A 72089-nucleotide genomic window follows, 5' to 3' on the forward strand; every position below is an offset into this window, starting at 1 on the left:
GATTTAAAAAATTCACCTTGTGCAGATAATACAACAGTAAATATCAACTGTTATTACTCTCACTATTACTATTATTGTTATTATTAATATTATTATCTTTAGCCATGAGTGCACATAATACTACAGTAAATGTGAAACTGTTATTATTATCACTATTAGTATTATTGTTATTATTAATATAATTATCTTTAGCCATGAGTGCACATAATACTACAGTAAATGTGAAACTGTTATTATTATCACTATTACTATTATTGTTATTATTAATATTATTATCTTTAGCCATGAGTGCATATAATACTACAGTAAATATCAAACTGTTATTATTATCACTGTTACTATTATTGTTATTATTAATATTATTATCTTTAGACATGAGTGCACATAATACTACAGTAAATATCAAACTGTTATTATTCTCACTATTATTATTATTGTTATTATTAATATTATTATCTTTAGCCATGAGTGCACATAATACTACAATAAATATCAAACTGTTATTATTATCACTATTACTATTATTGTTATTATTAATATTATTATCTTTAGACATGAGTGCACATAATACTACAGTAAATATCAAACTGTTATTATTCTCACTATTACTATTATTGTTATTATTAATATTATTATCTTTAGCCATGAGTGCACATAATACTACAATAAATATCAAACTGTTATTATTATCACTATTACTATTATTGTTATTATTAATATTATTATCTTTAGCCATGAGTGCACATAATACTACAGTAAATATCAAACTGTTATTATTCTCACTATTACTATTATTGTTATTATTAATAATATTATCTTTAGCCATGAGTGCATATAATACTACAGTAAATGTGAAACTGTTATTATTATCACCATTACTATTATTGTTATTATTAATATTATTATCTTTAGCCATGAGTGCACATAATACTACAGTAAATATCAAACTGTTATTATTATCACTATTACTATTATTGTTATTATTAATATTATTATCTTTAGACATGAGTGCACATAATACTACAGTAAATATCAAACTGTTATTATTCTCACTATTATTATTATTGTTATTATTAATATTATTATCTTTAGACATGAGTGCACATAATACTACAGTAAATATCAAACTGTTATTATTCTCACTATTATTATTATTGTTATTATTAATATTATTATCTTTAGCCATGAGTGCATATAATACTACAGTAAATATCAAACTGTTATTATTCTCACTATTATTATTATTGTTATTATTAATATTATTATCTTTAGCCATGAGTGCACATAATACTACAGTAAATATCAAACTGTTAATATTCTCACTATTATTATTATTGTTATTATTATTATTAATATTAAAATCTTTAGACAAGAGTGCACATACTAGAGTAAATATCAAACTGTTATTATTCTCACTATTATTATTGTAGCTTTTATTATCAATAATATTATTGTGTATCTTTAGGCCAGTCTCTGTATGGCCTAAACATATCCACATTATTATATGATCAAAAACGTTTTTTTTTTTCAGGGCTGTCTTTTTTGTTTTGTGTTTATTTTGCTATTTAGAGATAGCATATATTTACATACACATAACCGTCAGTCTCTGGTTTGGAGAAGTTATATGCAAAAAGACGAAAACAAATCATTTCATATCATAAATGTGCACTTCAAATTGTCCATCAGTTTGAATAAATTAACAGTGAAAATTTTTTAGGAACGTAGAAGTTTTTTTTTTCCTTTCATATCTTACCTTTTATAACAATATGAAAACAGCAACCACAAACTGTGCATTTGTAGTGTTTTCAGTTATACAAAATATTCCATTTATAAGTTTACAATACCTTCAATTAACAATTCAGTGGAATGAATTAGGAATCCCTCATCTTCTTCTCAAATCCTTACATCTTTTTCCAAGTTCAAGAAATCATCTTTGAATAGAGAAAGAATCGCATTTTGGGATTTAATTATGGTACAGTTAAAGATCTTACACTTATAATTTAGCTTTTTCCCAATGTTCAAATCTTTATTTACTTACACTTAGCAGAATTCATGCAAAACATCATGAGGAGTAGACAAAACGGGTGGATTACATCTGTAATATGTATACTTGTATACTCAGTAATACTCACACTGCGTTCCATTTGGAAGGGCTCATCCCTTTACCCTGAGCCCTTCCGAATTAAACGCAGTGTGTGACATGACACCAAACAACTTCCATACTCAAAGAATCATGGCCTGGTAAGTTTGGTACAAGGATTGCATGAATTTGCATGTTCTGCCCATGCACTCTGGTTTCCTCCACAGTCCAAAGACATGCGGTATAGGTGAATCAAAATAAACTAATCTGATCATAGTAAATGAATGTGTGTGAATGTGTTTGGGTGTTTTACAGTGCTGAGTTGCGGCTGGGTGGGCATCCGCCGCATAAAACATATGCCAGAGTAAATGTTATCAAGCTTTATATAAACATATTTTACAAGTTAAACAAGGCCAGGTTTAGTAGGATTTAAACAGTCATTTGATAACTTTAAAAAGTACAAAGAGGACCATTGCAGATATTAGTAAGCTTGTCCGTTGAACTTCAAGTAAAAACATACTGACAAAATATTTAATGCATTGAAAATTGATATTGAAAATGTATATTTCACTCAAATCATTGGAACCCGGGTATGGTTAGTTTTGTCATGACACAGGAAAGAGGACCCAAATGCATATTGAGTTCAGGGAGTGTTTATTGACAAATGATGGTGAAACAGGTTGAGTGATGAACATGGGGTAGTGCTGAGATGGTGCAAATATTTTTTATATCATAATATATGCTAAAATTGTATGTAAAGTAATGCAATACTATATGTAAAACACAACTATTACATGCTATAGGAGCCTATACTTTAAATATAAGTCAACGTGCCTTGTCATTGTCCATCATCTGTTTAAAGCTTCTGTAAAGATCAGACCTACATTTGACAGACAACACAATCTCAATAAACGTAAAAAAATTAAAAAACTGTAGCTGACGCTGATCGGTCAGCTTGTATTTTTGGTTGTTTCTTGTTTTTTATTTCATTATTTGAATGAGTATGTTTATGTTATAAATTTCCTTGTTTCCGGTTGGCTTGAGTTGGAGGTCACATGATCCTCCTTGAATGATTTAACCTGCAAAAGTTTGTGTGGACAGCATAGTGACATTTAAATGCAGACATAAGTTAAATGCTCCTGATTATTCTACTGCTGTTGATCAGGCCAACACGGCAAACCAAACATTGTTTGTGTATTATTTTGTTTATTTTGATGTCCTTTTGATTGTGTTGTGTAAAACATTTGGTTTATTTATTTATCTTTTAGTTTTCACTGGGTTCAATAAATGAAACGCATGGACATCAGTATTTGGGAAGCAAGGACTGTTTTAATAACCGGCAGGTAGCTACAAACTTGATTCTTTGCCATCAACTATAGGCTACACCATTTAAGGGTATTCTACATTACAACATTGATAGGATCTGTTGTTATTAAGATTAGACTATGTTTCCTTAATATTAATTTCCTTTAAAATCTCTAACACCATTATTGTCCCTCGTTGCCTATAAGATAACCAGCCTTTCAGCAAAACCTATAAGATACACTGATATTTCTGTCAGTTTGGCACAGGCTACACTAAACTAATGATAGTTTAATTGATTCAAAACACTCCCTTACATGAACTCGTTGCGAGACTGAGAAATTTAAACAACACAAGCACTAAGGTAAAATCAGATGCTCAAGATATAATCTTTAAAATAGTGACTTTCATTAAAAATGTTGACAGAGCTTTGTGATATAAGAATTACAGCAGGGCATTAATTAAATGCTTATTTTCTGTAATTCAGTAAAGGTAGCCTGTTTTTTTTTATTTGATGGAAAAAAGGATTTTAAAAAAATTCTTGAAAAGGATTCAGTCAGTGTTTTCGTTTTGTAATGTAAATTTGTAATTTAAGTGAAAAATATTTAGGGCAGGCCTATTTATTTTATTCTTTTTATTTAGAATAAACTTTTTTCTATGCTGTTGGAAACACTGCAGGTGCATGAAGATTTACTGATGTTCTGTTGTTAATATGTTCTGGATGCTGTTGTTTGTAAGGTAAAATCAATATTTTTAAAACCCAACATCTAGCGGTTGTTGGTTGGGAAAATTAACCGAAATGAGCATCCCTTTGAGACATGGAAAATGTGCAAAGGTGATGGTCCTCCAGGAACATAATTGAGAAACAGTGCTCTAGAGCACAGTCACTGGAAGGTTGTGGTCTCTCACCAGTAGCAGCCTGGCAGAGAACACCAGCAGCCAGGGACTCACAAGGAGCAGGGCTGGACAGGACCGAGGAACACAAGACACAGAAAAACACACAGACAGACAGGGGGAACTAAAGACTGAAGACTAAAAAGGAAATACTTAAATAGTTTAAAATAAAAGCAAAGTAAAATAGAAGTCAACGACTTAAACTGCTGAAATAACTAAAGATAAAAATAAACAAATCAATAAAGAGAAACTGAATAACACTTCTCAAAGAAAAAAACTAAATAAAAAAAACAAGATAAAAATATAATTATTTAGACAAGAATACGTAGATCATTTGCAAACTAATTGTTCTTTTTTTTTACTCGATCTTCGATTTACTCGAGTTAGACGCTGGACGCTGTGTGCTGGACGCTGTGTGCTTCGGACCAAGAAGAAAAGTATCAGCCAGATTATTACCAGCAACAAGTCCAAAAGCCAGGGTCTGTCATGGTCTAGTGCCCTTGGCAAAGGTCACTTACACTTCTGTGATGGTACCATTAATGCTGAAGAGCACATAGAACTTTTGGAGCACAATATGCTGTCTTTATTTCCAGAGACGACCATGCGTATTTCAATAAGACAATGCAAAACCTCATTCTGCACACATTACAGTCCTGGCTGTGGAGGAAGAGGATACAGGTACAGATACCTGTCTCCAATAAAGAATGCGTGGCACATTTTGAAGCACAAAATGCATCTGTTGCCCAACTATCTATCATTTCATTGTCATATTCTTGGTCCAAATCATGGAAAGCTATTGTTACAAATATATGTAAATTTTGACTTGAGTGTGATTGTACATAGTTGGCAACAAAATCTAATGTGTTTATATTGTTTATGACACTGGACCTCAAGCAACATGGATTGTGTGCCTCTCCTCTTGTCCTCCAGACTCTGGTACCCTAAATTTACTTTCATCACAGAACATAACTTTGGAGCACTCAGCAGCAGTCCAGTCTTTAGATCAGGCTAGAAGCTTCTGACTCTGTCTGTTGTTCCTGAGTGGCTTGACACAAGGAATGCGACAGCTGAAACCCATATCTTGCATACGTCTGTGTGTAGTGGTTCTTGAAGCAGTGACTCCAGCTGCAGTCCACTCTTTGTGAATCTACCCCACATTTTTTAAATGGGTTTCCTTTCACAATTCTCTCTAGGATGTGGTTATCCCTACTGTTTGTATACTTTTTTCTACCACTTATCCTTCCCTTCACCTCTGTATTAATGTGCTTCGACACAGAGCTCTGTGAACATCCAGCCTCTTTGTAATGACCTTTTGTGTCTTGCCCTTTCTGAGCAAAGTGATAATGGTCGTCTTTTGGACAATTGTCAAATCAGCCATCTTCCCCATGATTGTGTAACCTACAGAACTACACTGAGACCATTTAAAGGCCTTTGCAGGGGTTTTAAGTTAATTGATTCAAGTGTGGCACTAGGTGTCTTCAATACTGAACCTTTTCATAATAATTAGCTGTAATAAATGTGGGAAAAATCTTCTACCTTTGTATCACATGCTCTCTGGTTTCAACAACTGCAACCACTTTGACATTTAAAACATGTTTTTTGTCAGTATATAATGACACAAATACCAATATTTTGAGGAGTGCAAACATCAGTAAATCTCATCGCATTACCGTCCTCCGGAAACATTTGTTTCTGGCCAGGAAAATCCTACAAATGCAAATTCAATATGGTCATACTTTAAAGTAGCTAATACAGTAATACAGATAGTACTGTTTTAAATGTCAAAAAGAAAATTTGAGCTTCCAGAAGCTGTTAGTAAATCTGGCCCCATTAATACTATCTAAAAAATTCCATGTAATCACGCTAGCTGTCCTGCATTTATCATTCTCTACCAACCCTGAAGGAGCAAGAGTGGTTTCGTAAATCTAGTATACATTTACTCCAACATTCCAAACATACTATAGCCACAGACATATAACCCTGCAGCCCAAGACCTGTTGTTCAATCAGCCTAGTTAGCACCTGGATGGGAGACCACATGGAAACACTAGGTTGCTGCCAGCAAGGAGTGCTCACTCTGTGTGGGTCCTAATACCCCAGTATAGTGATGGGGACTCCACTCAAGTGTATCAAGACACAATACATTTCCCAAATACTGTACATTCTGTACACCAATTGACACCTAGTTTCTGTCTGTTCCTGTTTATAAGAGCTTCACAGAAGAATGTGTGCTCTAAACAAACTAATAAACAGACAATGCAGAAATGTAAAATAATAATAACTTGATATTTAAATGTTAAAATGACTAGCAGACACCATCGTGCCTGGTCAAGATGGTTTGCTCCAACACACGTGGTGTATGACAGAAAGTTTCAGTCGACGTCATTCTCACTCGATGAAATCTCACTCAAAGCCAGTGGCGGACTGGCCATGTGGCAGACCGGGCAGTTTCCCGCTGGACCAACGTACTGTCTGCGCTTAAAAGGCTTAGCAGTCTATTGTTTTTTTCTGCCTAATTAATTGACGATGCTGTGATCTTTGACGCTCTGAAAGCAAGATGCTTTTTTTTCCCAGACAGACCGGCCCATGTGACATAATCTGCAGCCCATTGGTTCGTTTCTTTATTGACATTGGGCTGGCCCAATCACAAACTCCTATTTGGGGCTCTGTGTGAGCATGCAACGTTGGTGTGTATTTGTCAAAATAGTTGAGAGTCTGAGTCAGATAGATGGAGAAGAAATGGAAGGGAGGCGCAGAGAAATTGCGGGAAATACACTGGCATTTCATTTAGCGGTTCTGAAAAGTTCTCCGTCCATACTACATGGCTAAAAACGAACATCACGTGACCACACACACACTCTGTCATGAGCTGCAGCCAGTAGGTAAGCGGGTGCTTTGGGCATAAAACCCCAGCTGAGAGTATAGTGCATGTCGGACAGTTCATCAAGGATCTACTGCTAGACCTCATCTCACAATAGTGTAATTCATCTTGTTGTCTCTATCTAATGACTCTTCGGTCTTTTGAATTACTTGTTCTCAGCTGTTTTGGCAAAGATAAGTTAATATATAGTGCAAAGATAAGTTAATTGAATTAATTAGTATATTTAACCATCTACACTGATTCTGCACATTGACTGATTGCTTGCCTTTATCATATAAATTTATTGTAACAGGGTAACGTTCATACTTTTCAATAAAAATAAAAGGAGGCAGTTATGTTATAAGCCGTTTTGTTAAATATGCAGAGTGAAGATGACGGTCATATAAATATGTAGCTACACGAGGCCGTTTGGTGTCTGTTAATCATAATATCAAAATGAAAGAAATTTTCTTATATTATGTTTTCATTGTTAAGATCCAAGCAGAATGAGGTGAATGAGGGTGTAAAGTACACTGTTCGCTTTTAAGATTTACCCACGTGTCAGCAGGCAGTTTTTGTTTTGTTTATTATTTAATATAGGCTAAGTGAATAGTGGCTGGAAGGGCATCTGCTGCATAAAACATATGCTGGAATAGTTGGTGGTTCATTCCGCTGTGGCAAACCCTGATAAATAAGTGACTAAGCTGAAGGAAAATAAATGAATGAATGAATAGTGTATTTTTCAGAACCTAACAAAAATCTTTATGGACAGTATATAGAAATTAAATTGAGATTAATGTCTTTATTTATTTATGTAATATATATGGCTTTTGTGTTTTATAAAATAGGAGTTGATAAAAATATTGGACATGCACAAATGGGTAGCATTTTGATTGTATGTAGTGGGCTGCTCTGGCCCAAAATGCCAGGGCCGATTTTTTTGTCCCATGCTCAAAGCAAGGCTGTACAGGTCGTTCACATATCATATGAGAAGCACTTCTCACAAAACAGATGTTTTACACACATAAATACTTGTGTATAAATGTTCATCACTAACTTTTCTATGAACATAATTTGATTATAACTGCAGATCAATGACGAGATAGCCTACTGTAACGTCTGCAATAAAATAAAATAAATAAATAAATGCAGACCCATATACAGACCCTTATAGTCTCCGATATGTTACCAATTACAGATAAACTACACACAGTACACAGTTAGTCCTTATTTGGGTTCAAAAACAACATGCAACATATGGAAAACCTCTCATCTGTACCTTTAATCTTCACCAGCACATATAACCTCTGTTAAAAGTAATTCCGTCATTCTGAGTTCATGATAGTCCAAAAGGCGATGATAAACATGGCAGTTTGTTCATGGTTTAGGTTGGTGAAAGAATCATTTACTCCTTTGTTTTTTCCAGTTTCTCCTTTGTCTTTTTGCGCTTCACTCTTTTGTCCATTTCTGAAAGGATCAGATGTCAGAAGTGCTTCAATAATCACACGCACGTTATTATCATCAGCTCAAGAAGTTTGTTATTTTAAATATAGACGAGCAATCGTGAGCTCCCTGGAGAAAGTGAAACCGCTTGCACTTTCTGATGGCCTGGTAAAACAAAAACAGGACACGGCAGATTTTGTTCTTCTTGGATTTGTGGATGTTCATCAAGACAACGACAAGGTTCGTTTGAGCTCGGGTCAACCATGGCTTGTTATTATATGCATATAGTATTACAATGTAATGTCCCAGCTGTTTATTTAAAAATGGCGGTTTCTTTGTTTTTATTCTTTTGCTTGTGCATGCGCAAGTGACAATTTTTTGTAAACCAATAGCGTTCAGCTGCACGTCTAGCTCCGTTTTTTGGTACCCTTTTGTCATGCTAGGTACTCTTTGTAAAGGGTACCCAAAAAGTGGTACGGTTCGCTTTTAGGTACCTTTTGACAGTGTAAACGGCCATAAAAGCGTACTGAAGTGAACCGTACCACTCAGTGGAAAAGGGCCATATTCAAACACACCTGAAAATTCTAATCAATGTCTTAAAGATCACTAGAAAGCTATCGGCAGGTGTGTTTGATTAGGGTTGGAGCTAAACTCTGCAGGGCCCTCCAGGACCAAGTTTGCCGCTCTCTGATCTAAAGCATAATTCAGACCCTTTTGGCATGCTATACTGAAATATGTTTTCTATATCTGATTATACCAACACAATCTCACAGCAATTTGAAACTTTTTGATTTAGTGGCTAATTTGTATGAATTCGTATGATCTAATTCGTACAATTTAGTACGATTTGCTCATCCCCCAATGACGGTTGGGTTTAGGGATGGGGTTAGGTGCCACGCCTCCTTTTTAAAATCGTACAATTTCGGACGAATGAACTCGTACAAATTCGTACAAATTAGCAACTAAACTGACAAAACGTAAAATACTTACGTTTTCTCGTAAGATCAGGCTGGATTATACACATAGTTTCAAGTATTCTCGCTCACAAACTTTGCTGGTTTTGTGCACTCAAATGTATTGGATTGCAAGAAGTCTGTTAGTAACACTGCAATAAAGGTATGTCTTTACTACAGGTGGGCGATGACTGACAAACGTTATGGCAAACCATTTCAGCATTTATTCTATAAAATGTGGTAGTTTATTTTCATGCTACCACTTCTTATTTTTTAGTTAGTATCTTTCCAATTTAGTACTTACTCATTAGCTACTAGTGCTTATTTTTTACATGCTAACTTTAATTGCTTAAGTACTAGTACATTTTTTTAAACATAATGGTAGATTTATTATTTTTATTTTACCAGAATTGGCCAAAATCATACTGCTGCTGCTACTGCAAAAATAGTAAAAATGACCTAGTATCTAACCACCTAGCACTGTATCATTCAATTCAATTTAAGTTTACTTGTATATCACCTTTCACAATTATTATCGGTCCAAGGCAGCTTCACAAAAGCTGCACATCATTACATTACAGTCAAAATTACAAAAGTTAAGGAGTTGTGTAAAGAGATTGACAGTATATAAACATATAGTTAACAGTACAGCGGTTAGAAAATATATATAGTCTTTCCAAAAAAAATAGTATTTACATGTAATAATAATAATAATAATAATAATAATAATAATAATAATAATAATAATAATAAATGTTCAGTGAAATGGATTTGGAAATTAAGTGTTTGTTGCCCTCAAAGTTATTAGATGGTTGGTATCATCTCTTCAAGTCCTCATAGGGTGGGCGTCATCTCTTTGCAGGTCTTGGATCTGATCGAGTGACATTCCACAATCTAGAGGCCTCAGGATGGGCATCCTGAAGTGCAAAGTGAATGAAGAAAACAATTAGCGTAGCTGCTGTTCATTATTAGTTTGAACAAGAAATATTACTATAATGTGAAAGAATACATTTGAAGAGTTGAATTTAAGTGTTTCCAACAGTTATGTGATGCATTGTGTATATGCTTTACTAAAAAGATGGGTTTTTAGTCTAGTTTTAAACTGAGAAAGTGTGTGTGAGCCTCTCTGGCATTATCAGGAGGACTATTCCAGAGTCTAAAAAAGCGGGTGGGATTCATAGCAAGACAGAAGGTTGGTTAGTTAAACAGGAGCTAGTCTATTTAGAGCCTTATAGGTAAGAAGCAATATTTTAAAATCAGTACGGAACTTAACAGGCAGTCAGTGTAAGAAAGATAAAATTTGGGGTAATATGATTGTATTTCCCTGACCTGGTAAGAAATCTGGGTGATCTGGCAGATGCATTTTGCACTAACTGAAGTTTATTATTAGTGGATGCTGGGCAACCTGTGAACAGAGCATTGTGAACTAGCTTTTCTGCATCTAAGATAGATAGCAGGCTTCTTAGCTTAGTGATATTTCTGTTTTTGTGACATGGGTCAAACCTGATAGTCTAGTTTTGATACTTACTGTTACATTGTATTTTTTGTCACAAAATGCAAACCAGTCAAGACTCTAGAGAATTAGTTTCCTGTCATGACTAGAATGTGTCAATCCAGTAAAAACACTGAGCAGTTTTAATGTTTCAGTCACTTTCCCTGAAAAAGCGAAAATGTATCAGTTTGTGTATCTGACTGTTCCACTCACTTTATAAGTAGGATAATGAGGGTTTCCCATGGAAAGACTATGCAAGTTTAAGTTAATATGATAATAATTTAAGCTGCTCTCTCTGCAAACAAATATGTGAAAGAGCCTACTCTGAGCTCCGTGCTATTTAATGCAAAATGGTGCATGCAACAATATTTTCTAGAATATTTTCAATCGAATATTTAAAACATGTTGTGATTGACTGACCAACTAAACAAAGTACTAATATATTGGTCACACTTTACAATAAGGTTTCATTAGTTAAACCTTAGTTAATGTATTTACTAACATGGAGTAATTATTAACAATACTTGTACAGCATTTATTACAGTTCAACATTTACTAATGCATTATTAACATCCAAATGCATGCTTGTTAACAATAGTTAATACACAGTTAGTTAAGATGAACTAACAATAAATCACTGCATTTCCATTAACTAACATTAGCCAGGGTTCATACACATTTTTCCAACTAAAATTCCATGACTTTTCCAAGACTTCAAGTACATTTTCATGACGTAATGTTTCATGTAATGTCTACTTATACATGGTAAATAATAAGAAAAACAATGACGTTAAAATGTATTACAGCATATCATAGAACGCGCAACAATCTATTTAGTTTAAGTTTGTTTTTATATCGATGTAAAATTGATTTTGATAATGCTTACACAGCACTAGCAATGAGAGCAAGTTTTTGGCCAAGGACAGAAAAGAAGTAAAGATAACTAACCTATATTCAAGTTAGGCTGCACAATAAATCGTTTCAGCATCGATAGCGCAATGTGTGCATCCGCAATAGTCACGTCGCAGGATATGCAATGTCGGGATTATAGTTTAATATAGAGTTTAATCATAATGGAGTAAAAGTTTATCATCTGCATGCATTTTTAAAGAGATAGTTCACCCAAAATGTACTTACCATTTTCATTACACCCTTCACTTGTTTCAAACATTTATGGGTTTTCTTTTCTTTTTTTTTTTTTTATGAAGAGAAAAAGTATATAATTTAATAACTCCTATAGGATTGAAACAAGTGAAGGGTGAGTTTATAGTGAGTGCATTTTAATCTTTGAATGAACTGTCCCTTTAAGGCCAATATTTTAATATTTCACATTTAACACATCCGGCCACAAGACATTTTTTGTAACTTTAATAAAGATTAAATAATATACAATGAAGACTATGCAGTGTTGATTATTCAATAACTGTACCTGAATAGTGAATACCTGAAAACTATAATTCACTTTTTTGTTTTCTAGATTTTATTTATCTATGCTTGTAATTTATTTGTTATATATTATTCGAGATTCACTCCCCTAGAAAATCCCCCCAATCAATCCAAATAAACCTGTTAAATCATCTGGTGAAATTGTATTCACATCGCAATATATATATCACAGAAATACAAAATACCATAATGTCAGATTTTTCCAATATCGCGCAGCCCTAATTCAATATAGCCCTAATTCAAAATAGATATTTGTTAAACTAATTTCCATGACTTTTCCAAAACTTTTTCAGGCCTGGAAATGTCTTATCAAATTCCATGACTTTTCCAGGTTTTCCATGACTGTATAAACCCTGGTTAACTAACATGAACAAATACTTTAAAACATGTACTGTTCATTGTTTGTTCAAAGTAAAAGTATTAATTATGATTATTAGCTAATACAACCTTATTGTAAAGTCTTACCAATATATCAAGCTGGTGCATTTCAGGTTGATTGATGCCATCTTGAGGTTGACCAATGATACGGACTATGAAAGTATGCTCACAACAAAATGAAAATACCCGTGAAGAAGCATGACACAGAGGAACATAAAACCACTACTGCCAGCTAGTGTTTCAGAAGATTTATTGCAGAGCAATGTGTGGGGTGTATGCCCATACCTGAAGGGTTATGATCAAAGTAAAAGTATTATTATGATTATTAGCTAATAAACCTTATTGTAAAAATAAACAGGGGGGGGGGACTAATAATTCAGACTTCAACTATATATATATATATATATATATATATATATATATATATATATATATATATATATATATATATATATATATATATATATATATATACACGCACATATACACATACATGCACAGCACAGCATAGATGAGCTCTGTTTTGAAAAGGATTTTTTTTCCATTTCTCTGTGAATATAGCCAATAATCTTTCGTTCACTTAAACAAAACATTTTATTAAACAGTTGCATCCATTAAAGTAAGAATTTGGTCAGCTAACATCTTTAGGAATGATAAGATAGAACATTTACATTTCACTAAATGATATTGCAAATAAAAATTACAAACTACTAAATATAATATTTTTTTATGTTTCTCATTTTCATCCTATAGAAAATGTTAATTTTAAAGAGAGATCTTTGAGAGGTGTAAATAATTATGCTGAGCACAGTTTTGCTTTAAAATGCAATGCACATAATATTATGTATCAAGAGCCACGGTATTGTTGGTAATGTCAGCATTCCACCAAAAAAGGACAAACCACATCCAACAGGAGTAACTGTGGATGCTAGAGGAAGCTGTCGGAATGTCTGGGTACTAACCTAGATTGTATCCAAAAAAACATAAAACTACAGCTGCTCACCTCACTGCAGAAATAAATGTGCACCTCAACTCTCCTGTTTTCACCAAAACCAATTCTTTAGGGAGCTCCACAGGGTCAACCTTCGGTCACTCGTGCCAATGCCACACATCGGTTTCAATGATGCAGCAGCCAAAATCTTGGGCTGTGGAGAATGTGAAACATGTATTGTTCTCTGATGAGTCCACCTTCATTGTCTTTCTCACATCCAGGAGAGTTACAGTGTGGAGAAGCCCCAAAGAGGCATACCACCCAGATTGTTGCATGCCCAGTGTGAAGCATGGTGTTGGATCAATGATGGTTTGGGCTGCAATACCACTGCCAAGGACTACCGAACCAATCTGGAGGACCTTGTACACCCAATGTTACAAACATCTTGAAGGCAGTGCCGTATATCTGGTGATAATTCACCAATACACAAAGCAAGACTGGTGGTTTGATGAATATACAGTAGAAGTGTACACCACATCAACTCAGCCCAGACCATCTCCCTACACAGCCATCACACCATATCAACACAGCCAGGACCATCTCCCTACACAGCCATCAACACCTCCAGCCATCTTCCTCTACCCCCCTGCACTTCTCATCAGGGAGGATAATGTGCATCAGATCTTCAGTAAACAGAAGAAAAGGAAAGAGCCAGGCCCAGACGGTGTTTCACCAGCCTGTCTGAGAACCTGTGCTGACCAGCTGGCTCCTATTTTCTCACAGATCTTCAACAGATCACTGGAACAGCGCAAAGTTCCATCCTGCTTTAAGCGCTCCACTATCATCCCAATCCCGAAGAACCCAAAGATCACAGGACTCAATGACTACAGACCTGTTGCCTTAACATCCATGGCCATGAAGTCATTCGAAAGACTGGTGCTAGCATATCTGAAGGACATCACTGAACCCCTGGTGGACCCCCTGCTGTTCGCCTATAGAGCAAACCGGTCTGTGGATGATGCAGTCAACATGGGACTGTATTATACCCTACAACATCTGGCTAAACCAAGGGAATACGCAAGGATTCTGTTTGTGGACTTCAGGTTCTGCCTTTAACACCATAGTCCCATCACTGCTCTCGCGTACAAACTGACCCAGCTCTCTGTTCCTAGGCTCTGTCTGTCAATGGATCACCAGCTTTCTGACAGATAGACAGCAAGCTATTCAGAATGGGCAAAATCACATCTGACAGCCGCACCCTCAGCACTGGTGCCCCCAGGGATGTGTTCTTTCTCCACTGCTCTTCTCCCTGTACACCATCGACTGCACGGCAAAAGACCCCTCCATCAAACTCATTAAATTTGCAGATGACACTACTGTTATCGGCCCTATACGGAACGGTGACGGTCCTGCCTACAGACAGGAGGGTGGAGCGGCTGGCGTTATGGTGCAGATACAACAACCTGAGCTGAACACGCTCAAACAGTGGAGATTGATAGTGGAGTTTGGAGAAACCCCCTGCAATCCCTCCACTCACCATCATGAACAGCATGTGCTGCAGTAGGAGTCATTCAGGTTCCTGGCACCACCAGTCTCTCAGGATCTGAAGTGGGGACTTCACATAGCCTCTATTGTGGAGAAAGCCCACAGAGACTGTACTTCTTCGTCAGCTGAGGAAGTTCAACCTGCCACAGGAGCTGCTCGTACAGTTCTACTCAGCTGTCATCCAATCCATCCTCTGCACTTCAATCACCGTCTGGTTCGGCTCAAGCTGCCAAAACCGACCTCCGTAGACTACAGCGAATAGTGCCGGACTGCTGACGAATCACTGGCATACTACCCTTCCTACACTTCAAAACTGTACTCTTCCATGAGTGAGTAAAAAGGGCTTGCAAAATCACCCTGGATGCCTCACACCCAGCACACTACCTGTTTGAACTGTTACCATCTGGTCGGCGCTTCAGAGCAACCAAGCACAAAAAACAGCCACAGACACAAGAAAAGTTTCTTTTTCTCAGGCTATCTACCTTATGAACAGTTAAATATTCCCCTACTGTGCAATAAATATGTGCAATACTTTCTCATACGTACTTGTACACAGCACCTTATATCAATATACAATGCAATACCTTCTCCATTCGTATTTGTACACATCACCTCATAACCTGTATATTTATAACAAATCTGTACACACAATTCAACATCCAGATTTTTTGACTAACTGCATCTCTGTTCAATGTTTATCATCTTTTTTATTTTTCATATTTATTTATTTTGTGTTGGTCACTTGTCACTTTATATACACTGGAAGCGTCTGTAGCCAAAACAAATTCCTTGTGTGTGTGAAGCACATTTGGCAATAAAACTTATTCTGAAAGTGAAGCTGAACATCTCCCATTGCCTGCACAGTCACCAGACCTAAATATTATTAAACCCCTCCACCTGCATCAAAAAGTGACCTGGCCACTATTCTGCACTATTCTCTCTCTCTCTCTCTCTCTCTCTCACAAAAAAAAAAAAATACTAACGCTTTGCTGCTTAGACTTTACAAACACCTGAAACTTGGTCTATAGCACTTGTCCACTGCTGCTCTTTAGTTGTGTAAATTGCTTCCTTGTCCTCATTTGTAAGTCGCTTTGGATAAAAGCGTCTGCTAAATGACTAAATGTAAATGTAAATGTAAAATGTAAGAAAAATAGTTTAAAAATCATTCTGGCCACCTATTCAGGACCTCAATTGTAGGACTCATTGGCCGCAAAAGCAGGTCCCACACCATACTAATGAATAACTGTGGTCTAAAACCAGGCATTTCAGTTTCATTGTCAAACCTTCTAAGCCCTGTAAGATTCTGTACTGCCACATTTGATCAATTCATCTTGCCCTTGCTGAATAAAAGCATTAATCAATTAATCATAGAGAGGATTTTACTTATTATTTTATTTATTTCAAAATGAGCACAGATTATAATCCCTCCAGACATTAAAATGTCTCTTTTACCAAACTGTAATTGCAAACTTGAGCCACAGTTTAGGTCAACAACATAACTTAATAAAAATGTGGCAAATCTGACCAGTCTGTAGCATACTGTATTACAGCATTATCAGCCTTTGTTCCAGTTCTTCAGAATGGCCTCTGCTGCATCCAAAGTGCTTTCTTGCTGTAATGAAAAAATAAATAAATAAAATTATCTCTGCAACATCCAGACAATTTTAAACTAAAAATATGAAATGGCTAAATATAGTTTTTAGATTCAATACTCTTGTGTATTTCTCGTAAAACCTCAAGTTAACCCATTCTTTACCTTGATAAAACACAAGCGAATGTATTTCTCAAACTGCTTTACAGAATCTTCTCCCACAAAGCTGTTACAGGAATTGCAGCCAATTTCTAAATAAATAAATGAATAAAAATAATAATACATTTTACTATGGTGTGTTTTGTTAATTATTCTTAAAATCAGAAAAGAGCCTACCTTCTCTTTTATCATCCACTTGACGAACTTGTAGTCATATGGTTCATCGTCTCCCATATGTGTCAGATCCTGGTCTACGTTCAGTAGACAAGACAGAACAACACTAATCAGATCAATCTCCCTTCAGCCAATGTCACTTTTAACTCAGTAAATGTTATTTCCCTAACATCACTTTAGGGAACTTACTGAGCGCTGTGACATCTACTATCATGAAGTATCCTCCTTCAGGAACCACTGGAGTCATGCCGGTCTGAGCCAACATGGCAGCCATGCGGTCTCTTTTACTTTCCAGTTCTAAAGCCAGAGAGGAGAAGTAGCAGTCTGGCTGACCCATCAACTCATAGTCCCGAAGAAGACCCTGGCCAACAGCCTCCTGTTGTGCAGAAACACCTTGTATATAAAAGTGGACTGTATACAACCACAACCATAAAATATCACATACAGAACTTGCCTGTAATGGTGTTGGACATGTATATAGACTGTTCTGCATGACAGTCTGTAGGTGTTTGATCAGGTGTTCAGGCCCGATGGACCAGCCCAACTGCAAACAAATAAGTGAATTAGCAAAAATAAGATGGAGAGAGAATATGGAAAGTATCATTAACTTTGAAGTGTTTTGCTAAATATTTGCTTAATTTTTATTATTATATTTGTATTTATTATTATAATTTATCTATCAATGTATTCATTAATTATTTATTAGGTTGTTGCTGTTTTGTTGCTATTTGAATAATGACTTGAAAATACTGCCATTTATTTTCTATCATACTGTCTTGTAACTGGGACCTTTCAGCCAATCAGAATCAAGAAATTTAAAAGACCATGAAAAAAGCACATATATGCAAATATTAAAGTGTATTTATTCTAGTAAAAATAAGCGTGACTGCCACATGGCAATGTTAATAACAAAATTAAATAAAAAATGAGTATGAGAAACTAAATGATTAAGTTGAAGATGCACATATCCTACTATGCATGTATTGTACTATTTACTATATATTAACATGTGTATGTGTCTGTGTTAATACTATTTAATAAAACATAATATTGCAAAGAAAATTATTAATTATTGTTGAATATTTTAAAATAATTAAGAACTAGCTAATACCGTTATTAATATAATAATAAGTATAGGTTCTAAATAATTATTAATAGTAATTGAATGTACACTTTTTGTACCTTTTAATTTTGATGTTAATTTTTTCTTTTTCCATGTGGACATAAAGTTAATTAAGGAAGATGTTTAAATACCTTCCATCCAGTCACGCTGAATGTTTTCCCTGCACTGCCAACAGTGATGGTTCTGTCCCACATTCCAGGAAGGGTTGCTGTTCAGAAACATTTTTAAGTGAGATGAAATCCATTAACACAAAAACAATAGGATGCACCACTGGAGAAAAATCACATACCTATCTTTACATGCTCATGACCTTTATATATCAGCCATTCATAAACCTCATCACTGAAGCACAGAGTGTCATGTTTGATGCAGAGATCTGCAATAGCTTGCAACTCGCTCCTACTGAATATCTAAAAATTGAACAGAGGGTTTGATTAACAATTTGCTATTTTACATTTACGCATTTGGCAGATGCTTTTATCATGGGAGATACACTGAAATAAGCTACACGTAGTATCACAAATTACCCACAACCTTGGCATTTTTAGGACATTTTAGGTATTGCAATACATGTAACCTTACTTTTTCCAATAGGGTTATTAGGAGTGTTGATGATGATAGCCTTGGTTTTGAGTTGAATTTACTAGCAAGTTCTTCCTGGTCCAGAACCCAGTCAGCACTACTTATACCAGTCGTAGCGGTCGACTTCTGCAGAATAGTGTAATCAAATGTTATGATTCATGTAAATATACTAAACACTGTTATTTCTATAATAGAAAAGGCTTACCTACCAATCGCAATGGTATTAAAACAGGTTTGGCCCCTGCCATTTTCACCATAGGTACATAGCAGTCAAAAAAAAGGTTCTATAAGATAACCTGAAAGGGAGAAAACAAGGGAACAGAGGAGGCATAAATCATAACATATTGCAATTATGTGCTAAAACATTACATTAATTATTTAGTTAAGTGTTAAACATGTTTTTACCTCATCTCCCTCCTCAACCAGAGCCTGCATAGTGCTGAACAAAAGATCCATATCCACCCTACTGTGACCAGAATTTCTTTAAAAGGGTCAAGCGAGACGATCATAGACTTTTCCATACACTTTTGACAGAGCTTTAAACCAGTGTCGGGTGGCCCTAAAAACAGAAAGGTACCCATTTATGCTTTTAATTAAACATCAATGCATATGGCAAGCCATTTTAATACTTAAGATATTATTCCGCTTTCCATGCTACTAGTATTTTTTTTTTAAAAAGATAGCATCTTTTCCATAAAGTTTTAGTTTAAGCCTTATTATTTTGGTACTAGAGGGTATTCTTTAGATAACTAGCACCTTTAATACTTATTCATTTCGTACTATTTCTTATTTATTACATACTATTTCTCATATGTATTTAGTGAAATAGTGACTAGTAATTCCATTATACTTAAGAAGTTAAAAGTGGACTTTTACACCAAACATATCTTGAACTTAACAGATAGTTTACATGCAAATATATATGAGAAAAGGAAAAAAGAGTTTAGACAGTGTTTCACAGTTTGCATGTTTCTGATGTTATTTAATCAAATTAGTTACATGAAAAATAAGACCTTGGTTTATTGTTAGCACCAACAGTCAAACTATGTGTACCACCTTTTTGACTGTGTACTTGTCTATCTGTGCCAAGTGTGTAACGTGTGTTTTTCTTATTCTTAATGTATTTAATGTCCTTCACAATATTTTTGTCTTTTATGTATTACTGTCAACATTGCTAATACTATACTGTTTTGTTTTTGTGGAGTGTGTGTTGTATTTTGCACTGTCTGAATTTTGCATCTAAGCTTTACACTCATCATAGTACATATGCTGCTGCCGATGTGACAATAAAAGTAATTTGATAATCTCCAAAAAAGGCAGTATCTCTTGTTGTGGGTATCAGGAATATTATATGTGCATTTTTTATCTACTGATTGCAAGTAATCAATTAAAATAGTCTTTATGATATTGTCAAAAAAAATTTAAATAAATAATAATAATAATAATAATAATAAGCATGATATTAAACATATATTCCTAGCAAAAAATAAGCTATCTGCACAAACAGGTATGCCAATCATTTTTTTTCAGCATATCAATGTATGTGAAGCTCTTACTGAATGGTTGAAAGGTATGCATGTTTATGTAATGATTTTCCAAATACATTCTCACTAATTCTTATGAGGTTGAAAATATCTCCACGTGAAGAGACAGTAGTACTTATTCTATTTTTATGTCGAAAAAAAAGGACTTTTATCTAAAACAGGTACCAATAGTGTGAAATTAAATACTAGTAATGCAGTTTACAGAGTAAATGTTTGCTTCTATGTGTTTGCCTTATGTAGTGTATTTACAGGATGGTTAGGAAGTGTAGAACATGACATACAAAGCCACGTGTGTACTGGTTCAGGCCGGTCTACCATTGCAGCTTGAGCAAGACCCTCTTTCACATATGAAGGAGGAGGAATGTCCTGGGTAACCCTGTCCAAGATTGAACAATAGAAGGGTCTGCAGCCACTGATGTGAAAGCCACCCTGAACAACACAAAAAAAACAACAACATCATAATCCGAATGAGCTTTATTCGCTGACAATGATGTTTTTGGGGGTTTACAGGAGCTCGGAGTGCATGCATACATATCAGCTTAAGAGGACAGAATGACATTAAAATAAGTGGAAATTAAAGTCAACAATACAAATTACATACACTTCTAGAAATGTGCAAAAAAATATGGTTTATGTGAAATATAAATATGGTTTATGGTGGAACTATTAAGTGAAATATAACATTTAACATATCTGTGAGAAAGTGTCAGCAAATATCCTAAATTCTTACCATACATTCTTGTCCAGGCCTTCTATCCTCCTCGCGTTTTTGTGTTTTACGATGCCATGTTGTGGCTAAAAGGGTAAAGGAACAAAATGAATAAATGTCCAAAGAGAATTGATAATTCCAGCAAACTTGCACTCACTTGGCAGGAGGAGAAACTTCTACATCTATTAGTCTGTAATAAGCGTGGAACAGACTGACAAATACGAAGCAGATGAATGGGATGCATAGCTATCTGGCGAAATAAGTAAAATCGTATTTAAAAAGGTCATTGCTCACTTCAAAACATTGCGGTCTCAGACATAACACATCTTTCAGTTCATTGGTTCCAGTACAGTAAATGTATTTTGCGTTTGACGAGAGCAGATTCTGCGTGACGCAAGCATCCCACGCCTCTCCAACGGACCAATCTCCTCCTCCTTTATTTAGCTGTAAGTCACCTTGGACTTCCGGGAATGATAGCAATGCTGTTTAAATGTTTATGAACTATCTATTTTCTTAGATAGTGATAAATCATTTTCGCGAATCAGCTTCCAAGACAGCCTATTTAAAAATATATATAACGTTATATATATAAATGACTTTATAAGTGACTTTTTCTTTACCCTTCTCCAGCGTTGAATATTTTACTAAGTTCAGCATTTCTGCTTATTTCCACGTTTTTATGTTTAAATTATTGTCAGCTATTTGTAAAAACTTATTATGGTTTTATTTACCATAAGTGAATATATTAATAATACGTCACATACAATTATTTAACGATCGTATAAATAAATATATATACATATATGTGGAGTGTTATTAAAATATTATTGACTTTAAAGGCCACTATAAAGCAACAGACATTGTATAAGTTAATCAAAACAAAGCAAATTATTCTGCTCGCAGTAACAATTTGACTCACTTTTCTCTCGCTTGAAGCTCCTGCAAGAAAGCAACGTCTCGGGCAGTAGTTTATATTTGTAGGGTTTAATTAATCATTCACAGAGGCCTCCTACCAGCACATCTTAGACAATGTATTACTTTTCGCATATGTCGCTGAATGTACAGTATTTAAAAAGTTTTCTCGGAAAACTTAATGAAATCGAATGCATATTTCGTCAACAAGGACTTTTACACGGCAGGTGGCGCTGTATAACCACTTGTAAGGTCTAAATTAACGTTAGATGAACATTGGGAATTTTAGGAATACAACCTCCATATTAGACAAAAGCATACGTTTTATATAGAAATGCAAAATATATATAATTAAACACTGCGGTAAAATTTAACCAATGAAATTATCTAATTTCACTGCAGATGTGAATCAGCCAATCAGATGTTTCAGCAATTGAACTCCGCCAATTTTGAACTTGAGAAGAGATATCAAAACAAGAAAGATTATTAGATAAGTTAGGTCTTAATTGTTTTACAGAACTTTATTCGTTGATTTTGTTTTATTGAGATTCAGGAGAACATGAAAACACATATTCTTCTGGTCTTGTGAGGGAGAAATTGGTGCAAAAGGGAATTGTGAGTTCACTGCTCAATTTGTATTTTGTTTCATTATATTTGAACAGATGTATAATAAAAAAAGAGAGTAATATTTTGTTTTGATAAATGCTACTGTACAACTGATTTTGTGCCATCTACACTGTAAAAGCAAACATGGTATTTAATTAAAAATAGTAAATTGACCTTAATCAGTTTTTATCAACCTGCTATTAACACTCACTTTTAGTAAGTTACTAGTACTTTGAGGTTGAAAAATCTTACCAGCTCAGTCTACTTGAGCTGGATTAATTTAGAAAAAGTAAGTTCATGACACTGTGGGCACCTGCTATGCCATCTCCAAAGCTAACCCCTCTCTTTCCTTCTTCTGTACTCCTCAAGTAGTTCTGGATTGCTGTACAATTTTTCCCAACTTAGCCTTTGCTAAAAATGTTCTTCTTCACTTGCACTTTCACTTGACTGTCTAAAATGAAACAAATCAAAAGCAAACTTTAACGAATATACATTTTAAAATTAACATTAAATTCAAAAGAATTATTTGAATCTAGTATGCAATTTACTTTTCATTTTCATTCCCGAAACAGATGTTCTCTGTCCTTAAATGGTTGCGGTATATCAGTAAAGAGTTGCTGAGAATGAAGTGCCAATATGTTTTGCTAATAATAGGGAAGCTGATTTTAGTCAGTGCAAACAATTAAGTATTTAAAAAAGTTCATTTTCATAAAAAAAAAATTGTAAATCTAACGATAATGTAAGTGTAGAAAACTACCTGTTTTGGTAATGATAATGAAAAAGTCATGTAACCATTTGGACAGGAAAAATATTTATATTAAACTGGAGAAATGTAAAAGATCTTCTTTTCTGGCAGCCATCTTGAAAGAACTGGCCCATGTGCTCCCTAATTCAAAACGAATACAGTAATAATAATAATAATACAGTACTTCAAAATGGTTGCGGAGGATGAGAACATCCATCACGGACACATCATTTTTCAGCTTTTTTTTCATTACTTGAAAGAAGACATTTGTCAAGAGAAACTTGCTAATCTTTGGGGCAGCATTCCTTATTCTAAGCCTAAAGGGACAAACAGCTTATTGTTATTCATTTTAAACTGATATCTACATTGTATCATTCGCCTTTTTCACATATTTTATGTCTAAAGCCTGTAACTGCAAGAGATATAAAAAACTTGTGTTTACATTGTCTTAAATAATGAAAACATGCAAGCCATTTGCAAGTAAATTGTCTTCATTTTTGAAATAACATTTATTACAGTAAATTTCACATATGGATGAAAAAAATGTTCCACAGCTATATATATATATATATATATATATATATATATATATATATATATATATATATATATATATATATATATATATATACACTCACACACACACAACAGTTCTGTCTGGTTCTTGAATCTGATTGGCCGTGCGATATTCTACCAGTAACAGCACTTGTCCAACCTCTTAACCCTCTTAAAAATTTTCTCTATGTTTATTAAACTAAACACATTGTTTATGACACAGAAAGCACACTATGTTAAAGGGACAGTTTTACCCAAAAAAATGAAATTTGATTTACTGTTTACTCTCCCTTGAGTGGTTTCATACCTTGAGTGGGTTTCTTTTTGTAGAATATAAATATGTTATTTTGAAGAAAGCTGAAAATGATTTAACAATTGTCTTCAAAATATCTTCTTTTGTGTGCAGCATTAAAAAAGTTAAAAGAAGTTTGTTGCAAGTAAAGGGCGAGTAAATGACAAAATGTTTTACTTAGCTTTTATACTTAGCAGTTTAAACTTTCTACATGCTAATAATAATTGTAATATATATATATATATAGTATATATATATCTATATATATATATATATATATATATAATATATATATATATTATATATATATATTATATATATATATATATATATAAGATATAGTGGCAATTAGGCTACTATAAGAGTACAGCCAATCTATAATACTATGAACCATATAATGTTAGCTTAACTTGTTATTGCTAGGTTTAACAGGGATTTTGCTGATAAGCTTTCCAAAATCTGGCGATACATCAAACTTCACAGTTAACAGACAATTTTTTTTTCCTGGTGTGTGCAGCCTGAATGCCTTGCACTGGTATTTTATTAAAACCAACATTCTTTAGTACATTTTTTTTAAATGCATTGTTGTACCTTGCCTTCAGTGAAAGTAATATACTACTGTAATCATCACATTACTTTTGTAATGCATTACCCCTAACAACACATACAGTACACATGCATCCCACACTAACACACACACATCAGTACAGTTACATACATACTTATACATCCAAACACAAACATCCACACCCATGCGCACAAACATAAGCATACACACACATACAAAAACACAATTAAGAAGGATATTAAGAATAGATTCAATTGACTTGAACAACATGAGATTTGTGACAGTTAGACACAGTAATGTTAGCATCTAATCTTTTTTCTAAACAAAAAAGACTAAAGCAATGAACAAATCCGGTCTATAGTGAAGGCAGCTTCTAAAGTTTAAACTATTTCAGTCAAAGACTATAGAATGGGAAAAGTGTAACAGTTAATATGACAAATGAAGCCCCACATTTTAGTACAGGAGCCAATTATCCATCACTATAAACTGACAATTCCCCACGGGAGGGGCTTGGACCAGGCGTGAGTTTCTGCAAATGTACTGTGATTCAAACGTTTAGAAATAAAACTCAAGAACAGTTGTTGTTTTACTTTATTGGTGATTCCTAATATGAATTTAATTGTAAGCATGGCAAGCAATTTTGGAGAATTTTATGTTTCCCTATTCAAACAGAATGCCCAAGCGAACTGCCCAGGAGGTGTTTCAAAGATTACTACTAAGTGAAATGACTTGCCTTAAAGGGACTTTGTTTTAGTCAAGAAGTCAGTTAATTTATGGCATTCCCATAAATTATGAATGAGATTTGCTGGTGACTGGTCATGCCTGTTGCATGCATCACTGACAAAGGGGAATATTTTAGCAAGTCTAGCATTAGTATAGTATGTAGAATCTTACATTGTATAAGCCCATGTCTTGCGCATATCGATAAGTGTGAGTGAGCTCAAGCACACACTTCCAGTGTTCATCAGACAACTCAAAGCCTAAATTCTCTTCCCAAACACATTTGGCCTGATTTGCAGAGTTTATAGTAATATTTTGAATAAGATTATAAATTATAGAGAAACAATGTTTTGGGTTCAGTTCAAGATTTAAGATGTCATCTAATGGAGATTCAGGAGGAGAGTTGGAAAATTCTTCTTCTGATATCTTTAAAATCGAGATTCTCTCCATTCCACTCTATTGAATACCTTTTCCACATCAAGAGCTAGAACCACGTCTGGCACATCTGAATGTTGTATATTGAGAACATTAATAAGTTTCCTTGTATTATAAAAAGAATGTCTTTCAATCATAAAACCAGTTTGATCAGCTGAAATTATTAGTGGTAATACTTGTGTAAATGCATGTACAAAATCTTTGCTAAAGTAAAATCTCTTTCAAAAGTGAAATGAGTCAATAGCTGCTAAACAAAAGGGGGTCTTTGTCTTTCTTTCTAATGAAAAAATATTGATGCTAATGATAAAGTGGGCCTTGAAAAATCTTCATTAAACATATTCTTTAACGCATGTGATAAAGATGTGGAAAACTCTTTGTAGAACTCTGTGGTGAACCCATCAGAGGCTAGTGATTTACCACTTTGGATAAGTTCGATTGTTTCGACCACCTCAGAGATTGATATTAGTTCACCAAGGGTCCTAACTATAGGGCTATCAATCTTGGTGAAGGTAATCTTTATTATGGGGCATGGTTTGAACTTCCGAAGTGTAAAGATATTATAAATAAGTTTTATAAAATATAAAAGATTTTATTAAAGATATTATAAATTAAACTCTGAGAAAATGCTGTTAATTATTTTGGTAACACTTTACAATAATAGTTCTTGAATAATAATGTGTTAATATGCAAACTAAACATTACTTTATTATGGACTAATGATGATTTAATGTATGTGCTAATCATAAACCAAATTTAACAACACCATGAGTCACATGTTCATGTGTGAATAACAGCTATCTTAATTACTTGTTAGTATATGATTGTTGTTAATTAATGTATTAATTACCACATTAGTTTTTGCCTAATTTAACCATCATGAACTCATGAGCTGTTAATATATAATTATGTCATGACTTTACTTGGAGGGGCACATCACCATTAACTCATCCTTAACTACTCATATACTCCTTATGCACGTCCAACGCGTGCATTTACACTGAATAACAATAGAAATGTGTTCTGTCCACATCAACAGGAACAGTTTAAACACAGGAGTTCATGAGCAGTTAAGGATGAGTTATCGGTGATGTGCCCCTTCAAGTAAATTCATAACAGAATTATACATTAACAGCTCATGAGTTCATGTTGTTTACATTTAGCTTAAACTTCAATGTTAATTGATTCATTAATAACAACATGTACTAACAAGTAATTAAGGTAGCCGTTATTCACACATGAACTCTTGTGAATCATGTTGTAGTTAACGTTAGTTCATGATTAACAACCACCTTAATTCATCATTAATTCATAATAATGTTTAGTTTACATATTAATACATCATTATTCATGTACTGCTATTGTAAAGTGTTACCATTATTTTTGCATCATGGAAAATATCTCTTATTCCTGTGACAAAAAAAGAGAGGACGTCTGCTGTTTAGAGCACAGTATTGGCTGGAAAAGATAAATATCAAATGAAGTAGGAGTGTGATCTGAAATACTTGGAGTCTTTCTTATAATATAGCAGCTTCTCTTGACCGTTCATTAAATTGGAATGATAAAGATGGCCCACCCTGCTCTTTTAAGTCTCAGGATATTATCTTAAGGTGGATCACTTGGAGAAAAACAAACACATCACCCTTAAGTTATTGGAGGTGAGAGAAACATGACTAATTTTAATATTGTTATGCATACCTTCACCATTCCATGATATGACATGAGTACTGGAACTCTCTTTAGCATTAGCCATAGCCAATATGCCGTAGGACATTTTGTTATATAACTGAGCAGTCTACATAAGAAAAAAGTAATGAAATACTTTGAAAAAAACAACAACATTAAAATACAGTACAAACACAAAAGAGTAAGGCCAAAAATCAAAGTGAACAGTAAAGTAAAACCCCCAAAACCCAATTCCAAACCCTAAATCCCCCCTTTGACTTAATAATTGCAAAGCCATGCAGTTAAGCAGGTACATATCAGCATCTCAATGTAATTTGATTAAGTAATTAAATTAATATGAAATTGCATAAAGCATCCCGACTCCATAAAACTATGTAGATTAGACCATAAATGAGGGGAGGGGGGTGAACAAGAACAGACAGTCAGCAACAAAGTAATTTTGCAAATGAAGTTACCATTTGACACAACACTTCTCCTGGAGCAGTTGTGGATATTTAATAGTAAAAGTCTTTACTTTAAATATTTAAGTCTTTATCTTTTCAGTCTTTAGCTTAGCCAGGAATAATAATTCATTGGCAAAAATATTCAGTGAGTCCCTGTGTTAATAAAATGTCACATAATGGTGATCCAAACTAGGCATCTAAACAAAAATAAGGATCTAAAACAACTGAAAAAAATTACTAATTAGCCAAGCTTATATGACATTACAATTTATGAACATAAGTGACCAAATTTTGTTAAAATAAAAAACAAATCCAAAATCACTTATATTGAGTTAAAGTGGCGTTTGATAACAGAATGCCGTTATCAGAACTGTTATATTTGTGTCCTTCTCGGATTTGAAGGTGAAATTATTTTTTTTTTATCATTTGCCATGGTGACAGCTCTCAGACTGGTCTTAGCAGCCTAATGCTTTCAGTGGCAGAGAGGATTAACGTAACTGGTAGACGTGGTGCGCAACAATCAAACTGGAAAACCAATCAAAACCATCAGAATAGCACAGCTTTAATAAATGGCCTTAACAGAAGGCATTGTGCTTATCAAAAACAGGCAAAGCAACAGATTAATATTATTCAAGATATTTAGATGTAACCCCATTTGTAATCTTTAAAATTTTCATAAGTAACTGTAATTTAATTACACTTTTTTTCTCCGTAACTGTAACAAATAACTGTTTTAAAAAAATAACTTTTATTTTGTAATTAAATTATGTAACGTTGTTACATGTAACTAGATACTCCCCAACACTGGTTTTGAGAGAAACCTACGGATTCTTTGTTTGTGTCTTGTCTCGCTTCTGCTGATGAAACTGCAAATTATTCTCAGTAAACTTTCTTTTATTGAATCCCTGACTTTGGCTTTTCTTCATCTGACAGACTGGTCTTTTTTGTGTTTAAACTGTCGGTTCCCCAACATCATGTTGTTCTAAAGGCCAAAGTGAAAAAATGTATTTTATAAAGAGATTTAAAAACAGGAATGTAGGCCTGCCTGATGTGCAAAGGGAGCTCATTCCACAATTTAGGTGTTGTTGGGTGATGTGCTTATACTTGCATGTGCCAGTTAAAAACGAGAAGTTACATTTTGTACAATGGAGGACTGACTCACCCCAAAATGAAGTGCATTAGAGTAATACAGCCAGGTAGTTACAAAAGCATGGATTACGGTTGCTTGTGTGATGAAAAAATTGCTTAGTTTTGGCAAGCTGCCACTGGTGAAAAAAGATGGATTATGCAAAGACGGTTTGGCCTTTCAGATAGGACCTGATCCATAACAAATCCACACCTTTTTTGCCAACCCAATGTTCCAGGTGTGCAATTAGTATGTCATGGTTGACAGTATCAAATGCAGCAGTTAATCCAGTAGAACAAGGACCACACATTTACGTCATCAAAGAATGCCAAACTAGATTAGAAAATCTTGAGTACATTGTGCTCATTTAAGTGTGCAATTTTTCCAATGCTTTAGACTAAAAAGTAAACTTGGAGATTGGCCTGATGTTTACAAGAAGATTTGTGTCCAGCCAGGTTTTTAAGAAACGGCTACACAACCTCATGTTTATTATTTTGGAACCACTTTTGATGTGAGGCTTAATGGATCAGATTAATGAGCCCACAGTAGAAAAAACCTCTTTCAGAAAGTGACTCTGAGGGCTTTAGGTGACCCACCACGTCCTGCAGCTGAGCGAGAGTGACATGCTTAAACTAGTGGAAGACAGCAAAGCACAGGGAAAGGGCTGATGGGTCAAAAGTGGGTGGTGTGAAAAGAGGCCTCAAAACAGGAAGCCTGGGGATATTAAGATTAGATTAATTAGTCTTGAACAACACAAAGCTGTTTTGTGACAGACATAATAATGTTAGCAAAGTAACTCCTAACTTCTTTCACAGTGGACTAATATAGACACCAATGTTGTCTTACAATTTTAAAAGACTCTATATTGTCTTTTTTCCATTTTCCCTCATCCATGCGACATTCTCGCCTCACTGCATTGGTCTCACAATTTAACCAGAGTTCATACTTGGCTTTAGGCTGCATGGTCTTAAGTGGAGCAACAGTGTCCATGACGGTCTGGCAGGTGTCATGTAACCAGGAGCTAAGTTCATCTGTATTGTGCATAGAGATGATGGACAGGCAGAGGATATGCTAAAACCAAGTCAAGTGTGTGGTTAACTGCTGATAACAAACATTACAAACGTAAATATTAGGTGAGCAACAACCTAACAACATGCTACATCACGAGATTTGCAGTGATAAGCAATTGGGGTGATTGCACCAGTCCCAACATGACAGAAATTTCAATACAGCCATTCAGAAGCACAGAATGTATGTGCACTTACTGCACTCCTACAAAATGGCAAGGTTTACAATCTAATTTATACAAATAAACCTCTTTAACGTTATTAAATGTACATGCTGAAACATTGATAATTTCAAACGGTTTATTTTATTTTCAAGATCTGAGTTAAACTATCTGCTGCTGCTTTCAGTAGTACCTGCCGTGTCGTGAAGGAAGCAGGTGACAGGCAGCTCCAGGCCCACTCAAAAAAATGTTGGTACAAGACAGGCCTTCAATCTCACCAACCTCCTGCTGTGTTTACAGTAGTGGCGTTTCCAGAGATGTAGCACAGGTATGCGGGAAAGGTGAGCGGGGACTCCCAATAACAACGTAGGCTATATTTTGTGCCCATTTCCAGATTACTGATACAGATAACTGGCAGATGGGCAAAAATCCAATAGTGCTTGGTGGTTATAAGGGTGTGATGTGTGCAGGGCCGCTGCTGGCCAAAGGAGTGCCTTGAGCGAAATTTTACTGTGATGCCGTTTAACGTCTGTTTAACGTTTCTATACAAAATAGTTTTAATAACTCATTTCTAATAACTCATTTTTTTTATCTTTGTCATGACATTTAAAGGCTTAACTAGGTTAAGTAGGTAAACTAGGCAGGTTAGCGTAATTAGGCAAGTTATTGTATATCGCTGGTTTGTTCTGTAGACAATCAGGGAAAAATATAGCTTAAAGGGGCTAATAATTTTGACCTTAAAATGTTTTTTAAAAAATTAAAAAACTGATTTTATTCTAGCCAAAATAAAACAAATAAGACTTTCTCCAGAAGAAAAAATATTATCAGACATACTGCGAAAATTTTCTTTGCTCTGTTAAACAACATTTGGGAAATATTTAAAAAAGAAAAAAAAAATTCACAGGAGGGCTAATAATTCTGACTTCAACTGTGTATATATATATATATATATATATATATATCCCAGTAAAGTTACATTAGGCTTTCTGAGTTGTTGTATTGAAGAATACATACACAAACCAATGAGGTTCAATTGTCAGAGTTTATCCTACAGCAAAAACATGTGAGGGCAGGGGTGCTGTTGTCTGAACACAATGCAGATGTGTTCCTAGTGAGCTCCTCTCAGGTTATAATTCAGTTAAGTAATAATCAAACCTAGAAGTTTATTCCAAACATGTTATATTAAGGTTCATGCATAGATATGGACACACAATGAATAGACATCATGTGTGAAATGGCTGCTCTGGGCAACAAACAAGGTGGCAAAGAAACGCAGCCTATCATGGTTAGATCGGCTGACTCACAAGGTACTTATGATAAAGAGTCACTCACAGCTGAAATGTTTAATCAATCACTGGAGCAGGGGTGTTGAAGCCCCAGGTGCATGATGACTCCGTTTGCTTTCTCATGCCAATTCTAGAACTTTTATCAGTACAGCTCACCAAACCAGAAGAGTGTGAAGAATGTCATCATACTTTGTCGGCAAGGGTGGGGGTAAACAAGGATTTATTAGACAGACACAAAGAACTGTTAGTTAGGGACTCACAATAGTCATTGTATTCACATACTTGGTAAATGTGACTCACCTTGTTGCATGCACATGCAAAATACAGTAAATTAATTTTCAGACAACTCTGGAGTTCTCATTTTGAGTATACTGATATTGGCAAAAATGCCACAAGAGTTACCTAACAGTACCCCTGTTTTTTTTAACCCCGACCTTAATTACATTTTTTTTCTGAAGAGATTAATTAATTTATTGACAGACTGATTTGTTTTATACAAATAAATATACAAAACTTGAATCCCCTCAAAAAGTGAAACTGATTGCTCAGTACTATAAGTATGTTATTTTGATATTTACATTTAAATAACAGACAAAAGAACCAGTGCAGGTGGTGATGTTGCCGATAAGTTCAAACACCAGCTGTGCGTGCGTGTGGTGTGTGTGTGTTTGTGTGTGTGTGTGTGTGTGTGAGAGAGAGATAGAGAGAGAGAGAGAGAGAGAGAGAGAGAGAGAGAGAGAGAGAGAGAGAGAGAGAGAGAGAGAGAGAGAGAGAGAGCAATAGTTATATTTTCAATGTGGAACAAAATTATAATTGGTATTGGTATAATATTGGTAATGGAGAGCTGCTGGCTGTCAAGCTTGCATGGGAAGATGGGCATCATTGGCTAGAGGGTTCAGGTGTTACATACTCCAGGGTTCTGGAGTACATCCAATCAGCAAAAAGATTTAACTCTAGGCAGGCGCGGTGGGCTTTATTTTTCAGACTTTTCCATTTTTCCATCTCGTACCGACTGGGTCTGAAGAACGTTAAGCCTTACCCACAAATTGACATCTCAAATTTTTGATCACTCCTAGCATGTGTTATCTCCTGAATCCATCGTGCCACGCAGCCTTGTCATCTCTGCTGTCACCTGGGAGAGTCGAGGGTCTGCACAGCCTTAGATGGGGTAACGCCTCCGCCTGGATGCCCACCAAGTCGTTTGTTTGTGCCAGAGGAATTACGGTCTGACGTCATCCTTTGGGGTCACTCTTCAAAGTTGGCCTATCATCCGGGGGTGCGTCGGAGCCTGTCTCTAATTAAACAACGGTTCTGGTGGCCGTTATGGCTCGTGACATAAAAGATTTTGTATTGGCTTGCTCTGTTTGCACTGTATCTAAGACTTTCAATCGTCCACCCGCTGGACTCTTTCAGCCGCTATCAATGCCGTCGAGACCCTGGTCCCATATTGCACTAGATTTCGTCATGGGTCTCCCACCCTTCAATGGGCATATGGTTATTTAACCGTGATGGACTGGTTTTCGAAGGCCACTCATTTTATCCCTCTGCCCAAATTACCCTCAGCCAGAGAGACAGCGGTTGCTGTCATTGATCATGTCTTTCGCATTCATGGCCTCCCGGCAGAAGTGGTTTCTGACAGGGGGCCCAGTTCATCTCTTAATTTTTGAAGAGAGTTTTGTCATTTATTGGGGGTGACTGTTAGTCTTTCTTCTGGTTTCCATCTTCAGAGTAACGGTCAAACCAAGAGAGCCAACCAAGATCTTAAACGTATGTTACGATGTTTAGTGTCTCAGAATCCCTCCTCCTGTCTGCCACGCGCCTCTCTCAATTTAAGTGTAGTCTAGGGTACCAGCCACCTGCTTTTCCCAGTCTGGAATCTGAAATCGCGGTTCCCTCCACCCACGCCTTTGTCCAGAGGTGTCGACGCACTTGGAACAGGGCCAGACAGACCCTCCTTCAAGTGGGTATGTACACCAAGGCTAAAGCCGATCGCCACCGGTCTAAGCCTCCCGTTTACGTTGTCGGTCAAAAAGTGTGACTTTCATCTAAGAATATTCCTCTCTGCACCGTATGTAATAAACTTCCTCCCAAATTTATTGGCCCGTTTACTATCATCAAAATCATTATTCCGGTGGCAGTCCGCCTCAAACTCCCTCCAGCGTACAGGAGAATACATCCCATATTTCATGTTTCTAAATTAAAGCCCGTTTTTCATTCGGCCATTCATCCGCCTACTTTGGTGTATATATATATGTATTACTTATTATATATTTTGACATCTAAAACAACATATATGATAGTCAGAAAGATCACAAAAGGATGTACAAGCAGTCTGTATTGAGGCAGATGACTTAGGATCATTAGACCATTGGACCAAAGCGAGTCATTTTACAACTAAGGAGGTCCTTCCAGCAACAATGGTTTCAGTCCTTTGCGTGGCTGGAATACTCTTTATGTAAAAGTGCTACATTTTGCTACACTTGTCAGCTCTTTGCAAAACATCCCTCAAGAATAAACCAGGATGGTTCAGGATTTTCAAACTGGAAACGAGCATTGGATAGTTCAAGCAATCATGAAGCAGGTGCAGGACATAAAGTATCAATGCTTGCATTGAGACATAACAAGATCAGCTTGACACAAGGCAGTGTTGTTAATCAAATGAATGTGGCTCATGTTTTTGAAATCATTAAGAAGAGGGAATATTTGAAGCGTATTGTCACTGCTACACATTTATTTTAGAAAAACAAGGCCTTTCTTTTCATGGTTATGATGGGATAGATTCAAGCAAAAATCAGGGAAACTGTTTAGAACTGACATAGCTTTTAAAGCAGTTTGACCTTTTCCTCCAAAGCTACAGTGCTCCTGCTATTTGCAAATGCCCTTTGTTATTCAACACACCCCTTTCCTCAAGAAGATTTTTGGATTGACTACTTAAAGGAAAGTTTCTAAATGTTTGGCGTGATTCTGTAACCAGATCAGCCCATAGTGTGGAGCTCTAATGCTCCATTCTATGTATATTTTGAAGTCAGGTATGCATCTTTTGATCTTGGATTTATCTTTGAGAATTTGATGTCTTGTATTGATTGTTTATGAATTGACTGAATGAATTGGCATAATATACATTTACCTGACTAATAAATTATGTTTTGAATTATTCAAACAGAGTTTGTGTTATCTCTAGTAGATTACGTTAAGTCCATAACACCACAAGCCCCTGTACAGGTTAGTAACGGACTAAAACACGATAGACGGAGCAACGTGGCTTCGACTAACACATTGGTATTAATTCAAGTATACTTAGACTGTAAAAAGCCGATAATGGGTTTTCTATTTAGAACAACAAAGTATTGTTAAGACCAATCTAAATGTGGGTAGGCCTTCATCTCTAAACTTATAATTCTATTTAAATCATATGGTGATAACTCAAAGTTACTAATAGTTTAAGTAAATTGGTCGGCTTGATTCTATAGTAATGATTATGGTATGATAAAATAGTTTTGCTTTGAATTAGTAGATAGCAGATCTATGGGGACCAGACAAAAAATATTCTAAACTGAGTAAATAGGGTTCTGCCTTTTTAGAATGATGGTTAATCGCTTCTGTTTAATGACCAAGACCGACATGCTTGTGCTTAAAGGGTCACGTAACACCAAAACACATTTTATGAGCTGTTGACAGTCATATATGTGTCCCACACTGCTAAAAACACTATTAGGACACATATATTTCACTAAAAAGTGAAAATTGGTTATTTTTGCGTTATTTCGAGCAAATTGGTACCTCCGGTTTGAAACAAATTTTTGAAGCTGCGTCATGGCCATGAGATCTTAGCGTGTATTCCAGCTTGTAGACTGGACGTCTGTACCTGGGAGTACCTTGTGATGTCTCAGAGTGTGCTGCATTCATTCATGAGTAAGACTTGGTTCAAACCAATCAGCACGCTCTATTGTGTATGCGGTACAACTTCATTAATATGCATGATAGCTGCGAAGACTTTTTTACCTGAAACAGTATTCTGACGGCAGAGAGACACCACGTTGTGTTGCCAAAACAAGTGGGAAAAAAATAAGAATTGTTTGGAGATACGGGTCGTCAGTATTGCTTTTCTCATTTTGCAGCTATGAGAGCGCAGCTGAACTAACGTGTGGATCAGTGCATGCGACACGCGGCAGAAATACGTTTGTACAGAACATTTTTTACTCGAGAGCTTTTTGCATCTGCAAATGGTGAAATCCGGATTTGCTGCTCGTCTCCTTTTAAAAGACCCAGTTGGTGTTGATTGTTCTGTCTCTACAGATTTTATAAGTGTGTGCGATCAGTGCCCTTTCTTTGTTCATTCAGATGGCAAATTTATAGTTCGTATCGTCAGCAGTACTCTTTCAGTATTTAACAGACCTTAGTCAAAATGATTGCTAAGTTACTTAGTTTACAGTACGTTAATATCACTGCAATATTATGGGCTGAAAGATCTGTTGTAAATGTTGCTCTCCGAGTGTAAACATGTAAACACTGCGAGCAAACTATTACCGACCGTCGTGTTGAATTTTCGCTGCATTTTGTGACAGGATAGTCTACACACACACGGCTTTCTGACCTACTGAGTGCATCTGAGTTACAGAGAAATGCAGAGGTTTTTTCTCTTATACGACGTGCGGTGTTAAACATTTCACTGTCATTAAACACAGTCACTGTCTTTCTCCCCTGCGTCTGTGTGTTTGTTTTGCCTCTGTGAAAATCAGTGCGTGCCCAAATGAAAACTCCCCATTTTTATTCAAATCCTTCCCTCTTTCCTTCCCCCGACACTCCCACCTAAACAGAGCTAGACACACCCACTTTCCTGACTTTTTCCAAACTAGAGGTGTGAAAACACCCTGCTGAAACAGGGGGGTTTCATGGCCCTTTAAGAGGTTGTATACTCGGCCGGTACAAGACTCAGGATGTTATAGGAATCCGAATGAACAAGAATAACATACAATAACAAATCTAATAGAATATTCAATCATAATCTAAGGTCAGAATCAGAATCAGTTTTATTGCCAAGTGTGCTTCACACACACAAGGAATTTGTTTTGGCTACAGAAGCTTCCAGTGTACATAAAGTGACAAGTGACAACACAAAATAAATATATATATAAAAAAAAGATAAACATTAAACTTTAAACATTAAAGGTAATATTAAAAGAAATAAAATAATATTATCAATGTTTTATAGTTGGAGTCAGATAAAACGAGGATAAACATATTAATATTCTAAACCACCTCATACTAAAATTGGAGTCAGATATGAGTTAAATTTGAAGTAAATCAACATTTTGCACTGGAACGACTGAACATGCAGTAAACCTTCGTCCACCAGTAGATACCGTCTTTGGACTAACTGGCTGGACCTTACATGTGTTATTTTGTTGTTTGAGTGTAGGCAATGATAGATGAGACAATGTTTGATTAAGATGAAGTGTTTTAAAACCCCTATTTAGTAAAATAAAGTTTTCAAAGTAAAGAAAGATATTGTATATTTATTTCACTACCTTCAAGAGTTGCCCTATAAACTACAAGGAAAAAGGAGAGAACAAATGCTGTATTTACCCTTTAACTACAGAGAACAAGGGAGGAACAAGGTGGAAACAATGCTTCACTTTAATTTACAACCCGCAAATGTTGTAGATACCCTTTAACTACAAAGAACATGGTGGGAACAATGCACCACTTTAATTTACAACCTGCAAATGCTGCATTTACCCTTTAACTACAGGGAACAAAGGGGGAACAAGGTGGGAACAATGCACCACTAAAATTTACAACCAGCAAATGTTGTATTTACCCTTTAACTACAGGGAACAAAGGGGGAACAAGGTGGGAACAATGCACCACTAAAATTTACAACCAGCAAATGTTGTATTTACCCTTTAACTACAAGGAACAAGGGGGGACAAGGTGGGAACAATGCTTCACTTTAATTTACAACCCGGAAATGCTGCATTAAACCTTTAACTACATGCAACAAGGGGGGAACAAGGTGGGAACAATGCACCACTATAATTTACAACTCGCAAATGCTGTATTTACTCTTTAACTACAGGGAACAAGGGTGAACAAGGTGGGAACAATGCTTCACTTTAATTTACAACCCGTAAATGCTGTATTTACCCTTTAACTACAGAGACCAAGGTGGGAACAATGCACCACTTTAATTTACAACTGGCAAATGCTGCATTTACCATTTAACTACAGGGAACAAGGTGGGAACAATGCACTACTATAATTTATAACTGGCAAATGCTGTATTTACTCTTTAACTACAGGAAACAAGGGAGGAACAAGGTGGGAACAATGCACCACTATAATTTACAACCGGCAAATGCTGTATTTACTCTTTAACTACAAGGAACAAGGGGGGAACAAGGTGAGAACAATGCACCACTATAATTTACAACCAGCAAATGCTGTATTTACTCTTTAACTACAAGGAACAAGGGGGAACAAGGTGGGAACAATGCTTTACTTTAATTTACAACCTGCAAATGCTGTATTTACTCTTTAACTACAGAGAACAAGGTGGGAACAATGCACCACTTTAATTTACAACCGGCAAATGCTGCATTTACCCTTTAACTGCAGGGAACAAGGGGGGAACAAGGTGGGAACAATGCACCACTTTAATTTACAACCCGCAAATGCTGTATTTACCCTTTAACTACAGAGACCAAGGTGGGAACAATGCACCACTATAATTTACAACCCGCAAATGCTGTATTTACCCTTTAACTACAGGGAACAAGGTGGGAACAATGCACCACTATAATTTACAACCGGCAAATGCTGTATTTCATCCTAAACAACAGAGAACAAGGAGGGAACAATGCACCACTTTAATTTACAACCCGCAAATGCTTTATTTACCCTTTAACTACAGGGAACAAGGGAGGAACAAGGTGGGAACAATGCTTCACTTTAATTTACAACCCGCAAATGCTGTATTTACTCTTAAACTACAGAGAACAAGGTGGGAACAATGCACCACTTTAATTTACAACCCGCAAATGCTGCATTTACCCTTTAACTACTTGGAACAAGGGGGGAACAAGGTGGGAACAATGCACCACTATAATTTACAACCGGCAAATGCTGTATTTACGTTTACATTTAGTCATTTAGCAGATGCTTTTATCCAAAGAGACTTACAAATGAGGACAAGGAAGCAATTTACACATCTATAAGAGCAGCAGAATAAGTGATATAGACAAGTTTCAGGTGTGTGACATCTAAGAAGCAAAGCATTAGTAAAGTTTTTTTTTTTTTGAGAGAGAGTACAGTTAGTGGTATAGCCAGAGAGGCAGTTAAGATTAGGAAGGAAAGTGGAGACTAAACAGTTGAGTTTTTAGTCGTTTCTTGAAGAGAAGAGAAGAGAGGTTTGATAGAATTAGCTGGAAGCCCAGCTAGTAGAGAGTTGCAATAATCCAGTTTGGAGAGAACAAGAGCTTGAACAATGAGTTGAGCTGTATGTTCAGATAGGAAGGGTCGGACCTTTCTGATGTTATAGAGTGCGAATCTGCAAGATCGAGCAGTTCTAGAAATGTGGTCAGAGAAGTTTAGTTGGTCATCAATCGTTACTCCATGGCTTTTTACCATTTTGGATGCAGTAATGGTTGACCCATCCATCTGGATTGAAAAGTTATGGTGTAGAGTCGGGTTGGCAGAAACTTCAAGCATTTACGTTTTCGCGAGGTTAAGCTGAAGATGATGATCTTTCATCCAGTGTGAAATGTCTGACAGGCAGGCTGAAATGCGAGCTGGAACTGAGGGATCATCAGGGTGAAAAGAGAGGTATAGCTGGGTGTCATCAGCATGGCAGTGGTAGGAAAATCCATGTTTCTGGATGACTGTTCCTAAAGATGTCGTGTAGATGGAGAAGAGAAGTGGCCCAAGAACAGAGCCCTGAGGTACCCCAGTGTTTAGATGCTGTAGGTTGGACACCTCTCCCCTCCAAGACACCCTGAATGACCTGCCCGAGAGGTAAGAACTGAACCATTGAATAACAGTACCTGCAACGCCCAGTGACTCAAGCGTAGTTAGCAGGATCTGGTGGTTTACAGTGTCAAAAGCAGCTGACAAATCCAGCAAGATGAGGACAGATGATTTAGAGTCTGCTTTAGCCAGTCTGAGATCCTCCACGACCGAGAGTAGGGCAGTCTCAGTTGAGTGGCCTTTCTTAAAGCCAGATTGCTTGTTGTCCATGAGGTTGTTTTGAGTAAGAAAGTCCAGGACTTGATTGAACACTACTTCCTCCAAAATCTTGGAAGCAGGGATACCGGTCGGTAGTTTTCAAGCAGCATTTGATCCAGGTTGGGTTTCTTTAGCAGTGGGTTTACCCTAGCCTGCTTAAATGAAGTAGGGAATAGACCAGAGTCAAGAGATGTGTTAATTATGTGAGTCAGTGTTGGTATGACTGCAGGAGAAATGGATTGCAAGAGATGAGAGGGAATGGGATCAAGCGGACAGGTGGTTGCATGGCTAGATAGCACGAGATTGGACACCTCAGACTCAGAGAGCTGGGAAAAAGAGGTGAGTGTGTGTGGTGTATCTTGCGTGTTTGTTGTAGGTGCAGCAAATTGAGCACTGATTTTTGCAGTTTTGGTGCAAAAGAATGTAGCAAAGTCATCAGTAGTGAGTGTGGAGGATGCGGGTGGAGGAGGAGGATAGAGGAGGGAGGAAAATGTTTTAAAAAGTAAGCGATGATTGGTGGCACTGTTGACTTTCTGACGGAAGTATGTCTGCTTTGCAGAAGTAACCTCAGCCGAGAAAGAAGACAGAAGAGTTTGGTATGTTATGAGCTGTTCAGGATTTTTAGTTTTTCGCCAAATTCTCTCAGCAGCCCGAAGTTTTGAGCGATGCTCACGGAGAACATCAGAGAGCCAGGGTGCAGGAGGACTGGCACGGGCTGGCCTGGATGTAAGGGGACATAGTCTGTCTAGACATGATGCTAGTGTGGTGCAGAGTGTATCAGTTGCACTGTTTATATCAAGTGCAGAGAGTTTGCAAGATGGAGGAAGAGAGTTTGAAACAATGGTGGGTAGTCTATTGGGTGAGAGAGAGCGTAGGTTTCTGCGAAAGGCAACTAGAGTTGGAGTGTGTGGCGGCTCAGGAGTAATGTGGATGTTGAGAGAGAGAAGGAAATGATCCGATGTTTGTAGTGGAGTTACTAGTGTTTGATCAGCGAAGCAATGTCGAGTGTAAATAAGGTCTAGCTGATTACCTGATTTGTGAGTAGCAGAAGTAGGTGCTCTTTTGAGGTCAAAAGAGGCAAGCAGAGTCTGGAAGTCAGCAGCTTGAGGTCTTTCAATGTGAATGTTGAAGTCACCTAGCACCAACAAGGGAGTGTCATAATCAGAAAAAGATGAGAGAAAAACATCCAGTTCATCTAAGAAGTGACCTTATGTACCCGGTGGGCGGTAGATGACAACCACATTTATGTAGAAGGGGTGGATAATGGTGACTGCATGGAATTCAAAGGAGCTGATTTTTGGCAGGGATGGTCTCTGAGTGAATTTCCATTATTTGGAAATCAGTAGTCCAGTCCCACCCCCTCTCCCTGTCTGACGAGGAGTGCAGGAGAGAGAGAAATTAGTAGAAAGAGCTGCATGTGTAGCAGTGTCCTCCGGTCTCAACCAGATCTCAGTTAGAGCCATGAGATTATAGTCAGAATAAGTGGCTATGGAGGTAATAAAATCTGCCTTGTTAACAGCAGATTGACAATTCCAGAGGCCCACGGAGAAAGAGAGTTGTGAAATAGAAGATACATGAATTGATCGAAGGTTGTGAGGGTTGCGCCTGCAGCGTACCTCCCGTGCTTTGCGAGTGTTAGTAACAACAGGAATCAGTAAACACATAATAAAAGTGTAAGGAAAACATTAATGAGTGCAGAGATAAAGTAAAAAGTACTCAAGTGCTTTGTCGGTGTCTTTGCTTGGTGGAGTCGTGCAGGTAGAGTCGATGGTCTTTACTCTCGTCGGTCTTCAGACGAGGCTGCCGCGACCGCTGCCGCGGTGAGACTAGCTGCTTATATACATCCCTGAGCGCTTTGCTGATTGAGCTCACCTGGACATGCCTCGAGAGTAAAAACACCCGAAACTGCAGCGACGGGGCGCAAAAACGTCCGGCTCGACACACAAGCTCTTACAGTAACTAAGGAAACAGTGGGTAAACTTTCTAGTACTAAACACAGATAGCTGAAAACAATTTTAAATGTCCTACAACCATACACAACCAGCTGAAAACAAGTCTAAGTGTTCTCTAACCAAACACAGCAACTGAAAACAAGTCTAAATGTACTTACACGGTGTTGCTCTCGATGCTAAAGTGCTTCTCCTGCTAACTAAACCTACTTTGCTCAAATATATAGTCTTTACCTGGCGTTAGGACATGCCTCCAGAGTAAAAACACCCGAAATTTGCTCTCTATGCTAAAGTGCTTCTCATCTTTTACTCTTTAACTACAGGGAACAAGGGGGAACAAGGTGGGAACAATGTACCACTTTAATTTACAACCCGCAAATGCTGTATTTACCCTTTAACTACAGAGAACAAGGTGGGAACAATGCACCACTTTAATTTACAACCCGTAAATGCTGCATTTAACCTTTAACTACATGCAACAAGGGGGGAACCAGGTGGGAACAATGCACCACTATAATTTACAACCAGCAAATGCTGTATTTACTCTTTAACTACAGGGAACAAGGGAGGAACAAGGTAGGAACAATGCACCACTATAATTTACAACCGGCGAATGCTGTATTTTCCCTTTAACTACAGGGAACAAGAGGGGAACAAGGTGGGAACGATGCACCACTACAATTTACAACCAGCAAATGCTGTATTTACTCTTTAACTACAAGGAACAAGGGGGAACAAGGTGGGAACAATGCTTCACTTTAATTTACAACCCGCAAATGCTGCATTTACCCTTTAACTACAGGGAACAAGGGGGGGACACGGTGGGAACAATGCACCACTATAATTTACAACCGGCAAATGCTGTATTTACCCTTTAACTACAGGGAACAAGGGGGGAACAAGGTGGGAACAATGCACCACTATAATTTACAACTGGCAAATGCTGTATTTACTCTTTGACTACAGGGAAAAAGGGAGGAACAAGGTGGGAACAATGCACCACTATAATTTACAACCGGCGAATGCTGTATTTTCCCTTTAACTACAGGGAACAAGAGGGGAACAAGGTGGGAACAATGCACCACTATAATTTACAACTGGCAAATGCTATATTTACTCTTTAACTACAGGGAACAAGGGAGGAACAAGGTGGGAACAATGCACCACTATAATTTACAACCGGCAAATGCTGTATTTTCCCTTTAACTACAAGGAACAAGGTGGGAACAATTCACCACTATAATTTACAACCCGCAAATGCTGTATTTACCCTTCAACTACAGAGACCAAGGTGGGAACAATGCACAACTTAAATTTACAACCAGCAAATGCTGTATTTACTCTTTAACTACATGCAACAAGGGGGGAGCCAGGTGGGAACAATGCACCACTATAATTTACAACCAGCAAATGCTGTATTTACTCTTTAACTACAGGGAACAAGGGAGGAACAAGATGGGAACAATGCACCACTATAATTTGCAACCAGCAAATGCTGTATTTACTCTTTAACTATAGGGAACAAGGGGGGAACAAGGTGGGAACAATGCACCACTATAATTTACAACCTGCAAATGCTGTATTTACCCTTTAACTACAGAGACCACTTTAATTTACAACCGGCGAATGCTCTATTTTCCCTTTAACTACAGGGAACAAGGGGGGAACAAGGTGGGAATAATGCACCACTATAATTTACAACCAGCAAATGCTGTATTTACTCTTTAACTACAAGGAACAAGGGGGAACAAGGTGGGAACAATGCTTCACTTTAATTTACAACCCGCAAATGCTGTATTTACCCTTTAACTACAGAGACCAAGGTGGAAACAATGCTCAACTTTAATTTACAACCTGCAAATGCTGCATTTACCCTTTAACTACAGGGAACAAGGGGGGGAACAAGGTGGGAACAATGCACCACTATAATTTACAACCCGCAAATGCTGTATTTACCCTTTAACTACAGAGACCAAGGTGGGAACAATGCACCACTTTAATTTACAACCGGCGAATGCTAAATTTTCCCTTTAACTACAGGGAACAAGGGGGGAACAAGGTGGGAACAATGCACCACTATAATTTACAACCAGCAAATGCTGTATTTAGTCTTTAACTACAAGGAACAAGGGGGAACAAGGTGGGAACAACGCCTTACTTTAATTTACAACCTGCAAATGCTGCACTTACCTTTTAACTTCAGGAAACAAGGGGGGGACAAGGTGGGAACAATGCACCACTATAATTTACAACCGGCAAATGCTGTATTTACTCTTTAACTACAGGGATCAAGGGAAGTACAAGGTGGGAACAGTGCACCACTATAATTTACAACCGGCAAATGCTGTATTTTCCCTTTAACTACAGGGAACAAGGTTGGAACAATGCACCACTATAATTTACAACCAGCAAATGCTGAATTTACTCTTTAACTACAGGGAACAACGGGGAACAAGGTGGGAACAATGGTTCACTTTAATTTACAACCTGCAAAGGCTGTATTTACTCTTTAACTACAGAGAACAAGGTGGAAACAATGCACCAATTTAATTTACAACCGGCAAATGCTGCATTTACCCTTTAACTACAGGGAACAAGGGGGGAACAAGGTGGGAACAATGCACCACTATAATTTACAACCAGCAAATGCTGTATTTACTCTTTAACTACAGGGAACAAGGGTGAACAAGGTGGGAACAATGCTTCACTTTAATTTACAACCCGCAAATGCTGTATTTACCCTTTAACTAGAGAGACCAAGGTGGGAACAATGCACTATTTTAATTTACAACTGGCAAATGCTGTATTTACTCTTTAACTACATCGAACAAGGGGGAACAAGGTGGGAACAATGCTTCACTTTAATTTACAACTCGCAAATGCTGTATTTACTCTTTATCTACAAAGAACAAGGGAGGAACAAGATGGGAACAATGCACCACTATAATTTACAACCGGCAAATGCTGTATTTACTCTTTAACTACAGGGAACACAGGGGAACAAGGTGGGAACAATGCTTCACTTTAATTTACAACCCGCAAATGCTGTATTTACCTTTTAACTACAGAGACCAAGGTGGGAACAATGCACTACTTTAATTTAAAACCCGCAAATGCTGCATTTACCCTTTAACTACAGGGAACAAGGGGGGAACAAGGTGGGAACAATGCACCACTATAATTTACAACCGGCAAATGCTGTATTTACTCTTTAACTACAGGGAACAAGGGAGGAAAAAGGTAGGAACAATGCACCACTTTAATTTACAACCGGCAAAGGCTGTATTTACTCTTTAACTACAGGGAACAAGAGGGAACAAGGTGAGAACAATGCACCACTTTAATTTACAACAAGCAAATGCTGTTTTTTCCCTTTAACTACAGGAGTTATTTGTGAACTTTGATCCTTTCGTCTGACAGACTGGAGTTGCTCTTCCTCTCCTTTGCTATGATTGTCATGACTACGATCACCCAGCACACGGTTTGTTTTTTATGTCAAGCCTTTTTGTTGGAATTCACAAATAAACCTTTTTCCATTCGCATTTGGATTCTGACTTTTCTATTGTGATAATAGGAAGGATGAGAATAATGGGGAGAACTATTTTTTTTTTCAATTCATCTATAGCGTATTTATATAACTCCTTTTACAATGTAGATTTTGTCTAAGCAGCTCAACATAGATTAAGTTCTAGTAAATTGAAAATGCTTAAGTTCAGTTGTCACATTTGAAGTTTTTTTAAATGTCACAATTTAAATGTCACGGCTGAAATCCCAAACACTGAAGAGCAAATCGAGCCTTGCACAGCTCTTCTAGTGCTTTGTGCTTTTAAAAATACTATCGGTTGGGTTTAGGGAAGGAGGAGGGTGGGTCAGTCGATCACTCAGGCTGTTTCTCAATTCTAAGAACACAGAGAATGGACTTGTGTTCTTGTGAAGACCGTTCTTGCCAGGTTACCTCAGAAGAACAAACTCGGAAGACCATGAAAACACGGAACGTGTCCTCTGGCAAATGAGATGCTGTGTTCTTCCTGATGGTCACATGACCTTCACGCGTTTTTAACCGAAAATTATTTAAACATTACAGCATTTATACAGTGATTTATTGCATTTCCCTTTTTCGCAATATATACTATGCATATGCATCCCAAGACTTTTCAAATATACATTGCAAAACACAAATAAAACAGATTTTAATGTGTTTATGACTTTATTAAGATTTTCATGGTGATGTTTACTTTCACCATTTCTTTAGGGAAACTCCTGAGGTAAATAGGTTATATCTCTGAACGTTAATAAGAAATCTATTAAAAAAAATGCTGCAATTCCCACCTGCAGTCGCAATGACTTCTAGGATTTCTCGAGTGAGTTCGGTGCTCAAGTCTGTATCTTGCGGTCTTAAATTTTGGAACTGTACTTTGGCAGTTGATGATGATGTTACACGAGAACACGAGGACGCAAGATCGCTGAAGAACGCATATTGAGAAACAGCCTCAGTCAGTCAGTTGACAGCAGCCACTGGTGGATGGCACTCGTGAGAGAAATTTGAGATCTGAAAAAGCATACACAGTGGCTTCTGGTGGATTTGCGAAAACAAAAACGGAGTCACGGAGATGCTGCAAGTCTGAGTAGGTCACCGACAGGTAAGTACTTAAAACACAAATATAATAATATGAAAATATAATATCTAGACTAAGACTGGGACACACAAGACTAAATAAGATACTACATCTCATTGGAAAACTTCCTGCAGGTCGGTATTGTCAAATAGAGGAATCAGTAGAACATGTAATATTATATGTATGTGTAATATGAATATGTTACTGAGAGAAAAAAATATTCAATTTAAATGATATAAATAACAAATAAAACCATATATATAAATAATAAATATACAAGGAATTATAAGTATTTAATTGATTTATAGATAGGAAACAGAGTTAATAGATAGAATATATAGATGTATAATAGTTTCTGTCATTAATTCTGGTTCACACTCCAGAACAGTATCTGGTGGTAATGCACATTAAAGTTGGTTGCAAACTGCCAAAAAACTTTATAAAGGTAAAATGAGAGAAACCTTGTTCTAACTGATGTTTTGAGAATCTCTTTTTCATTTTTGTAAAAGCATCGTTGTACTCCAACCGTCAAATGTAGTTATAGAAATATAGTTGCAGTTGAAGTTGTAGAAAATAGTACTGTGTTTTGTAGAATATTAGCCATTTGTATCTACTGTATGTTATTAATATGGTGTATTAAAAGTGTATTATATATGAACAACCCTCACACACAAAAGTATTTTTTTTTGCCAGGAGGCCAGGAGTTGTCAACATTAAACAACCTTTAAAAGAGATGCTTTCACCATTACACTTGTTTGTCACATTTGTTCCTGCAGTGAACTCAGGATGGACACCTGCCAACACTTCCACTCAAGTGTATCCTGAAACCTTTTACAGATACATTCTGTACACCAACTGACACATAGGTTCTGTCTGTTCCTGTTGACAATAGCTTTACTGAAGGATGTGTGCTCCAAACAAACTAATTGACACGCATACTGTACACACCCGTTTAGATGCTCTTAAGCATTAGAGTTCAGCTTGTCTTTCAAAATGTAATAGAAAAAAATGATGTTTAAAGAGACTAACATTTACACCATTATACATGCTTTACAATAATGTGATTGGCATGTAAACTATACGCATCTAAACCATAATTTTGACCCGTTTAACTCGCTATACTGGAATGTGTTTCCTTAATTTGATTATCCATCATTTCAAGTATTCTCAGCCAAAAAGAATCTGCTAATTTTGTGAGCTTAAACTTTTTGGATTGCAAGAAATAGGAGTGACAATGCAATAAAAGAAAGACTTTAGGTGGAAGATGACTGACACACAGTTTGAAATGTACAAGCTATTTTCATGTTACTAGTGCTTATTTGTTTTATCTTTCCCTTAAACGTATTCATTAATTACTAGTGCTTATTCTTCATGAACAAGTCTTAATTTCTGCACTTATAACAGGATATACTGTTATACTATATAAGAACACATTAGTTAATGTTTAGATACTAGTTCCTATTAAATAGACATTGTGCATATTATTGCATACTGCATACTGTCTGGTAAAAATGTGATTCTTGTATAAGTTAAATATAGAATACTAGTTTTAATTGTAAGTACTAATAGATATTAGTAGTTCTTTATTAGGTATTACATTTATTATGCAGTGATTATTTTTATAAAATTTTAAAACCAGAATTGCTCATAAAATATCTTACAGCTGATACTAAAAATAAATAAGAAAGAAAATTTTTAGAAGTACTTGAAAAACAAGTGCTAGTATTATTAATATGATCAATTTTACTAGTCAGTTTTAAAGATTAAATGTAAAAATGGCTTGCCTTGCAAACCTGTCTAGACAAACCTGAAAATAGTGTTTTTTTATGCCACTTTACGTGAATAGATACATTTGTACTGCTCTGCGGGTCTGACTGGTCCAGTCTGGGTGTGTATGTAAGAGTCTTGAGGGTTTCCCATGGATTCATCCTCTTTGTGAACTCCCTCACCTCCTGACAAGTTTGAAGGTAATGTGTTTAAACAGCTTACTCTGTATTCTTACTTTTAAACATGTTATATAGGTCACTCCCACAAAGGGCTGCAAAAAAATTTAGATTTATAAAAAGAAAATGATCTAATGTCTTTTGCAGAAATTGTAACACAATTTCATATTCCCAAATAATATTTCTTTAAATTCATTCAGTTAAGGAGCTATCTTTCTTGTCATTAAGGTGCAAAGCTTACCAAACCTGTTGAAGACCTGTTAGCAAAACCTGCTCAATCAAAATGATCTATGTTCTATAAGATGTTAGAATCATGCTCGACAGAATCATCAGAATTTAAATTGGTTTCCTGGAGAGAAGAATCAAATGTAAATATTCCACTGGATGAATGGGAGGAAATATGTACATCAATCATTAACATTTAACAGTAATCTTAAATTTAGATAGTAAAACTGGATTATGAGAACAAAAGTTTCTGTATGTGGTATTGCTCGAAGGTACATGAATGTTGTAAAGAGGTGGTTATGTTCAGTTTTGAAATGATATCTATAAAACTACCTATGAAACTGAAAATGTTTATTTTGAGAATTACTCATGAAAATATCGATTGCCACAGCAGCACTCTTAAACGTATTGATATAAGTTTACTCCAAGCAAAACGTCTAAAGGCTTTGTACTGGAGGAAAAGGCCATCTATTGTAAAGTGGATCAATAATATCCCAGGTAGCAAAGAATTCTGGCCCAGATTTGGCATAAATCTGGCACAGCAGGCATTCATCCGGCACTGGCATACAGCATGTGGGCCAAACATGGGCCTGGTTTGGTAGAGGTGGGACCGTCTTTAAGGCGGCACACAATACTTGGGCCAGATGTAAAATGTAGTATTTGGCCCAGATGTTAATAATTGATATATGGGCCATGTGAGTCTGGCCTATCTTGACCCACAATTAAAATACATTTTTATTATTTTCAAATAAAAATTCAAAATTCTACCAATCAGGTCGCTTCGAGAAAAAGCACACCCATAGCACGCCTAAAGTGCAATGATTTATGGGTTTATCAATTTCATTGCAGTTGTGACACACCAACATATCTGGCCCAGTTCAAACTCAGTTATGGGTTATTAACTAGGCTAAGACTTGGCCCAGATTTGGTCCATGTTTGGCCCTTGTCTGGAAGCCAGACTTGGTCCAGTCATGTACCGTAATTCACTGCGGCATTTGGGCCAAGCAAAAGCTGATTGTGTGGGCCAGAGCTGGGCCAGCGATATGTTGCTATGTGGGATGTCCTTCTGTTTAGCTATGGAAAAGATTTCATGCATGTTAAAAAGCAAACTTACTGTTTCTGATTATATCTTATTTCAAACTCAAATTTAGGCAATTTATTTAATGAAACAGAAAAATACTAAATAAACTGACATTGACTTGGCCTCTCTACATATTTTCCCTATTTCCAAAGACTTACTTAATCAAACCACTGTCATATTGATGATCCGGAGCATGCCTTCTATAGATTATTTACAACAATTTCTTCCTAATGTTTTATCTACACTCCCAGAAAAAAGGTACACGGTGGTACAAATAATGTTCCTTGAGGAACAATTTTATACCTTTGTAAAAGTTGTACCATATAGGGTACAGAAAAGACCTCTTATGATACTGTTCTGTACCTTTTAAGGTTCACAATCGTTCTCATAAAAAGGTACATAAGTGTTGGAAAACTTCTTTTTTATTACATTACCTATGAAAATAGATATGACTGGAAAGGCAAAGTGATTTTATGAATAATTTCCATATTAAAACATGAATCATCATTTAAAAGCATATGTTTAAAGAAGCTAATAAACATTAATTATTGAGTTCTACATAATACAAAACAACTGGTAAAACAAAACTATAGGTATTTGTGGAGAGGTGAGCATGATCGAACATCCAATGAGAGGGGAGAGCATCCTCAGAGCCCGATGGCTAGTCAGCGGGCCAATCAGAAATAATAAATAACACATGTTTGTTCAAGTGTTTGGGCCGGAGAGACTCCGTTCTTAAGCAGAAGAGAAGAATCAGCCGGGAGAAGAGAGAGTAAACACACAATAAGAATGTTTAATAATGTTTTAATAAGAATCAAATAAAAATATTTACTTTTCTGAATCTCCGACCCTGTCTTCTTCTTCCCTCAACAACAACAAATGATATTACAGAGATGCCAAAAACCCAGGAAGAAGAAGAAACTTCACTGCCAGAATGTCCACTCCGTTTACTAGTCCATGTGCAGAAATCATCCAGGCGCTCGCTGTTCTCCACAGAAAACATCACCTGCTGGTGGAGCTGAAGAAAAATCTACATCAAAGTTTCCAAGTCCTCGTCTGGTGGCCCAGGAGATCGGGCCCGCTGGGACATCTGCCGCTCACCCTCCCATCGCTCTACAGAAAATGTGTGGCTGGCCGCGGGCTGAGTGGTCGGTAGAAGTTCATCTCCTGCCTCCCCTCCCGAACATGGACCTGGAGTGGGTCCAGTGCCACCGGCCAGACGATCTGGACACGGTCATCCGACTGGCGGAGGGTCACCTGGTGGCAAGGGCCAGTGTCGGCGAAATAACCTCTCTCTAACCTCGGGCTATACTGAATACCTGTGAGTATAAAAGGGGGTACACACCAAGCCTTGGTGGATTTGCGGTGTAACCAGACCTCCATCTACCAAGGCCTGCTTCAAGACCCGGCATTGCATATGAGCAGCATGGTAATGGTGAGGTGTGTGCACGGTAATGTAATTCACTACCCGCTAACGGCTATAGATATCCATTCAGGGGTAAAAAGCATAGCCTCGAGGTAGTGGTTAACTCGCACCTCAAACACACGCTAATTCTGGGAACCAATTGGCCTGGATTTAATCGATTATTAGGGGTCTTACATGCTGGTGTTTCTTGGAAAAATTAAATCGTCGGAGAGGGGGCAGGTCGCTCAGCTAGGGGCAATCCCAAACAGTGACATCATGCGCGGTGACTTTCCTCTAGAGTAGTCGCATGACAACACACTGAGACATGCACTTGAAGGAGTGCAGGTCATTGATGTTCAAAACCTCCAGCCTGATCGCTCCCTCTCCTATCCATATTTTGTGATTATTAATGGCAGGATGTATTGAGTGACCCAAGACACTCAAACAAAGGAAAATACAACACTATTATTAGTGCCCAAGAGTCGTCGGGAAATGCTTTTCCAGGCGGCTCATTCTAATCCTATGGCTGGTCATTTAGGTCAGGTGACCACACTAAATCGCCTTATGGCCCAATTTTTTTGGCCGGGCATTCATGGGGATGTCAGCAGATGGTGTGCTGCATGTCGTGAATGTCAGCTGGTAAACCCACTGCCCACCCCAAAAGCACAATTATGCCCACTACCGATTATAGAGATCCCCTTCGAGAGAATTGGATCATCCGGCCATTAGAGCGATTCGCACGTGAGACCCGGTTTGTGTTAGTCCTAGTGGATTATGCAACCTGGTACCCGGAAGCAGTAGCTCTGCGTAACATCTCAGCAAAGAGTGTTGCGGAAGCTCTGTTTCGTATAATCTCCTGAGTGGGAATCCCCTAGTAGATTCTCACTGACCAAGGCACCGCGTTCATGTCACGAACCATGCACAAACTGTATGGATTGTTGGGTATTAAATCAAATCGCACCAGCGTCTATCACCCACAAACAGACGGACTGGTGGAATGATTTAATTGCATGCTTAAATCCATGATCCTACTCTGGGAAATTTTTGTACCCCTTCGTTTCTACACTCTCAGAAATAAATGGTACAATGTTGTACCAAAGAAAGTACAAACCCTTGTCACTGGGGCAGTATCTTTTTATGGGACCGAATTGTACCTTAAGACAACGAAGCAAATTTGTACTATTGCAGTTTCTGTTGCAGTTTTTAAGGACATGATTCGTACCATAGGAAACAAAAATGTACCTTTGGTTTTTAAAACATGCAGATAGAATATTGTACCTTGATCAAAGGTACAAATCTCAACCACGACGGTACCACTACAGTGACAAGACACTTTGTACCTTAACAGTGTCAAAATTCTTACCAAACATTTATTTATATGCCTTAAAGGGCACCTAGGTTACCCCTTTTTTCAGATTTAATATGAGTCTTTTGTGTTTCCAGAATGTGTCTGTAAAGTTTCAACACCCATCAGATTTTTTATGATACCTTTTATAAGATTCTATATTATACATTTTTGCACCAGGAAGCTGTTTTGTTGTACTGCACCTTTAAGGCTAGTCCTCCCCGCCTACCGTTTCTACGTGCCTTTCAGCGTGCCTTATCTCCTCCCTCGACTGCGTCAGACAACAAACAGATATAAAGAAAGCAGATCTCACGTAGCGTTTGTGAGAAATACTACAGTAAGAACTTTACCAATTGGTATTTGATGCATTTGTTGTGTCAAGATGAGTCAACTTAACAATGAGTCGCACACAATGTCATTACAAAGTTCACGCACACACACACAGATACACACACACGCAGAGCAGCAGACACACACACACACACACACACACACACACAGACAGACAGACAGAGCACGCGTTTAGCTTTGCACTCTTTTTGCACGCAAATGTGACAGGATACAGGTTAATCTCCACTGCTGTATGGATATCTGTTATGTTAATGTACAAAATAAACCTGATTTAACCTCTACAAACTGAGAGTGTCTTCTTTTATAATTGTTCTGACACGAGGCTGTGGTGATAAAGTAAAGCTGAAATTCATTACACACATGCTCTGTAAACACATTAAACTTGTAAAACACACTCTTCTTGATCACGTTTGATGATCCTAGCAAACTGAACAGATATTTTATTCCCGGTTTGCTTTGCGCTCGTCCTCTTTTGTTGATATGATTATACACGTGACATCATACCGGGACATCTTAATACGCGCAGCTGTCAATCAATTCGGTGGGCGGGGGGACTGCACTCCTATGTAAAGTTGCGGTCGGTCTTAAAACCGCTCCAATTGGTCCACCGTTTTTATGTTGTTAAATTGAAAAAAAAGGACTGGGTGTGTTTATATCACCATAATATGACAGTTTATACACTATACCTGCACATATGTCTCTCCAAACAGCTTGAAAAATAGATTTTTCACCATAGATACCCTTTAAATGTTTAGTTTACAATACCTGAAGTTTTGTTTTACCAGTTGTTTTGTATTTAAGAATTTAATAATTAATGTTTATGAGTTTCTTTAAACATATGCTTTTAAATGATGGTTCATGTTTTAATATGGAAATTATTCATAAAATCACTTTGCCTTTCCAGTAATATTTATTTCAACTCTTTTATTTCAACAATATTTATTCAACTCTTTTGTACCTTTTATATGAGGACAATTGTGTACCTTCATTTTAATTGTACCATAAAAGGTACAGAACAGTATCATACAAGGTCTTTTCTGTACCATCTTTTTTTTATTACAAAACTAAGATTCCACAGATGCACGTCTGTCATCATAAGTCTCTCTCTCTCTCTCTCTCTCTCTCTCTCTTTCTATCTCTATTTCTCTTTCTATCTCTCTCTCTCTCTCTCTCACACACACACACGCACGCACGCGCACACACACACACACACACACACACACACACTTCCATCAAGTAGACTTCAAACAACACAAACCACATACAGCAGTATTTATTTTCAAAAATTTGTTTAACTTTAATTTGGAATAAAGATGATAGACAAAGTGTCGTCTTGTTTTATGTAGACAACTTTCAGACTTTAAATGACCCATGGGATTTATCGTGATAATAAAAGCAGCCCAGTTTTACTTTTAGAAATTTGGAGAACAAAAACAAAGGAATTATATTTAAATAATAGTCTATCTAACAACTCTAAATCTCCCAATAATCAATAATAATATTGGCATTGTTGTTCTTTGTGGGCACACTTTGGCTCTAAAAGGGTTTGGTTTGATTCCTCTTCTTTTAATCAGTGTTACTTAATTCCAAATTTAATTTAATTGGTCTGCTTTAAGTTTGTAACCCACACCTGTATGTATGTTGTATATATATATATATATATATATATAATCATTCGTTGTCCTTCAGCTGAGTCCCTTAGCCACAGTGGAATGAATATATATACAGCTGAAGTCAGAGTTATTAGCCCGCCCTTTGAACTTTTTTCTTTTTTAAATAAATGTTTAGCAGGGCAAGGAAATTTTCAGAGTATGTCTGATGATATTTTTTCTTCTGGAAAAAGACTTATTTGTTTTATTACGGCTAGAATAAAAGCAGTTATAAATTTTTTTAAAACACCATTTTAAGGACAAAATTATTAGCCCCTTTAAGCTAATTTTTGTTTTCGCTTGTCTACAGAACAAACCATCGTTATACAAAAACTTGCCTAATTACCCTATCCTGCCTAGTTAACCTAATTAACCTAGTTAAGCCTTTAAATGTTACTTTAAGCTGTATAGAAGTGTCTTGAAGAATATCTAGTAAAATATTATTTACTGTCATCACAAGGCAAAGATAAAATAAATCAGTTATTAGAAATGAGTTATAAAACTATTATGTTTAGAAATGTGTTGGAAAAAAGCTTCTCTCCGTTCAACAGAAATTGTGAAAAAAAAAATAAACGGGGGAGGCTCATAATTCTGACTTCAACTGTATATATTATATATATATATACGTATATGTATATATATATACGTATATGTTCATACATACAAGTGTAAAAAAATATGGATTTCTCCACACAGAGAGGATTTTATTTGTTACATTTCATAATCTCACCAAACTTTAAAAATGATTCATCCAGCAAACAGTAAATGTAAACTCGCTCAAAGTAAATTCAAACTCAATCAACTCATTAGTTTTTTTCAAATCTGTTGCAAATCTGACCAGTCTGTAGCGTACTGTATTACAGCATTATCAGCCTTTGTTCCAGTTCTTCAGAATGGCTTCTGCTGCATCCAAAGTGCTTTCTTGCTGTAATGAAAAAAGAAAAAAAACATTACATACCAATGGTCATTTTTGACAATTTATCTCTGCAACATCCAGTTTTAGGCAAGAATATTCATTCATTCATTCATTCATTTATTTTCTTTCCGGCTTAGTCTCTTTATTAATCTGGGGCCGCCCCAGCGGAAGGAACCGGCAACTTATCCAGCATATGTTTTACACAGCAGATGCCCTTCCAGCTGCAACCAATAACTGGGAAGCATACATACAAACTCATTCACAAACACACATACACTACGGACAATTTAGCTTACCCAATTCCCCTATACGACATGTTTTCTGAACTTGTGGGGGAAACCGAAGCACCTGGAGGAAACCATGCGAACACAGGGAGAACATGCAAACTCCACACAGAAATGCAAACTGACCCAGCCGGGGCTCGAACCAGTGACCTTCTTGCGATGAGGTGATTGTGCTACCCACTGCGCCACCATGCAGCTCAGGCAGGAATATAAAACAGCCTAACATAGTTTTTAGATTCGATAATCTTGTATATTTCTTGTACCTTGATAAAACAGAAGCGAATGTATCTCTCAAACTGCTTTACAGAATCTTCTCCCACAAAAGCTGTTACAGGAATTGCAGCCAATTTCTAAACAATAACAATAATAATAATAATAAATAAATAAATAAATTACATAAAAAATTTTGGTCATTTTTCTTAAAATCAGAAAAGAGCCTACCTTCTCTTTTATCATCCACTTGATGAACTTGTAGTCATATGGTTCATCATCTCCCATATGTGTCAGATCCTGGTCTACGTTCAGTAGACAAGACAGAACAACACTAATCAGATCAATCTCCCTTGACCCAATGTCACCTTTGCCTCAGCAAATGTAATTTCACTAACACACATCACTTTAGGGCACTTACTGAGAGCTGTGACATCAGCCATAATGAAGTATCCTCCTTCAGGAACCACTGGAGTCATGCCGGTCTGAGCCAACATGGCAGCCATGCGGTCTCTTTTACCCTCCAGTTCTAAAGCCAGAGAGGAGAAGTAGCAGTCTGGCTGACCCATCAACTCATAGTCCCGAAGAAGACCCTGACCAAGAGCCTCCTGTTGTGCAGAAACACCTTGTATAGAAAAGTGGACTGTATACAACCACAACCATAAAATATCACATATACAGAACTTGCCTGTAATGGTGTTGGACATGTATACAGACTGTTCTGCATGACAGTCTGTAGGTGTTTGATCAGGTGTTCAGGCCCGATGGACCAGCCCAACTGCAAACAAATAAACAAACAAACAAACAAATATTATAAATAAAGAAGCAACAATTGAGAATACTGCCATTTTTTTACCCATCATACTATTCTGTTGCTGAGGGGGAAAAACAGATTGAAAAAAATGTAACATTTATGCATAATTATGTAAAAAAACAGAAATACAATGGCTTATAATCTTAAAATAATCAAATAAAGAGGTAGGTCACACAAAAATGTACTCATTATTTTGCGTGGGTTTACTCCAGGTGCTCTAGTTTCTCCCACAGTCCAAAGACATGTGCTATAGGTGCATTGGGTAAGCTAAATTGTACGTAGTGTATGAGCGTGTGTGTGTGTGAATGAGTGTGTATGGGTGTTTCCCAGTACTGGGTAGCAGCTGGAAGGGCATATGCCAACATATGCTGGATAAGTTGACGGTTCCTTCCGCTGTGGTGACCCCCTGATGAATAAAGGAACTAATCTGAAAGTAAATGAATGAATGATTGTGTATACAGCCAATGTAAATATGGAGGGTGTGACAACAGGTGCATTATCCAAATGCAGCTTTAATCAAGTGTCATGCAGGCAATACAGGAGCAGACAGAATCATGTAGACAACCCAAAGAGTAAGTGGTGTAACAGATGAAAAATTCAAGATAGACAAAAAAGCAAACATAACCAGTGTAAACAAACAAAGGGTCCAACCACAGCTAGGGACAACACTTTATAAAGACCATTAAACAACACCCAGCAACTGGATGTGTGTGTGAGTGGTGTATAATTTATGTAATCAGTGATGATGCCCTTCAGCTGTGTGTGTGTAATTAAAGTTCATGAACATCAGGTGTGAGGTGCTGAGGTTTATGGGATGTGTCAAATTTATCCCACGGCAATTAGAAAATTTTGATTCATTCATTCATTCTTTTTCTTTTCGGCTTTATCCCTTTATTAATCTGGGGTCGCCACAGAGGAATGAACCACCAACTTATCCAGCATATGTTTTACGCAGTGGCTGCCCTTCCAGCTGCAACCCATCTCTGGGAAACATCCATTCACCCTCATTCTCTACAGACAATTTAACCTACCCAATTCACCTGTACCGCATGTCTTTGGACTGTGTGGGAAACTGGAGCACCCAGACGTGAACGCGGGGAGAAGAGGCAAACTCCACACAGAAACGTCAACTGACTCAGCCGAGGCTCGAACCAGCGCCCTTCTTGCTATGAGGCGACAGCACTACCTACTGCGCCAATGCGTCGCCCGTAACTTTTTGATTTAGTGGTTAATTTGTAGAAGTTTGTACAATTTCATTCGCACAGTTTAGTATGATTTGCTCATCCCCAATGACAGTTGGGTTTGGGGGTTGGGTTAGGTGCCACACCTCCTTTTTATAATATGCCAGTGTTTTAACAGCACTTTATTAATGTCTTTAGTCACTGGCGAATATTTCATATAACAATTAATACGACGATTATTTCAAGTGATCCCACCCTCAAAGAGTGTTTTGAAAATTCACCTCGTTTAGTACACAAAAGAACATTTAATACCCGCTCCGCATTATTTAAACACTATACCACAGGGTAATTTTAAATGTGGGAATTGTTTACAATGTAACTTCACATATAAAACGTCAGCTTTCACACATCTCCATACAGCAAAAAAGTTTCATATTCAAGGCACTATCTCATGCAAGACTGCAAATGTAATCTACATGCTGCGGTGCCCATGTGGTTTATGTTATGTAGGTAAGACGAGTAGGCTTTAAAAAATTCGCATTTCTGAACATTGATGCGCTATTTGACATCATGATCCAAGTCCTGCTGCGCAATATTTTATAGTTTTGAGACATTCTGTCTCCACTCTATAATATATAGGGATTGAAGTTGTGAAGTGTCCACGTCGCGGGGTGATCTTAACAAATTGCAACATGAAGCCTTTTGGATTTTCACTTTAGATACATTGTCTCCAAAAGGTTTAAACGAGGAGTTTGACATTCATCCTTTTCTTTAATAATTCTTTAACAATTCTTTAATGTTTAATTAGGTTTCGGGTAAAGTTTTTTTGGCTATATTTTGTTATATATTTTGTTGTATACTGGTACATTCTGTTTTTTATAATTTTTTGATGTAATATTATGGTTTATTTCTGTATTGCCACTTGAAATATCTAAGTTGTATAATTTATTAATGTATATATATATATATATATATATATATATATATAATTTTTTTTTTTTTTTTTTTTTGTGCGATAGGATATCATGTGATCCGAAAGTGTACAAAAAGGAGCACCTGATTGTGATGAACACGGTCTGAAGAAGAGCTGTGTGGCTAGAAACATTACACACTTTGTGTCAGCCTTTTTAATTTAATAAATTTTGCATTTTTGGAGCTTTGGTGTTGCCGCCTTTGTTGAATATATAATTTGCACCTTTGGCGTTTTTTGGCTGAGCACCCAGTTATAAGGGATGTGTGTGCTTTTGTACAGTTTTTCACTATATAACTAAATACTAATGATAATTATGCTTCAGATTACAGTTTTAAATAAAAACTTTTCTTTAAACTGGATTTTCTCAAAAAGAGTCTGAAATGAAGTATGTCTTTGACATGACCTAACTATTTAACTTAGCAAATATCAAGGTTATGTTTTCACAGAATATTCTTTATGATTTTATGTAAAAAAAAAAAAATCACAAAAAGAAGCCTTTAGCTGGACTTTCACAGTCACAGAGAAGTCACGTTTTTTTTGCACTTTACATATACAGTGCATCTGGAAAGTATTCATAGCGCTTCCCTTTTCCCACATTTTTAATGTTACAGCCTCATTCCAAAATGGATTAAATTAATTTATTTCCTCAAAATTCTACACACAATACCCCATAATGACAATGTGAAAAAGATTTTTTGAAATTGTTGCAAATTTATTCAAAATAAAAAACCTGAAAAATCACATGTACACAAGTGTTCACATTGCATGATAAAAAACAACATAAAAACAGATTTTTTTTATGTAAAATATAGATTCGCTTTGGGTAGTTCATTGCCTGGTAAATTCAGGTTAGAGCCTGTAAGTATACTGTTTATTCTGTGGTTTATTCTGTTAACTGGCCAAGTTTTAGACAAGTTAAAACTAGTAATCCTCTTGTAACCACAACATTTGATAGAATTTTTATGAGTTATGTCACGTTAGATCTCCTCACATTGAATCTGTCATGAGAAAGTCAGAGAAAGTCAGAGAGAGTGAGTAAGAGAGATTATGTGTGCTTGTAAGGGTGCACTCACACTATGCTATTCGAACCATGCCCAGGCCCATTTCCCGGATCGTTTGAGAAGTGTGAGTGCTCTTAATCGGGCTCAGGCACGGTTCAGTTGGCCGGCCCTGGCCCGGTTGGAAGAGGTGTGCCAGAGCGCGGTTCACTTGGGCTTAGGTGCAGTACGCTTGTAGTGTGAGTGCAAAGTGTGCCTGAGCCTTAAACTGAAAACGAGACGAGACTTTTAAGGGACTGTTTCATATGGATTAACTAATCATTTTTTCTGTTTAATGAATTCAAACTGTCATAGATTATTAAAGACACAAACACCTCACTGCACGACAGCTGCACCTTTAGCAAACCTCCTAATTACAGCAGCACGAGGACTTTTGATTGTTTATGAGCATCAAAAGTGGCTGATCTGTTCGGTGAAACATTTGACTGCTTGTCCTGCGATTCTTGGGTGATGTACTTTTAACTAGTAATTAAGCTTCTAAACAAAATGATGAAATGAAAGAAAAGAAATTAATCAAATTAACAAAGCAAAACACTTGTTAATTAACAAACCTGTTCATTAACAGTAATTAAATGTAAATTATTTTTTTCTGAATGTAAAGCATTCTCCATGACAAACGTAATAAAATTAAAAGTTTACACAACTTGACATACTTTTTGTAACTTTAAATTTGCAGTTAATTATTTCCATTCTATGCTGGACATAAAGATATACACTAAAGATGACTTTCAAATACCTTCCATCCAGTCACGCTGAATGTTTTCCCTGCACTGCCGATAGTGATGGTTCTGTCCCACATTCCAGGAAGAGTTGCTGTTCAGAAAGAATAGCGCAGAATCATCACATTTTTATAATATGTAATCCATTGACACGAAAACATTAAAACGCACCACTGGAGAAATATCACATACCTATCTTTACATGCTCATGACCTTTATATATGAGCCATTCATAAACCTCATCACTGAAGCACAGAGTGTCATGTTTGATGCAGAGATCTGCAATAGCTTGCAACTCGCTCCTACTGAATATCTAAAAATTGAACAGAGTTGTAGATTAACAATTTGCTATTTTACATTTACATCTATGTATTTGGAAGATGCTTTTATTTATATGGACATACATTTAATTACACATATTATCAGTTCTTTATTTCCCTGAGAATCATACCCATTGACATGTTATTTATGTGACCTTACTTTTCCAATAGGGTTATTAGGAGTGTTGATGATGATAGCCTTGGTTTTGGAGTTGAATTTACTAGCAAGTTCTTCCTGGTCCAGAACCCAGTCAGCACTACTTTTACCAATTTTTGTGGTCGACTTCTACAGAACAGGGCAAGCAAGTGTGATGATTACATAAATATACTAAACACTGTTATTTTTATTTTAGAGAAGGCTTACTTACCAATCGCAAAGGTATTAAAACAGGTTTGGCCCCTGCCATTTTCACCATAGGTACATAGCAGTCAAAAAAAGGTTCTATAATAATAACCTGAAAGGGAGCGTTTGAGAATGCATAAGTCATATTATTATTTTGCAAATTATGCATTTAAACATTTATTATAAGTGCTAAATATGTTTTCACCTCATCTCCCTCCTCAACCAGAGCCTGCATAGTGCCGAACAAAGATCCATATGCACCTACTGTGACCAAGATTTCTTTAAAAGGGTCAAGCTGACGATCACAGACTTTTCCATACACTTTTGACAGAGCTTTAACCAGTGTCGGGTGGCCCTGAAAACAGAAATGTAACTATATAAACAAAACAAATGGCAATGTGTTTTAATATAAACCATAACGAAATAGTTACCATGTAACCATCATTTCCTGAGAGGGGAATGGAAATGCTATGTGGAAAACTTCCACTATGGGGAAAACGAGGGTTACGTAGTTATCGTTTCATTCCCCAGTAGGAGGGGAACTTCAATGTTTTGTGGAAAACTTCCACTATCGGGAAATTTATGGAAAACGCCACAGTGATTGAACTATACCACGCCACTGGTGAGAGGTTTGCCATGCTCTCAGTGTGAGTACACCATCATCACCAGAGAAGCAGACCTCCAACGTGTCCCCTGGCCCTAACTTACCTTACTTTACCTGTAAAGCGTTTAAATACTTATTTATATTTATTGGGGAGTGGTAAAAATGGTTAGCGGGGAGGGAAGACACGGGCCCACCTTAAAGGGTGGGCCTATACTGTGGCTGAGGGAAGCATATGGGACTGCCAGTGGGGATCGCACATAGAAGGCACCTATACCTAGAACACGGGCTGACCAAGCGAGCATGCCAACAACATAATAGGCCAAGTACCTGACTCCTCTGCTGAGTCAGATGCTGGGGGCCTCGGAGGAACTCTGTAGGGTTCGCCGAATGGGAAACTCAACTGAGCAAAGTAAGAAAAGAGCATGCATCTCTGTGTTAGAGAGAAAGGAGCAGCAAGCATGTTTCAACACTGTACCGAATTTCCACATTCACTGATGCTATCCAGAACATGTGAGGAAACTGGGAACTGGATGATGAGGCGATGCTTTCCCAGCGCGCCGTCAAACCCCCAGTCCTCAAAGTGGGGATGATTGTGACGCCAACCTCTCAGTGCGGAGGGGACAGCTTTAGCTCCAGCCAGCTGGAGGATAGCATCACACTGATCTGGCATGTCCGGGGTCCTTCTCGGAGAGAAGTACACCACACAGCATATAGACTCCACTTCAGGGCATATGCATGCCGAATAGAGCATGCTCTAACCTGAGTGATGGTGTTAACTACCTCCACGCTCTCTCTATGGACCACACATGAGGTTCCAGAGATCTGGGCGCGGGTGCCAGATGGTGCCTGTCCCAGAGAGGAAGGTGCTTCTTCAAAGGGCCGTCACAAGGAGAGAGTTGAAATACAGGTCCCTTTGAGCCAGAGAGGCTCAATAAACAGACCTGCTCCTTGTTCTCCCTGACTTTACACAGTATATGTGTGAGTAGGCTCACTGGAGAAATATGCATTTACACACGCCCCAGGGCCAGTTGAGTTAGCCAGCGCGACTTCCACCACGTTTTCCACCAAGTTTGACTCCAGAAGAGCAGACGACGAGCGAGCTGAGATATGCAGTGAGAGCGGATACCCCCCATGTGGTTGATATATGCCACCATCACTGTGCTGTCCATCCACACTGTTTCCCCACTCTCTAGCACAGGGAGAGAAAAAAATGCAGCGCTAGATACACTGCCAACAGCTCCAGGCAATTAATATGCCAATGCAACTGGGTTCCTTCCACGAACCCACAATTGCATGCCCGCAACACATGGACCTCAGCGCGTACTGGAAGCATCCATCGGAACAATTACATACCTGAAAACTAGAGGCACACAGGCCTGTAGAAACGCAGGGTCGGTCCAGAGGCTAAGGGCATGGCAACACAATGGAGTGAAAGTCACCCAGTGCGTGCCCGCGTGCCATGTGCGTCTGGGGAGTTGATCGTGAAGCCAATGCTGAAGCGGTCTCATATGGAGCAACCTGAGTGGCGTGACAGTGGCTGCGGGTGCCATATGCCCCAGGGACCACTGCAATCACTGACACGCCAGCGGTGGGGCAGCACAGGATGGGAGAGCTCACCCTGGGAGGCACACGTCCTCAGGAAGAGCGTAAGATAATCGATTAATCTTAACTTTGTCCCAAGAGCCGCAGGGTGGCTGGGAGAGCGAGAGAAAGGAGCCCATCCTCTGGCACTCTCGGAGCCTGTGGCGAAGAGCACCAAACCTGAGTACTTGACTTAGCGGCGCCCTGAGGCGGGGGGCAGTGATCCTCTGTGGGATGCTCGATACTGCTGCTTAACCGGTGGAACGGACAGGACAGCGGAGCAGGGTGTGTTAAGAAAGTTCGCTACTTTGTCAACGTCACGCATATCTGCAAGGTTTTAGCTAGATGTGCCATTTCTGGTCATCGTTCTTCCCAGGGCACTCGCAGCCGAACTGGTGTTTTTAGAACAAAGTCAGTTGCAGTGCATACATTAAGCCTGGGTCGGAACCTTCCTCGTGCCGCTGGGCCTCATACCGCCTGGCTGCTCTGTCATCGAGGAAGGTGAGGGCAGAGTGCACAGCAGAATAAGGTAAGAGCGGGCAGAAAAAGGTGCCCTCAGAGCTGTGTGAAATTACTGTGCACCTCCAGGCTGAAGGGGACGGGAGGCTTAGAGGGTTTCCCCTTTTTTATCCTCTACGTCACGCCCGTCTAATCAGTCCGGTGGTGGAACTTGGAGGACAAGAAATCTCCAGCCTTGCTGCCGAAGCAGCCCAGATTAGCACGGTCATCATAGTCGATTCCATATCCAGAGCCTCGCTTACCATCCCTGAGGGAGGAAGGGAGTCTGAATTGTCATCGGAAAATGACAGCCCACCCTCCGATGTGATGGACATCTGGTCCTTGGTGTCATCGAGTGAGAGGGCAATCATCCTTGCATGGAGCACTTCTCTCACTTGAAGCTTGGATAGAGCACGCTGTGGAATGGGAGGTACGTAGATCTGCCTGAGTGCCAACCGCTACTTGCGAGGGACAACAGGGGTGGTACGCCCTTTTACAAGAGCGAGCCGCGATCTTAGCTGAGCAACAGACACACCATCACAGTGATGGCATGCACTGCCTGCAAGCACCGCATTACATGCTGAACCCCCAGACATACAACACAGTGCTCGTGCCCATCATTCGTGGACGGGGAACCAACACATCCAGAAACGCACAGTCAGAACAACGTTCGTGTTGCTCTTTTAGGAAACTTGCTCAGTTGCTTAACGCTCTAGAAGAACCGGACCAGAGAATGGCCAGGCAAGGGAGCATGGACCCAGCTCAACCGTCTGCCACTGCATGTCACACACTCTGCGACCAGGAGAAAACAGCCCTAACCCTAACCCAGTTGAAGTCAGAATTATTAGCCCTCCTGAATTATGAGCCCCCCCGTTTCCCCAAAATTTCTGTTTAATGGAAAGAAGTTTTTTTTAACCCGTTTTTAAACATAATAGATTTAATAACTCATTTCTAATAACTGATTTCTTTTATCTTTGCTATGATGACAGTACATAAAATTTTACTAGATATTTTTCAAGATACTAGTATTCAGATTAAAGTGCGATTCAAAGGCTTAATTAAAGTAATTAGGCAAGTCATTGTATAACAGTAGTTTCTTCTGCAGACAAAAATATATATTGCTTAAGGGGGCTAATAATATTGACCTTAAAATAGGTTTCAAAATATTTAAACCTGCTTTTATTCTAGCCAAAATAAAACAAATAAGCCTTTCTCCAGAAGAAAGAAACATCATAGGAAATACTGGGAGGAATTCCTTGCTCTGTTAAACATCATTTAGGAAATGTTTATTTAAAAAAATTCACAGGAGGGTAATAATTTTGACTTCAACTGATAATCGTTTTGAATAATAGTGATTACGATTATGACCAAAATAATCGTGATTATGATTTTTCCCATAATCGATTAACCTTACCAGCTGTGTACGCTGACGACACCAGTTCATTAGCATTTCATCGGCTGGTTTTATTATTGTTCAGATGATTGACTTCTGACGAAATCCCCATAGTGGAAGTTTTCCACATAGCATTGAAGTTCCCCTCCCGCTGGGGAACTAGTATTAACTTTCAAGCTACTAATACTAATACATTTAAGTACTAGTACCTATACTTACCTATATTAAATAAATAATAGGTAATAAATAATAAAATTAAGAGAGAGAGAAAGAGAGAGAGACTAACTCTGGTAACACTTTTAAATAATGGTCCATTAGTTCATAATAATTTAAACAATGAACAATTGATTTATTACAGTATGTATTTGTCTTGTCTGTTAATGAAAATAAATGTGTACATTGTTAGTTACATGTTAATACTAGTATTGAATAAATATTAAAGTCTAATGAAAGTATAGAATAAGTATTATTGTCAATTTCATAACTAGTATCTAATAAGAAACAAGCTTCTAATTAATAAATGCTAATAGCTAATAAAGAAGTTGTAGTATCTTTCAAAAAGATTCAGGGATTAAGCACTAATATTTATAGAAAACACAAGCTAATAAATAAGTAACTACTACTTAATGGAAATGATACAAGTATCTAAAAGCAATGGGTTCTAGTAGTTTGGAAATAGATACTAGTGAATGCTATACTATTATATTATAAATACAAGATGGTTAGGAAGTGTAGACAGAACATACAAAGCTGCGTGTAGACTGGTTCAGCTGGTCTACCAGCGCAGCTTGAGCAAGTCCCTCTTTCACATATGAAGGAGGAGGAATGTCTGGGTAACCCCGTCCAAGATTGACAACGGAAGGGTCTGCAGCCACTGATGTGAAGGTCACCCTGAACAACACAAGAAACATTAATAAAGCATTTAACACGCATGCATGTAAGAAAGTGTTCTAATAAAATTCTCTATTCTTACCATACATTCTTGTCCAGGCCTTCTATCCTCTTTGCATTTTTGTGTTTTATGGATGACATGTTATACTAAAAAGATGAAGAAGCAAAATAAATGAATGGCGAAGAGAAATGGATAATTCAGCAAAACTTGCACTGACTTGGCAGAAACCTCTATATCTATAATTCTCTAATATGCATGGGAAAGATACTAAAATGCTAAGCGTATGAACAGGATTAATATCTGGCGAAATAAGTTAAAATTGTATCAAATATTCAATGATTGGTCAAAATATTCCAAATATTGTGGTCTGATCAGATTAATGGTTCCAGTACAGTAAATATGTTTTGTGTTTGAAGGAAACATATTCTGCATGACACAAACATCCCACGCTACTACAACGGACCGATGTAGTCGCCGCCTTCAATGGTGAGGTAGTCAACATTTGTGGATCAACATTTTCATCAAAGTTTCCCCAAACTCAAAATGTGTTTCTTTCAAAATTCATGCAAAACATGTTAGTCTTTTATTAGTCAATGTTGTCTTTTTTATTATTTCATCCTTAGTGGCTTTTGATGGTATTTATATGTGATTGTTTGTCAGTTGGTACCAATTGACCTGACACTGGTGTCTATAACAGGGAAGTGCTCATCGTTTAAGGCTCTGAAAGATTCACTTGAGGTCAGAAAGCCTAGAAAATGCCTAATTTAGTTAGACTGCATGATTCTGTCATCAGGATGCTGCAAGCAGGCATGACTCATGAGTTGCAGAGGCTATGTGGACATGTCACATTTAGAGCTTAAAACTAGTTCAGAAGGTCTGGTAGTTTGAGTAGAAAGCATGGTGGAGACCAATACCAGACCTGCAAGCTAGCAGAAATCACTTCATGCATGCAGTCAAGCTACAAAATTACAATCAGTATGCAACAGGGATCTACTCAGACTGTAAGAGACTTGCAATGAAGTTTCAATGAAGTTGGTGTAAGAGCTAGAAGATCAGTTGTGAGGGTACATCTTTCCAGAGCACACAAACTGGATTTTCTCAAAAAGATAATTTTCAGAGTCTGGAATAAAGCATGTCTTTGACATGGCCTAACTCAGTCAATATTGAAATATCAAAGTTATATTTTCACAGAATATTCTTTACATTGTGTAGAATAATTCTTTGTTGATAAAGCAAATCTCACACACAAAAAAAGATTTAGCTTGGTTTTCACAGAGAGGAACACACAAATATGTATAGAGCTGAAGGCTCTCATAACACCTGAGCAGTGCCACACACTGATCGACTCGATGCTGCATTGCTGAAGTAGTTCAGGTAAAAGGAGCCCCAACTAAGTGTGCTGTGCATGCTCATACTTTCATGTTCATACTTTTCAGTTGGCCTAGATTTCTAAAAATCATTTCTTTGTCTGAAGTAATATTCAAATTTGAAATATTCAAAGTTTTTTTTTTAGTTGTCAGCAAAATTGTCAAAATTAAAAAGAAATAAACACCTGTAATATATCAGTTTGTGTGAAATGAATGAATACATTATACAAGTTAGGGAAATAAATCAACTTTTTAAAGGTATTCTAATTATATGACCAGCGACCAGCACCTGTATATGTAATAATTGCACAAAATTATTTAATAATTGCTCTAAACTATGTGAAAAATACACAATGCAGGTAACTTCACTGCCTATCTGCCTTGTTTTTTTAAACATTGTATTATTAGCTCTTCTCATGTCTCTTTATAATAAATTGTTGTAGCCTTGAATTTTTTAAAACCTTGGATAAAAGTGTCTGATAAATGAATAAATACAAATGTATTATTTCTTTAGGTTAATACTCAGGAAGAATAATATAAATTGATTTCTCTGTTAACACTTCTTTTAATAAAAAATAAAAAAAACAATAAAAATACATTTAAAATTATATAAAATCGTAAATGAACAAAATGTATATTTTACACTAAAGTGTCAAATTTGATTGGCTTGTATCCATATATTACTAGGCTATACCAGCGTGAACCTAAACACAATCAAATCATATAAAAACACTTACATCATGCAGCTGTCCTGTTCTTATACTTCAATGATTCTCCCAAAACTAACTGACTTGCACTGATTATATTCCTGTCTAGCTATTGGACACGCCTTGCTATGTAGGTTTGGAGACAATAGAAACCGCCCCCATGTGGCACGAGAACAAACGACAGTAGGCCTACAACACGGTCTGTGATAAACGCGGGTAAACACTGTGAAACTATTTTTAATAATTATTATTGAATGCCATACAGATTAAACATAAATAACAGAAAAAGAAAACAGCATATAAAACAAACAAATAATCAATGCCAGGAGGAAAAACAGTATAAAGACAGCAGTTACAGAAGGAAAATATTACGACGATGACAAAATGAAATTTTGATGGCTTTGGAATTGTTGGATGGAAGAGTAGTGTTGGCGTAGGATTTTTAAGGTTTGTACAAATAAAATAAATAAATAAATAAATAAATAAATAAAAATAGGGCTTATAGCATCTTGAAATGTACATTTGTGAAGAAATAATTTTATTAAGGAAAATAAATAAATGTATCATATATTATTTAATAGATAATTGCTATATATATATGTTTATATAATTTAAAAAAAAAATCTGGGTAGAAAACTTGGCAGGGCAAAAGGAATGAAGTCATTTGCAAGAAATATATTTTATCTTATATAGTTAATAAATATTTAGATGACAATTGTTCAGGATGCATGGAATCTGGGACACAATATATGGGAGAATCATCACGTCCTGAAACAGCTGCCTCTTTTTTTTAACTGGAAGGAAGAAAAAAAAACAGATCTTCCCAATCTTTGTATCAAAGGGATGAATAATTGACAAAGAAGTCTGAGATAGCAGAGTCCTTGAGAAGAGATATGGCCCCAGATGGAACGACATCTATTTCAATCTACAAACCCTCAAGAAGTGACAGAAATATTATATTCGTTTATAGAGTTTAATAACTGAAAAACTAGAATAATATTATTGACCCAATTAGAGAACAAAATTAAATAAAATACTGTGAGGGTAGCTGGAAGGGCATCCGCTGCGTAAAACATGTGCTGGATAAGTTGGGGGTTCATTCCGCTGGGGCGACCCCAGATTAATAAAGGGACTAAGCCGAAAAGCAAATGAATGAATGAACTGTGAGGGTAGTTTATGGAGCATTATAAAACAGTAAAAACTAAACACAGACAAAACAAATCTAAACACATTCATTCAACTGTCCTCTTCTAATACTTCTGTAAATCTTTAAACTAACCCATATGTTATGAGAAAAGAAAAAAAAACAGCAATATTGGGCTAAGAAAGGCTAGTATTAGTACATAATATTATTTTGATTTTGATTTCCTAATAAAGTTACATATAGACTAACAATTTTCACAGTTGTACACGATACAGCAGTGCATTTCAAATTTAAAATTGTTGTTGTTATTATTATTATTATTATTATTACCATTTATAATTATAAGACCTATTCAATCTTAAGTATTTTTTTCTTTCTTTCAAATTTTATCTTTGTACTTTTCTATAACAATGAAAACAGCCACATGCATTGTCACTTGTCTTCCCAGATATACAAAAAAAATCCAATTATAAACTTGTAATATATTCAATGAATAACTCAGTGAAATGAATTAAGAATCTCTCATCTTCTTCCCAAATCCTCACATATCTTTCCAGGTTTTGGAAATCATCTTTTGATACTGGAGAAATAATTACACTTTTGTAATTGAATTATGATATGGTTAAAGATCCTTAATTTTTATTTTTCCAATTTCTATTTATTTTCCAATGTTCAAATCTTTTTTGTTTACGCTTCACACAGCAGAATTCATGCAAAGCATCATGTGGAGTAAAAAGGGGTAAATTGCACCTGTAATATGAAGTAAGTAAACTTGTATACTCAGAAATCAGACCAGCTTAGGCACCTATAGCCATGCAATGTACAAAGTCTAGACTATGTAGACTACTTTTACATGCTTAAATACATTTTGAACAACTGGCATTTTTTCAGCGTGTGCTTACAAGCATCTGAACATACGCACACAAATAAGCACTGGTAAAGGTAAGCAGTTTAGCTTGGTTAACTGAGCACCAGCTCAAACCCCCCTCTAGATAAATATTCCTCATCCTACACAAGTGCTGTGTCTTCAAGAACATGTCAGAACTGGACCTGCTTGAAGACACAAAATAAATTGGGTTGGGCTATGGGGTGTTCAGAGATGCTGTACTAGCATTTATAGTTTTTTGTTTTTTAATAGATGATCAGAAACTCTAAAATGCACTTTCATTTGATCACCTGTGGGATAAAAGCTATAGAGTGGTACTGCAGATGCCCAGAATGACTTTGTTTTCATAATTTATTTGATGGATAGATACAATATCATTGCTTTTTTCTGTTTGGGATCTAAAATGAGCTTCTGTCTCTGGTTAAGAAGTTTGAACATTTTAATTTCGATTAGATATACAGTTGTTCAGAAATGCTTAATAGACTCCAGATCCCAGAAACTTACATAACATGGAAAACTTAAATATCACTGGACTCTGCACGTATCAGGGTCTTGGCTTGCACATTTTTACAGAATTGAAAAATATAGTGAAGTGATAAATAGCCCTACATTCATGGAAACATCTTGTCAGTAACTACAGCTGTTATATTTCTGTTAACATAAACTGTTATGCTAGTTAATGTATTCAACATGAACAATATATTACATTATTTATTCATCTTTGTTAAAGTTAGTTAATAAAAATAAAGTTATTTATGTTAACTCACAATGCATTATCTAAGGGCCTGGACACACCAAGCTGCTGGTTGGCCATTGGGCTTCGTTGCTCCGTCGTTCAGGCTAGTTGGTTTGGTGTGTTCCACACATCAGTGCTTGTCAGGTTAATGTCAGTGCCTGCATCAGGGCTATCAGCTGAAGAGAGCACTCTCTTCGTCAAGATGCACACAGTTGAGTTTTGTCTGTGCTTGTTTTTTGACATTGGCTTGGTGTGCCCCTGACCCTAATGTTAACAAGCACATCTCTTGATTTTAATAATGCATCCCAGGTAGCAAAGAATTCTGGCCCAGATGTGGCATAAAAATTGCACATCAGGCATTCATCCAGCTCTGACATACAGCATGTGGGCCAAACATGGCCCTGGTTTGACAGAGGTGGCATCGTCTTTAAGGTGGCTTGCAAGACACGGGCCAGATGTCAGATGAAGTATTTGGTCCAGATGTTAAAAACTGATATGTGGGCCACAAAAGTGTGGCCTATCTTGACCCACATTTAAAATACATTAAAATTATTTTTTGAGTAAATAAATGTTTTACTTAAAAAAGTCGAGTTTTACTCAAGACGTTGAGTACCCTGTATGAACAGAGTAGGAGTTTGGTTCGCATTGCCAGCAATAAGTCAGATTTGTTTTCAGTGCATGTTGGACTCCGGCAGGGCTGCCCCTTGTCACCAATTTTATTCATAATTTATATGGACAGAATTTCAAGGAGGGGCTAAAGGGGGTCCGGTTTGGGGACCATAAGATTTCATCTCTGTTATTCGCAGACGATGTTGTTCTGTTGGCTTTATCGAACATGGACCTTCAGCATGCACTGGGGCGGTTTGCTGCCG

The 72089-nt window shown here is 37.0% G+C and overlaps 1 protein-coding gene and 1 pseudogene across 1 annotated transcript; both read right to left on the bottom strand.

The window, feature by feature from the left end:
• Positions 1–16695: 16695 nt before the first annotated feature.
• On the bottom strand, positions 16696–30280 carry LOC130230654 (kynurenine--oxoglutarate transaminase 3-like; annotated as a pseudogene).
• Positions 30281–55249: 24969 nt separating this feature from the next.
• kyat3.1 (kynurenine aminotransferase 3, tandem duplicate 1) lies at positions 55250–68520 on the bottom strand. The gene is made up of 13 exons (XM_056459796.1): positions 68482–68520; positions 66459–66523; positions 66232–66376; positions 61615–61764; positions 61435–61521; positions 61227–61352; positions 60939–61059; positions 60764–60840; positions 56690–56779; positions 56423–56609; positions 56233–56306; positions 56055–56141; positions 55250–55516 (listed from the first exon to the last, which is right to left on the bottom strand). Exons 2-13 carry the CDS (start codon positions 66515–66517, stop codon positions 55460–55462), a joined length of 1260 nt encoding a protein of 419 aa, XP_056315771.1. The 5' UTR covers positions 66518–66523; positions 68482–68520; the 3' UTR covers positions 55250–55459.
• Between the last annotated feature and the right edge of the window lie 3569 nt (positions 68521–72089).

Source organism: Danio aesculapii, chromosome 6 (genome assembly GCF_903798145.1).
Source record: "Danio aesculapii chromosome 6, fDanAes4.1, whole genome shotgun sequence".
Classification (NCBI taxonomy): domain Eukaryota; kingdom Metazoa; phylum Chordata; class Actinopteri; order Cypriniformes; family Danionidae; genus Danio; species Danio aesculapii.

Bases quoted from the DNA above. Each gene is read 5' to 3' on its own strand.
- kyat3.1 (XM_056459796.1), bottom strand. From the start codon at position 66,517: ATGTCATCCATAAAACACAAAAATGCAAAGAGGATAGAAGGCCTGGAC. The intron at 56,307-56,422 runs GTAAGTGCCCTA...TACTGAACGTAG, and splicing joins GGCTGATGTCACAGCTCTCA to ACCAGGATCTGACACATATG. The intron at 55,517-56,054 runs GTACAAGAAATA...TTTTCATTACAG, and splicing joins TTCGCTTCTGTTTTATCAAG to CAAGAAAGCACTTTGGATGC.